The following is a 72,089-nucleotide window of genomic DNA, read 5'->3' as shown; positions in this document are numbered from 1 at the left end:
TAGGTTCACCATTGATTAGGACAGAAAACCAGTAGTTTGACCAAAAGGAGGGCCTTGCCCCTGAATCTTTGATAAATATGAAATAGATGATATACAACCTATAGTTTCGGCCGGGCATCACAAAATCAAGCCTCACCTATCATATAAGCTAAGTTGAAGAAATCAAAATGAGAAAGAACTGAGACTGAAAAACAGGGCGTGCAACCCTCCAAGTAGCCAATCCAGACTCATATTTATTTATTTATTTTGTAAAATGTGGGATATATTCAACGAGGATGTCCTCCATCACTGGCTCCATCCTTTCATCTCCTTCTGGCACCGACATATCCCGCCCCCCTGTCCCAAGGGTTGGGGCCGTGCGCCAAAGCTACCATTGGTGGTGAAATGGATTAAACCAATGAGTGGGTGGGTAAAAGTCAACGTAGACAGGTCTTCTAAGGGAAACCCGGGGAACTCAGGTGCAGAGGAGTTTGCAAAGGTTATTCAGGTAATTTCCTATTCGCCTTCTTGGCAGGTTATGAGGTTGGGTCTAATACGTACGCGAAAATCTGTGCAGTTCTCGATGGGATTTCGTTTTTCCTCTCTAGGGGCTTCTCAAATGTGGTTGTCGAGACTAACTCACAGCTGGTTTTGAAGATGTTGAATGGTCAGGCTATGCCGGGCTGGAAATGGAATTACTGGGTAAAGAGGTTCGATATGCTAAAGTTAAGAGGCCAGATCGTTTTCTCCCACATCGTTAGGGAAGGAAATGCTCCAGCAGATGCCTTGGATCGCTTGGGCAGCTCGACCCAAACTCCCCTGTTTTTTTATCTTTTTTTTTCTGCCCTTCCTCCCCAGGTTAGAGGTCTCTTTTTCCTTGATAAGGTGGGCCTGGGGACGATCAGGGAGTCCTAGTGAGTCAGATCTCGTCTTTCTCGGGGGTATTTTTGGTGTTTTCTTCTTGCATCAGTTAATGACAGGTGTTCCCCAGGTCCTTTTTATCCTAGAGAAGCCCAAATGTAATTAGAGTCTTTTATCAATGAAAATTCAGAGTTAGTTAGTTTTATATATATATATATATATATATATATATATATATATATATATATATATATATATATATATTCAACAAAATAGTTGCCACGAGCAGCTTACAACTCATAATTCAGGGTGGGCCAATATTAAAAAGAAATGGGCCCCCCTATCGTATGACTATACAACAAGAAAACCAAGAAAAACAAAGTCTAGGACATCAGCAGATTTCCTAAGCCCGTTTTGTTGAGAAAGAGGAGGCCCCAGATTGTGGGCAGAAGGGCCTCCCAGGAGCGGAAGTCGCTGTCTTACTAACATTCACTACCTAGCCTCCAAACTCCTCTTTTGCATACTACCACATAACCTCTCTTGGCAACGCCACCCAGTTCCATCTAGAAAGACTTCCTGACTTCAGATGACTTTTCTACCCCCAACCCACCCTCCTCTCTTAGCAACGCCACCCAGTTCCAAACTACATAATGGAGCTTCTTTTTTCCTTCCTGCCAACCCCACAAAAAATCCACAATACTTTTTTTCTAACACATCCAACACATTTTTTGGCACGTCCACTATAGCCAATGAATGGATGGGAATACCACCCGACATGTGATTAATGAGAGTCTCCCTCCCTGCCTACGATAGGCTCCCACTGCTCCACCCATCGGTTATATTTCAAATTTTTGCTATCAAAGGCAAGAAGAAAAGGCTTCTAACCCAACTCTTAAAAATTGGCACCCACAAATACGTGAAGCTCACGCCGCTGCTGATTTTTTTTCAGAAATCTGGTCTGCCAAAAACGCAACTCACATGGAAGGCTCCTCGTTTAGTGCAGAAAGAGTTATCTCTAAAGTCTTTCGCTGGATCAAATGTATTGCCACGTCCCTTCCCCTTCCCAAAACTTCCAATCGCACCGCTACTACTACCCTCAATAGTCTGGGGCTAGATGGGTCTAAAACGCTCACATCGAAGACCCGGATGGTCTATTGGGTTCGCCCCCACTCGGACTGGATTAAAATGAATGTAGATGGAGCTTCTATGGGTAACCCAGGCCCATCCGGGGGTGGCAGAGTCGCTAGGGACAATTCGGGGGTGTTCATTTTCACCTTCTATATTGGCTACGGGATTGGTTTAATCGGCTGGGCTGAAACTAAGGTACATAATTTGGGAGGCCCCATCCCATCGCATGGCTATGGGCCTCAATAAGGTGGAACTCGTTAACGACTCAAAATCAGTGGTGGACGCCCTCGCCAAGGAATCTGCCCCGTCGTGGGCCATGTGGTATTAGTGGGCCAGAATTAAATCCCTCATGGAAAAAATGGAAGTTTCCATCTCCTACTTTCCAAGGGAAGCCAATGTCGTGGCAAATGGGCTTGCTCGAATGGGCAGTAGTGGTCAAATCCATTCTTCTTTCCAGTCCATGACCGAGCTACCTCCTCTCATTAGAGGCCTACTCTTTCTTGACAAAGTAGGATTGGGATACTTGAGAGAATCATAATGCTTATGTATTCCCTTTCTTGGCGGGTGGGCCTGCTTATTCCTTTTTGTTAACAGGCCTATCTTTGAAAATTGTAAATCTTCTATTCTTCCTATATATGAAACAGTTTTCGAATTATCTCTGATATTATTGAAATATCTCCGATATTATCTTTATCTCCAACTCAGCGATAGTGATAACACTGGTAGCGATACTGATAACATTGGTATTATCAAAAATTTCAAGTATTAGCAATGTATCACTAAGTATTGCCAACGTATCAATATTGCTAATGTAATCACCAATATTTTCAACTATGTAAATTCTAGGTGTCGCTTATATTGCCAATGCATCAATATTGCCAATATTTTGACTATGTAAATTCTAAGTAATGCTTGTATCATAAGTGTATCAATGATATTTTAATAATATCTCCAACGTATTGATATCATCAAAATTTTGCTTATTAGAAAAAAATTTATTTCATTTTTTTATGGGCACATGGTTGTATGTCATTGATAATCTTGATAATATCTCGATATTATCGATATCCTAACATACGGGATATCGAGACCACAATCTTTCGTTTCCTTTCCAATTGTTGATGATTTCTTGGTGAAATATCATGTGTTGTTGGTATTTTCCAATATTGATGGATGTTTGGATGGTTAAATAGGCCGGATGGGATGGTTGGACTGATTTCTTGCAACAACGCACGCTTTTAAGGCCCCATTAAATGGAAACTTATTATATATGCATTCTTTTTGCAATTTTTTGTATTTATAAATATGCAAATATGTACATTTTAACATCTCCTGAAGTTTCACTAAAAATTCCACCATTTTTCTAATGTTTCCCCGCATTTCCGGTTATCAGCAATATTATCGACGATATCGATATTGTTTCTATATCCCTAGCCAATGAAACTTGTAGCGATACCGATACTTCGAACACTGATATGAAAACACATTTTGAAAAAAATCCCCAGCTCTTGAGATTCCCAGAAACCTTTCTGCTGACCTTGTTGTTTTTTATGTCTTAAATCTGTTCAAAAACAGGGTCTGTCGATGCCATTGATAGACCATTCAATGCCATCGAGCATTGTTCGATGCCATCAAACAATTGCTCAATCCCATCGAGATTTTCCAGATTTTCTCCAGTTAGTTGCTAGACTTATTGGGTGTTTTTTCGATGCCATCGAACTAAGTTTCAATGCCATCAAAGACCCATCAAAGTGCAATCGAAGGAATCTTGATTTCCATGTTTTTGTCTCTGGACTATTTTGGTGTCTTTTTTATGACATCAAAATGGGTTCGATGCCATCGAAGTCCCATCGAAGGTTCATTGAGCGTATCGCAGAGTTACGTAGAGTTGTGAATCTACGGAAAGTCTTTCCGATTTCGATTGTGATTCTTCCTAAGGCTATATATAAGGCTGTAATCAAGATTGGGGTGTAAATTCCAAAGCTTTCCAATTCATTCTAGGGTTTCAAGGGCATAGCTTGAGATTGATTCGAGGTTGTTCGGATCGGGTATTCTCTAAACTCTTATAATTTCTATTTTTTTTAATATATATATATATATAGGGGGAATTGTCTTTGTTCATTTCAAAAAATCACCACCTATACATTTGTGGCACCCCTTTACATAAAATAGGGGTCCATCCATGAAAAGCACCTATTAATTATAAAAAGATTCCAGTAAGGTGATCACACCATCTTAATTGATCCCAATCCAACCTTATCAAGGAAGACAGAGCCTCTAACCTAACGAGGAAGCTCTGATTGATGGTCGAACCAAGCATTAGATTGAGAAGCACTCCCTAACCGGGCCATAAAATCCGCAGGCGAGTTCCCTTCCCTCAGAACATGCACAAATCTGATTTGACCTCTTCGCTATAGCTGTTGAATCCTATATAACCACATCTTCCATTTCCAACCCGGCTTTGCCACTCCGTTGAGCAAATCAACAACCAGTCTAGAATCTGATTCTAAAATGATTTGGCTATAACCCTTTTGTATTCCGAGCGCAAGGCCGTCATGCACCGCACGCAATTCTGCAACCAAGTTAGAACCGACCTCATAACCTACTGAAAATGCGAAAAGAAAATTGCCCATCTCCCCTCTGCAAATTCCACCCCCTCCTAATCTTCCCAGATTACCTCTAGACGACCCATCTACATTAATTTTAACCCAACCAGGCGATGGCCGCTCCCATCTAATCAGAACTGCTCAACCGCTAGTTCTAATGTCAAAAGGGGAGACAAGACGTACCCTTGAATTATCGGTCCACCCTGATCCAGGCGCACATCCTTCGCTGTTAGAACTGTTGAGAAGAGCGTCCCACCACCTGATTTTGGCAAGAACTCGATCAGATGAAACCAGCACCCCATCAAAAATTGTAGCATTGCGTGCTTTCCAGATCTACCATATTACAATGCACGGAATAAGCATTTAGCTTACCGATTTGTTCCGCTTGGAAGAGACAGCCGCCCACCACTAAAATAACCTTGCTTCAACCATTATTGCTACCATTACACTAATTCCTAACCATCTGCCAACAGTCCGCCAAATTGTCTGAGCTATGCTACTGTTGATGAACAGATGGAGCAGAGTCTCAATGGCATGGGGTTGGGATTTATGGATGGTACAACAAACACATCTGGATGCAATCTGGACACCTCTAGATTGAACCACACTATCAACCGGGACCGCGTTTTGAAGCAACTTCCCGACAAGAAGCGAGATTTTGGGCAAACCCATCTTGACTAGCTCCGACCTGGACTTGGATCCTTGCTCAATGACCACGCTGATTTAACTGAGAATTCCCCTGAAGTCATGAACGGCCAAATTAGGACATGCGTCCTCTGAGATGCAATACCCTGCCTGAAACACATGATCTATAACTCTCTGAGGAAGGAGGAGGAACGCGGGGGGGGGGGGAGGACCACTCGGACCGAGCACCTGACGCACCTGAATTTCCAGCAAGCTGTCTGGCACCTCTGCTTCAGCCAGCTATGCTAGAGGGCCCAGGCCGGTCCAATTCACCTTCCAGAAATTGCAATTACCAACTCCTATATGCCATTGAACTCGAGATTCCACCATAGGAATGAGCTCCCTAATTCTCTTCCACAGGGAAGAAGATAACCACCTTGATCGATTAAAAGCCCATAGAGACAAGTCATGGTGATACTTAGCCGCCATGAAAGATTTCTAAACATTGTCCTCCTACCCAAATTTAATTGATCATGCCATTTTAAATCAAAGAGCTTTCATAATGTCCTCAAGTTTTCTAAAACCAATGCCTCCCTCATCCTTAAGCGTAGCCATCCAATTCTTCCAATGACAATTTTGTTTCCCTTCTGACCAGGCCCAGAAAAAATTCGCCATGTGCCTCTCTATTAATTTCAGCACCTAAGAAGGAATATGGACAGCTACCATAGAGTGAATCGGAATAGCTGATAGGACGTTCTTCACCAGGACCACTCTCCTGGCCTGGGATAAAATACAGGCCTTCCACCCATTAATGCGTCCCACAACTCTATCTACCAACGGCTTAAATGCACTTGCTTTGAGCCTTCCGTCTGCCATTGGAACTCCCAGATAAGTGAAAGAAGATGATGTATTGCGAAAACTAAGGATAGCCTCGATTGTTCGAACTCGCGCACTTGACAACTTTTTTTAACAAAAAATGGAACTTTTCGTCAGATTTATGCTTTGGCCCGAGGACGCTTGGAAGGAGTCGAGGAATTTCTTAATGTCTAGTAGCGTGGATTTGCTCCCATTTGTGAAAATTAACGTATCGTCAGCATATAACAGATGTGAGATCGTTGAGCACCCTCTGCTCAAAGAAAAAGGCTGGATAACCTGACGATTAAATAGGCTTTTGAGACCTCTGCTAAGAACCTCAGCTGAAAGAATGAAGAGGTTTGGAGAAATCGGGTCTCCCTGCCTCAGAACCCTTGAAGATTTAAAAAACCCGCCATCTCTCCATTTATAAGAACAGAGAACCAACTATTCGCCCAACATTTTTCTACCATCTCAATCCAACACCTGTTGAATCCAAACCGATTCAAAACCTGCTTCAGAAAGTCCCAGCTTACCCTGTCATATGCTTTGTCCATGTCTAACTTTAAGATAATGTTTCCCCTGCGAACCGACCTATTTAATTCCCTAAACAATGCTTGAGATAAGGCAATATTTTTCGTTATCGAACGTCCTTGAGCAAAAGCCCCTTGTTCTGGTGATATCAACAAAGGCAGAATCTGACTAAGCCTAGAAGCTACAATCATGGAGAAAATTTTGTACAGAAAGTTACACAAACTGATAGGACGATAATCTAAGAACTGCTTAGGAGAAGTTGATTTCGGGATTAAGAAAATAATAGAAGCCGAGACTGACCTGGGGATATTTCCTCCTTGAAAGAAAAAGGAGATTACCCTATGAATGTCCTGACCCACCACCTCCCAGTAAGATTGAAAAAAATTGGCTGAGAAGCCATTAGGCCCAGCCGCACTATCTTTAGGGATGGAGTGAACTGCGAGTAGACTTCCAATAGTGAAGGGATCTCCAACAACATTTCATTGTGGGCCTGCTCAACCAACTGGGGAATACAAAGTAGTAGGTCCTGATCAATCTAACAAGGATTAATAGAGAAAATCTGCTGGAAATGGGCCTCCGCCGCTGCCTTTAACTCTGCTTGGCCTTTCGCGATTTGTCCAGAACCCGGTTCCACCCGACTTATAATTGCTCTCCTTTGTCTTTCCATAACTGTGGCATGAAAAAACCTCATATTTTTGTCCCCCTCCGTCAGCCAGTCCACCCTTGATTTTTACTTCCAAAAGATTTCTTGCATAATCTCCAAGGATGCTAACCTAGCTGAATTTGAATTGATTTGTTGCTGCAAGATAATTGTTTGATCGTTTGAAGCTGATGAAGCTTGGATTCGGTCTTCCAGCTCGACCACAAGGTTCTCTGCTAGCTTTATCTGTTAAAAAATATTCCTAAACACCTCTTTGTTCCAAATTTTCAGATCACGTTTCACCTGTTTGAGCTTAGAGAGCACATTGTAGACTGGATGAGAAGACTCCACCTTGTTCCATGCTGACCTGATCGCGTTCAGAAAATCAGCATGTTGGGTCCACATTTGTTGAAAACGGAACAGTTTTGGCCCACCAGTCAGCAGCCGACGTAAAGTGAGGAAAAGCGGAGCATGGTCAGAATGAATACGAGGCAAATGGGAAACTTGGAATTGGGGGAATAAAATGGACCAGCTTGCGTTGAAAAGGACCCAGTCTAGCCTTGCCCATACACGAGCATTTCCGGACTGATTATTACTCCAGGTGAACCGATTACCTGAAAAACCCGCGTCTAAAAGACCCGTGGATTTGATAGCATTAGCAAACTCTAAAGAAGAAGCTGAATCTGCAGCCCTTTTACTTCCTATTTCTGAATCGACTACTATGGCATTAAAATCTCCACAAATAGCCCACGGGCCTTGCACCGAGGATGATAGGAGAGCGAGGTTCGACTAGAGAGCTCTCCTTAAAATCTGAGTACACCTAGCATAAACAAAAGTTAAATATAACTAAGAGTCACAATTTTGCATAAAAGCCACTATCGACAGACATTGATCAGATTTGAATACTATTGAGCAAGAAACTAGGGACTTATAAAATAGCCAAATCTTGCCACCCTCATCACATTTAGAGAAAGAAGAGTGAAAACCCAATGCTAGTCTAGTTCGCACTCATTTGTCATCACTAAGCATTGGTTCCAGTAGTGCCACAATCCACGGATCATGTTTTTTAAGAATCCTTTTCGTAGTCTGTAGCAACCTTTTATTGCATATTCCACGCACATTCCATACAATGATCTTATCCATCAGATACACATCCAGTATTTACGGCCCTTCTCTTTAACTTGCAAAGTCTTGATTCCCAATTTTCTTTAGCATAAAGGATTCTGTGACGTCTTATGTTCTTCGGGGGTTTATCCACATCAAACTCCTCCTGTTCGTCCTGTATCCAATGGTCAGCCATTTCCTGATTCCGGATATCCCACTCCAAGACTCCCCCTAGTTCTATCTGTTGTCCCTATTCCTGTTCCTCAAACTGATTGGCCACTGGCCTCCCATAATCACCATCCAGATTTCTGTTAGAGCAACAAATTGATTTGTTAACAGATGAAAAATATGGTGATAGATCAACCTCCATATCAGCTCTATCCTTTACCTTTTTCCTCCTTTAATATGTTATATTTTAGACTGAAATTGTACACCATCTAGGCTCAGATCTGCACTCTACTACTGCTCCAACCTCTCCACTGTTAGCACCACTCCCAGTCACCTTGGTCCTGTTTCTCGCCGAACCATGTCTAAGATCAGGTGGGAGGTTCTCCTTTCCACCAGCAGACCTTCTCTCGAGAATCTGTTCCTAGCATTGTAGGTGATAGCCAACTGCACCAGCTTCAACAGTCGTACCACCATTCACATTCATCACATTCCTGTTTTCGGCAAAACCATGCCTGATTTCTAGTAAGTGGGTCTCCTTTCTACCAGCAGACATCCCCTCGCAAAGTTGCTCCTGGTTTTGAAGTTGATATCCCGTATCCAGTGGAAACCTTCCAGCCTTCCTGACCTGTTGTCCCGATGTGCCTATTGCATGAGGGTTTAACATTTCCAAGTGGCTTACCATAGGATGTCTAATCTGTTGGGGTTGAGAATATGGCTACATTCCACACAACATATCATCTTCACCATGATACACAGATACCTAAAGTTTATTATGCTCTGCTAGATTTGATTTCAAATAGGCTTGAGATCCATCCTGCTAATACTCCTCTAGCCGATTGGAAAGTAGACTTAGACTGTCATCAGGTCTGTCTAGTAGGAGAAGAGGATCAGGCGGGCTGGGCAGTGGCACTTGCTTTGAAAGCGCACTTACGCTTCCACCTAATTCTGGCTGGCATTGGGCCTCTCCACCACCATTAACTACTATATTAACCATATCATCTAATGGTCTTGGATCAATACCGCCTACCATTTCTCCCATAATTTCATTTGCACCCACGCCTAAATTTACATTGACATTATCCCCCAGATTGACATTTAAACAAACATCTAACCGATGTCTTGAAATACCAACCTGAGAGGCATCAACCCCTATTGTAACCTTTTCACAAATGGGTTCTAGGGGCCCCGACTGACCATGAAACCTTCTGATAACCCATGCCTTGGTGCTCTCATTGGTTGCGTGGTTGATGGATGGCATCCGTATTTGAATAATGGTTCCATCTCCACTAAAATGGGATAAGCCTTCCCCAAAAATTTTAACTCCAAAACTTGATTGAAGCTTACACCCGATCGAGGAATCACCTTAATTCGAGCAAATGCCTGGAAATAGCCAAATCTGGAGTTAAGTCTATCTGAATGATCTTACCGAAGAAACTTGCCAGATCCAGGATGACTAACTCAATCCAGGGCTGGGCTGGAATGCCGAATAGTCTAATCCAGATGCAATCACCCCCGATTACCTCTGCTGGAGTCCACCTTTCAACCATCTGTAGCCCCATTTCATTGTGCAAATTAGTATTTCTCCTGAACGCTTCGATCTCCTCATTCGATTTAAACGTTAGCAAGAATTTTTGGGCTGTAATCCTCACTATTTCCACATCTGAGGACTTCAGGCTCAAAGCCTTCAGAGCACCTGACAGTCTATCAACCCGAACGTCCAAATCTATCACAGTCCCCACCAGAGCAAGACTCGGCATCCACATCTTGTTCTCCACTGCTCTAGAATCGGCAATGGTTGTGATTTCGGAGCTCCCTGCCATCAGATTGTACGCTCCCTTCTTTGGCATTCGTACTGCTACCGGAAACGATTGATCTGGATCTCTTCCACCTGGTTTTGGAGTCGAGGTGACAACGACACTGTTGTTCCCTTGCGAGGTTGCCCTTTCGCCCAGTCAATGTGAGCAACCCTCCCATCAATCCTCCATCCATGCTGACATTAAATCGCATTGAAAACATCCTGCTCATAGCAAAATCGAATGAAAGCGAACCCTCGGGAGTGATTTAGATGCCGATTCCATGGAATGAAGACATCCCATAGTTTCCCAAAACGACCAAAGATGCGAAGAAGATCTTCCTCCGTAGTATCAAACGTGAGGTTCGCCACAAAGAGGGAGAAACTGGATGGAGACGATCGAGATTTCCTTGTCGGGCCCCTTTCCCACAGAGTCGCCCGCTCCCGCTCTCCCATGGAGATTTCTCTTGTAATTTTTGCTTTCATAGTGATTATCTATCACTTTGTGCCGTGGTTTTTTCCCACAAGGGTGTTTCCATTTTAAAATCGTTGTGTTCTCTTTGCGCTTGATTGGTGTCATTGAATTACTTCACTTTATTCATCTTTGTGTGCTTTCATGGTTTCCCAACAGACCTGACTCTCCCCACTGCCATTGACAAGGGGGACTAAAAAACTATACTTAAACTTGTTGATTTTCTGCCATGAAACAGCTTGAAATCTGAAAAGGAATTCAACAACAACTTTCCAAGACTGATGGGAGAAACCCCTTTCAACCAATCTCTTAAATAAGCGCATCATATGCAAATAGCATATGAGACACCAAAGGGCACCCTCCGCCGACCTTAAACAATTGGGAGAAACCCCTTTCAACCAATCTCTTAAATCCCCGATGAAAAGCTTTCGCTGCAAAGATGAAGAGACTAGGCAAGATAGGATCTCCTTGCCGTAGACCTCTTGCATATTTGAAATAGCCACACAATTCCCCATTGACAAGCATCGACAACTAGCTATTCACCCAGCATCTTTCAGCAAGCCACACCCAGTCCAGGTTGAAACCAAACTTGAGAAGAACCTCTCTCAAGAAATTTCAATTTACATTATCAAGGCTTTTTCCAAAGTCGTGTTTCAGGTTCACATTGTTCCCATTGAGCTTCCTACCCAAATCTCTTAATAACTACTAGGCAAGTGTGGTGGACTCCGCAATTGATCAGCCTTGAACAAAGGCTGACCGCTCGTCCGATATCAACTTGGGCAGGATTACGCTCAAACGGGTTACAATCACCTTCAAGAACACCTTGTAAATGTAATTACAAAGACTGATCGGGCAGAAGTCAGAAAATTTTGATGGTGATGACACTTTTAGAATGAGACATATGAGAGAAGAGGTGAAAGGTAGCAGTATCTAACCCCCTCGGAAGATGAATGTAACAACAGATAGCAAATCTTGGGCTATAATGTCCCAACAAGCCTTAAAAAATGCCCCTAAGAAGCCATCAGGCCCTGGTGCACCATTGGACAGAAGCTCGTCCACTGCACTCTTGACTTCCTCCATCATCGGGTCGACCAGGAGAGCCACATTATCCTCAATAGAAAACAAGGATGGGATGGGGTCAAGGAAGTCACCCACGGCCTCCAATGCTTCAGCTTCGAACAGGGCCTAAAAGAAATTCATGGCTTCCTGCTTGATGTCAACCGCTTTGGTAAGCTTCACCCCACTATCTGGCACAATCTCCCGAATGGCCACTTTCCTCACCCGTTCATTTGTAATACTGTGGAAATATCTAGTATTTCAGTCCCCCTCTTCAAGCCACCTATTTCGAACCTTCTACTGCAAGAAGACTTCTACCATAAGCTCAAAATGAGATAAAGATTCCTTTGCCACCTACAACGACAGAAGGAGATCTGGGTCGTTTCTAACTCAGGAGGCTTCATCTAATTTGATCACTTCTTCCTTAGCTTGCTTGATTTTTTGGAAGACATTGTCAAAGACTTCCTTATTCCATTTCTTTTGGGCTTTCTTGACATTGGATAGCTTGTTGTGCATTATGAACAAGGGCTGACCCTCCACCTTCGACACCTAGGCCTCTTCCACCACTTTCCTAGAGGACTCATGCAAGAACCACATGCTTTGGAAACGAAACAGCTTACGACCGCTGGGCAGATCCAGCAAAAAAGAAAGGAGCAGCGGAGAGTGATCAGAATTTACCCGTGGAAGATGTGAGACTTGAAAACTAGAAAATTGCTACAACCAGTCTGCTGAGCATAGCAATCTAGAAACAAATGAAGTACACTTACTTCTCGCCTCTTCAAAAAGAGTCCTTACAGATGCCTCAAACAAATGAAGTACACTTACTTCTTGCCTCTTCAAAAAGGGTCCTTACAGATGCCTCAGTGGTAAACTCACAAGAGTTTCAACCCGAGGTCCTGGGTTTGAGTACCCATTGTAGTGTGAGTGCTCGTTAAAAAAAAGTACAGGCACCTCTTCAAAAAGGTGTCATCTAACAAAGGAGGATCAGCACATCACCTCAAACAGAGGCATGGAACTGTCACTGGTTTAAAGTATAAATTGCAGAAAGCATTTTGCTTAATTATTGCTTCTCTCAGCTATAACTTGGTAGTGCCTTTTAAATTTCTCCTTATATATAGTTTTTCACTTCCTTGTAGCAAAACCTGTACCCTTCATCCATGAAAGCAATGCAGCTATAGTGTAGATGCATTTCCTTTTAAAAAAATATGCATTGCCCTTCAAGACACGGCCAGCAAGCATAAGAGTTTCATTGATGAGATCATCTTGTAAAGAACATTGAACAAGAAAACAACACAACACAAAAAGCTGATTGGGGTAGAACCTAATGGAGACACTAAGTGATAAAGAAAGAGAGAATAACTTTCTTGCAAATAACGATAGAAGTCCTAATGCATTGGAATCACCCTAAAAGAGCATATAACATGAATTAATAAGATCCTATTCGATGAATGAATGCACAAAAGATACCAATAAAGCATTCAACAATGATAAGAAACTAATAATTAAACAAATAAGTAAAACACTACTCACATATTCACGAAAATGACCAGGGGAACAAATTCAACAATGAGGGAAGTAGGTTGCAATCCGTCAGAACCTTCCGGGAGGTTTCCTCCCTCCCTCGGCTGATCAAGGGCCATTTTCTTTTGGATAAAGCGGTTTTAGGCGCCATTAGAGAGCTAAAGAGTCACCCAAATGTATAGGATATGATAGGCGGGGCTGTTGTGTAGCTATGGGTCCTGCCCGAATAGCCCAAGCTGTAAAAAGTTTTGTTTTGCCATATCAATGAAGCTCTTAGTTTTTGTTTTTTTTTTTTTTAAAATAATAATAATAATAAAATAAAATAAAATAAAAATTCAGTATGAGGTAGAAGAAATTGTATATGGACGGTGGTAAAGATCTTTGAATAGTTGTGAAAAATATAATACTCCGCAATAAAATAAAATAAAATAAAAATTCAGTATGAGGTAGAAGAAATTGTATATGGACGGTGGTAAAGATCTTTGAATAGTTGTGAAAAATATAATACTCCGCTTCCCAAATAGGGGTGCGGGTTGCATAATGAGTACACTATGTGGGGGCCACGGTGATTTATGTATTTTATCCACTCGGGCCAGGAAACAGTGTGAATTGAACGTCCACCGTTGAAAATTTCATGGGGGCCACAGAAGTTTTGGATCAAGATGACATTTGTGTTTTCCCTTAGTCCATGTCTGTGTGATCTTATGAACAGGTTGGATGATAAATAAACATCACCGTGGGCATTAGGAGGGTTTCAACGGTGGAAATCATTATTCCCAGTATTTCCTGTGGTGTGGTCCACTTGAGCTTTTGATATGCTTCCGTTTTGGGCTCAACCCCTAAAATGAGCTGGAGAAACAGATAGACCGCGTGGATAAACTACATACATTCATGGTGGGCCCAATAGAGTTTACAAATACCCAATCATATTGTAACTCCATTCTTCTTGTTAGTGAAAAAAAAAAAAAAAAAAAAAAAGAAAAAAAAGAAAAAGCAAAGGGACTTTGGGGAAATGGAACTTTCCCTGTGGAAAAGTAGAAACCACAATTTTCACAACCCATCTCCTAAGAGGGTCAGTTCCTCCAAAATCAGGCAAAACCATGTTTTGGGTGCCAAACCGAAACCTAAAAGAATTAAAAAAAAAAATGACTTCTTTAGAATTACGGAAGTTTATTAAATGGTAGAATTTTCATTTGTATCTACCCATTTTGCAGAATGGTCAACTCCTACCGCTCAAACCATGTTCATGGTGTCAAAACAAACCCAAAAGAAAAAAGAAGGGTCCTTGAAACAAGAGATAGTTCTTGTAAGTTTATATATATCCTCCGCATTTCTAGTAGGAATTTACTTCCAAACCATTCAAACCCATCTTCACATTGCCAAAATAGAAACAGAAGGGCAAAGAACAACGGGAGTTTCTTTAAGAAAGGAAAAGATCTCTTTAAGAAAGGAAACGATCTGATCATACTCCTAAACCAATCAAACCAAGTCAAAACAAAACCAAAAAGACGAAGTGAAAGAAAGAGAAAACAAAAACAAAACCAAAAAGAGGGTCCTAAAACAATGCAATTTTCTTCAAGATAGGGTGCTTCTCCTCCTCCAAAGACCACTCAAACTCATGTTCTTGATACCAAAGCAAAAGCCCAAGAGACCAACAAAAACAAAAAAGAAAAAGCGGTGTTAGAGTGCACGAATGCAACTGCAATCACTAAAACTCCATTTTCCAATTTACATGGAAAAATCAAACACCACGTAAAAGAAAAAATAAATAAATAATACCGAAGGCCCGGGAGTCTCCATACAATGAAGTAATACGGTTCTCCGTTAAACCCTCGCAGAGATCAGTATCCTCCACTCGTCCCCATTCCGTTCTCGAACAGACCCACATCAAAACCGACACTTTCCCCTCTCTCTCTCTCTCTGAATCTCTCACTCAAAAAAATAAAATAAATAAAATAAAATAAAATCCCAGTACATTTCTCGAGAAACGGTAACATCATTTGTTAAAGAATCGGCGGGGAAGGATAAGGTTATCAGTGCATGCACGTATATCGTTATTCGTGCTGCATCATTTATCTTTTTGGCTTCTAAATTCAATATTTAAGAAGAGAGGAGAAAATAAATACCGGGAAGCGCAAAATTTTCCAACGAAAACATGCCGATAAGTCAGATTCCGGCGTAGGCAATTGACAAAAAGAGAGTGAGCACGCACCGGCGACAGTATACTCTTAGTCTTATACAGTTTTCGGTGTGTGCTCACCCTCCTGTCAGTGAAGCTTCCTTTCACTCTCGTCAAAGAAAAGAAAAATCATAAATGAAAGTACATACACTCAATTAGCATATATACGAGGAAAACTATATATTTAGAGAGATTAGGTCTAAGTCCAACCGGTTGGACCGCAAAGTAGAGTGCAACCCGCACATAACATCCCACCTATTAAGTACATCTGACATCCAACCCTTCTAATAGGTGGGTCCCACAGTGAGGATTATCTACTGCAAAAAATCATCTGAGTTTACTTTTCAAGTAAGCCACGCCATTTAAAATAATTTCCACCCATTAATAAATAGTAGAAAAGAAGCATGTGCATTTTAAGAGAAGATATTTTTAATTTTTCACATGGGGATCCTCGGGCCAACGTAGGGAATGAATTAGATCTCACACTTAAAAAATTGAAAATTATTGACCGAGTGGACCATAACTTATAATCCAACCGGGCTTAAAAGAGAGAGAGAGAGTCCTCGTTTCCTGCGCACCAATCTGCATACCTTTAACTGTAGGGTCCAAACATCAGCCTGATCATGGATTCAGGTGGGCCATTCAGGTGGTTGCGGCGGAGGTTTAAAGTTCTGGGTTTTTATTACTCCCGGTCCAAAAAGTCTGCCTTGAAACAACGTAATGTGGCTAGGCGTGACCATAGGTCTACCTTGATGTATGTGCTACATATCCACTCTATTCATCCATTTTGCATGTACCTTTTAGAACATTGATCCAAAAATGAATCAGATCTAAATCCTAGGTTAGCCGATGGGTTAGCTAAAGAGGGTAGCTTGTCCCAATCTTCCAAGTCCTTTGGGAGTGTCTCCCTTCTTCCCGGGCTGATTAAGGGCAGCTTCCTTTTAGGCAAAGCAGGCCTTGATTTTATTAGGTTATTTTATTAGGTTAAAAAATCTTTCTTTGTATAGCATATGATAGGTGGGCAGCTGAAGTGTGGCTGCTTGCCTGAAACCCCAGGTTGTTTTGCTTGCTCCATATGTGAATTTGATGGCGCTTGGCTCATCTTTCTCATAGCAAAAAAAAAAAAAAAAAAAAAAAAAAAAAAAAAAAAAAAGAAGAAGAAGAAGAAGAAGAGAAGATCCAAATCCCAGGTGAACCACACCAAAGGAAATGATAGTAGTTGAACGCCCAGGATCAAAATCTTTTTAAAGGCCAGCGAAGTGTTTATTTGCCATCCACCCAAATAGTAGATTTTGCATTAAATTTAAACCTAGGATCTAAAAATCAAGCCCATCCATTGTAAAGGTGGGCATACCAAGAGAGTTTGGAGGCTAAATGTCACGTAACACTATTTCCAATCTTATGGTCCACCTAAATATTGTTGGGCTGATAAGGCACTAACCTAATGGCTGGAGTGGATTTTTAAGATGCATGAAGGTGGGGCCCATGGAGATGGACATCCCCTTCCTGCTTGACTTTTACGAAACCCATGGATAGGATGTTGATTGCGAATGGAGTGAGGTGCTCACCACCCTTTACCATTGCTCATAAAGACTCCACATGGCCCACCTTGATGTTTGTGTTTCATCCATGTCATCCATCCATCTTTCCAACTCATTTTAGGGCATGAGCCGAAAATTGAAGCATATCCAAAGCTCAAATAAACCATATCCAAGGCTTAAGTGAGCCACACTAGAAAAACAATGCTCAGTGGCTCCTCGGCCAAGGGAAGTGTAATTTCTGGAAGCCCAACTGGTCGGGTTTAGGCCCGCTAGAAATCAGAGTTGACAAGTCAATCCCGATTAACCTGCAATCGCTGTAAGTTTGTGATGCTATTGGTCTTAATGGTCCGCTCCCTCCCTTATCAGTTTTTGTACATCTCCATCAACCGATCATTGATTTCCTTTTCCAAGGAGGTTTTTGCTTATCGATAGCAGCAGACTCTTATTTCTGGCCGAAGGAGCCTTTAGGTATCTTCTCTATTAAATTTGCTTGGAATATCTGTCGTGAAAGGAACCAGCGCAGATTATGGGCAAGATGGGAATGGCCTTAGATGATTTTGCCTAAGATCTCCATCTTTATGTGGAAACTTGGGAAGAATGTTGTCCCTGTTGATAGTGCCGTCAAATCTCACGGGATCCCTCTTCCCTCAAGGTGTGTTTGCTGTGATGAAGGCCTCTCCCAGCAACCATCAGAAGAAACTGTTTGCCATATGTTTCTTAACAGTCTGTTAGCATCCAAGGTCTGGGATTACTTCAGGGCTATCCTCGGATTATCCTCCTCGAGAGGGCCTTCTATCCAAGGTAGAATCACTCAGTGGTGGTCCTCGGCCCAACTCTCTTGCAATCAAGTAGGGTTGATTGGCTTGCTGCCCAGTCTAATCTGCTGGGAAATCTGGATGTCTAGAAATAAGGCCAAATTCGATGAAAGCCCCATATCTACCTCAGCTACAATTGCCCGCGTGAAGTGGAGCCTCTCCTGGATAGCCAAAAGTCTATTCTCCCATTCTAGTCTCCCCAACTCCCTTCTTTTGTCTCTCAGTTGAGCTGGGTTTAAAAGCCCCTAATCATCCTAGGGAGAAGTCAACATAGTTAAATGGGCTAGGCCGGATAGAGGCTGCGCCAAATTAAATGTTGATGGATAAGCAAGCCCAAATCCAAGTTTATCTAGAGGTGGTGGAATTTGCAGGGATGATAAGAGAGATCTCCTTTTCGCTTTCTCTTCAGCCTATGGGATGGGGTCCAACTTCAGTGTTGAGCTTAGAGCTATTCACGATGGTCTCTATCACTGTCTCAACAAGGGGTTCTTTAATGCTTTAGTTGAATCTAACTTAAAGCTTATGGTGGACCAGCTTAATGGAGTTTCAGTTCCAGCCTTGAAGTGAAAATATTGGATTTCTAGGATTGAGATAGCAAAATGTCATGACCATTTTAGATTTGTCTACACTCGGAAGGGAATGCCCCTGTTGATTGGATGGCCCGCCAAGGGAGCACTCTCCAATTCACCTCACTAATCTCCCTTCCTTCCTAGCTCCCTGTGCAGATTAAAGGGCTTCTCTTTTTGGACAAAGTTGGGTTGGGGGCGATCAAGCTATCCTCTAACTTTGCTCATAAACTAGCCGGAATTTTCTCCTGCAAAACATTATAAAGAACCTCATCCGTGAGACATAAACGGATGGAGGCTAAAGCATTACTATCAAAAGTCTCCCATTCTTCATCTTTTATAGTCGGTTTCCACTCCTTAAAAGCCTTAACTTCGCCTTGCTTGGTTAATAGACTAATCATCTTAATCTTCTATAACTCAAAATTATTTTGTCTGAGCACTTCTCAATATCAAACTTGGTGTTTCCCATTATTGTTAATCCTGTAGATTCAGATCTATGCCCCAATGATAGCTTTGATACCACTTGTTGAGATTTGGTCTGCGGAATCACACAAATATGAATCTAGGATAGCAATCCAAGAACACTAAGCAATCACAAGAGAACATAAAGATTTAACATGGAAAACCCTTGTGAAAAAAAACCACGGCACAAAGTGACAAATCTTCACTATGAAAGCAAAAATTACAAAGAGAGAAAACTTACCCAATTTGAACAACCTCGAATCTCACCCATGCTACACCCTCTGCAAACCCCAGAACCCTTTTAGAAACCCTTGGAATAACTTTAAAATGCCTTAGAATACTTTAGAAAAGGCCCTAGGAAGTCCTATTTATAGTTTAGGAAACCCCCCTTTCGCACTAACTTGGAATAGTCCGGAAACCGCCTCAAATTTACGCAGTCCGTGTACTGTCTGCATAAACTTCGACGAGTCGAAGCAGATCTTCGACGAGTCGAGGATCACGGAAATTCTAATACGATGTTGCTTTCCTTCGACTAGTCGAAGATTTCTAGATTTAAGACATCTTTTTTAACAACATTGGTATAGTTATGGGCCTGTTTGGCTGTTGTTCCCGTTTCTCCTTTTATTTTTCTTCCTTTTCACTTCTTATGATAGGCTTTCCCCAGTTCTTTTTCTTTGGGGGTAGCCCGAATGTAGATCGGGATGTATATCCATTCATTCAATGAAAATCTTCATTTAAAAAAAAAGATTAAAAAAAGAAAAGAAAAGAAAATAGTGAGCCACACCACATAATAAAACCAAGGATAATGATGTCTACTGATGAACCTTTCTAGAGCCCATAGTAATGTTTATTTGTCATCTAACTTGTTAATAAAGTCACAAAGACCTGGATACCAAAATTTTTATGAGATGTAAAAAGTTTGTTTTTTTTTACTGTGGGTGTTCGATTCCCATTGTTTCCAATGGTGTGGTGCATTTGAGCTTTAGATATACTTGGATTTTATTCTCCTTTCCTAAAATGATAGAACAAAACAAATAGACAAAATAGATAAAACACATGTATCATGGTGGGCCCACAATCTTCACATCATGGTAAAGGCTAGTGAATGCCGGCTACATAATTAGTGAATGAGGACTAGCATATGTTTGTTTTGGACTGACCACGTATGGTGAGGCCCATCCTAATCATAGATAGGTCTTTTTTTTAAAATATTATTTAACCTTAAGCCTAATGTGGGATGTTATATCCAAGAAGTGGATTTTACATACACATCACGAAGTTGCCCACTTGTGCCTACTTGGTGCATAGGAGATCGGTGAGCCCATCGATCTTGAAGATCACTCATCGTGAAAATGGCACTGCAAGGAGGAGCTTATCTCCTACAAGATCTAAACGCTAATGAATGAAAAAAAAATCCTATAAACTACCATTATTTAAAGAAATACATGCCTACTATGTCGGAATCCATGCAAACTATAGACACCTCACCCAAAATGAGACTAATCTTCTCTTCAGACTTTGGTTGAGTTTTGATAAAATCATTCTTAGGAAACTCAAGAACTGTCGAAAATCTAATCGATCAAAAGCATATATAGGACCCTTAGCACATCTTAGGAGCAACCAATGGACCGATCGACAAATCTACAACCCAACAAATCAAATCCTGGATGAGCATTCAAACCATCAGAAAACTTGTTTAACACCTTAAAGTTAACTTTATCTTACCCGTAAATCATCGCAAATCCAAACAAGTTACATATTAAGTCTCCAGCACCTTTCAAAAGCAACCAACAAACCAAATTGAGAAAATAAAACCATAGGCTTGCAGTAACCCGACAATGATGTTGTTATCCTTACTTCCGTTTTCTTCACCCCCACATGTGTCAAGGAACCTATTTTGACGAAACGGTGCCAAGTGGACTGTTGGCCCACAATAAGCCAACGACCACTTGACATGCTTTTTACTAACAAAAATCTATATTCAGATCCCTGCAGATGCGAAGTTTTGGAACAGACACATCATGGGGACCTCTTTCTAAATCTTAACAATGCTGAAAGGATCTATGCTTGGCTGAGTTTGTAGCCCAGGACTCCTTAGATTCCTTCCTGCAGCAATCTTTACAACAGGCCAGGGATAGGATTGCCCATCTAGAACTATGCGAGGAAACCTTTTCGAAGAAAAAAAAATCAAGGGTCCAATGGCTGCAAGAGGGAGACTGCAACACTAAATTCTTCCACGCCACGGATACGGGTAGAGCGAGGAGATCTAGAATCCAGGAAATCAGACTTGATGGGGGACTTGTTCTCACAGACAGTTATGCCATCAAGGAGGTGGCATCACAGTTTTATTAGAACCTCCTTCAGGCTAAACTAGTTAAGCCTATGGGGGACCTTGTTCACTCCATTCACCACTCTGTAACTGCAGAAGATAATCGGGGCCTCTTATTCGCACCGTCTTTGGAAGAAGTGCATGCGGTGGTAGTTAAGGGGCTTCTGCCAGATGGTGCACCTGGCCCAGATGGCTTTAGGTTGCCCACTATTTCTTCAGCGGAGGGGACCTCGTAAGAGCCTTCACAACCACCCTCATATGCCTTATCCCTAAGAAGAGCTCGCCAGTTAGATTATTTGATTTCAGGCCCATCAACTTATGCAATTGTGTATATAAAATTTTCTGGGAGGCCGTATCGAATTTACGCATATATACAGGGAAGGGAATGCTCCTGCCGATGCCTTGGCCCGTTTAGGGAGCAATTCCCAACTCTCGTCCCTTTCTGTTTCACTCTCGAAGCTTCCTCCACATATCTGAGGACTTCTTTTTCTTGATAAATTGGGGCTAAGGGTGATTAAAGAGGTTAAATAGTGGCTGGGTTTTGTTAATTTTTTCTTTGTTGATATGATAGGCTTCCCCGGATCTTTTCTACTGGGGATCCCCGAATTCAGGCCTTTTGTAATCCTTTTACACATCAATGAAGTCAAGTGTTTTTATTTTTATTATTTTTATTTATTTATTTTTTAAGTATATAAAATTTTCTCCAAGATTATTGTTGACCAGTTGGGAAGTATTCTCCCCAAAATTATTTTTGTCAAACAAGGTGCTTTTATGTAGGGTAGATCAATAATGGAGAGTAATGCTCTTACTTAGCAGATTTTCCGTGACATCAATAGAAAAGTTATAGGTGACAACATCTTGTTAAAGCTAGTCATGGAAAAGGCTTATGACAGACTTAGTTGGGATTTCCTGAAAGAGGTTCTCATCACCTTAGGTTTTGACAAAAGTTGGATTGGGCTGGTTGAAAAGTGCTGGTCGAATTCATGGTTCTCGATTCTCATTAAGGGGCACACGGCGGGCTTCTTCAAATAGTCGAGAGGGCTTCGTTAGGGCGACTCTATTTTGCTAGGGCTCTTCATTCTAGCAGTGAATGTCCTCAGTCGGGGCTTCACCCAACTGATGGTGAGAGGCTTCTGTCAGCCTTTTAAGACTTGTAGAAACTGCCCAATGGTTTCTCATCTTCTCTTCGCTAGCAACACGATTCTCTTTGCAAATGGTAGCGGTGACTCCCTTAAGAAGATTGTTAAATTTCTCATGAAATACGAACATGCATCAGGTCAGAAAATTAATGCAGCTAAGAGCTTCTTTATCCTCTCGACAAAGCAGTCTAAAACTCGTGTGAGAGTGATGAAAAATATTTTGGGCTTCAACAAGGCTTTCACGCCATTCACCTATCTTGGGATCCCTACTTTCCAAGGGAAACCGAGGAGGACATACTTTTAGGGCTTAATAGATAAAGTCCGCCAGAGGATAATGGGTTGGAAGTGCAGAATCTTACCTCAGACGGGTAGGCCCACGCTGATCAACCACATCCTCTCTAGCGTGCCTATTCATAATAATCCTTGGTTATGAGGCGATTATTGTATACCACATGGAAAGAGTTACATCTATAGCAGCACAACATATTTCATATGCGGTGTACCGTCAACGACAAGCTCTGTGATGTAATATTCATAGACAACGATAGTAGAGAGAACATCGTCTTGAAGGTGATAGTAGATAAGTTACGGCTACCTACGACAAAGCAACATTCCCCTTACTCGATTGACTGGATAAAAAAAGAGAATGATAACAAGGTAAAAGAACAATTTACTATTTCATTTCAATTAGTATAAATTAAAAGTAAGACATGCCCTTAAACATTCCTCCAAGTTTAAAGTCATTGCTAAATGAACCTTCCCGATGGATTGCCTCCCATGCGAGATATTTAACACCATATCACCCTTGTCCCCGAGCCCAGTTTACCTAATCATCATCACTATCGAATGAGTCAGAAGGAGTATGATGCATGACCCCATGCATCGTACCGGCCCTATTAACTCAAAAAAAAATGAAAAAAAATGGGAGTTGATGCATGTGTGTTGACAGCTGGCCAATTAATTAAATTACCATAAAATACAGATTTTCCATACCAAGATTGGATAATATTTTGGACATTCTTGAGTATGCAAAATTATTTTCTAAATTTGATTTAAGGAGCAACTACCATCAAATTTGAATACGGCCGGGTGATAAGTGAAAACAACTTTTAAGACCAAGGAAGGGTTGTTTGAATGGTTGGTCATGCTCTTTGATCTTTTGAACATGCCAAGTACATTCATGAGGTTGATGAACCAAGTTTTAGATCCATTCATTGGGCATTTCATAGTAGTCTACTTCAATGACATTTTGATATATAGCCAAAATGAAGCAAGCCATATGAAACACCTTAAACGGGTTCTTCAAATGCTCACCGAATATAAGTTGTATCTAAATCTAAAAAAATGTATGTTTTTACCGATAGCCTATTATTTTTGTGTTTTATCATGATATCCACGGGCATCCGGGTGAATGATGAAAATATGAAAGTCATAAGGGAATAGACAGTTTTGACAAACATCTCCAAAGTATAGAGTTTTCACAGATTAACGACATTCAATCATTAATACGTGAAAATTTTAGCACTATTATGTCACCTATTACAGATTTCATGAAAAATTAGACATTTCAGTGGACTGACGAAGCTGACAGGATTTTTACTAAAATCAAGCACAAATTGTCCACAACTTCGTTTCTTGTACTTCCCAGCGTCGACAAATTGTTTGAGGTTGAATGTGATGCTTTATATGTTGGAATTGGGGAAGTGTCATCTCAAGAAGTCAAGTGGATAGTCTTCTACAATAAAAAGCTTAAGGATGCATGCAAAAAGTGGTTGACCTACAAGCTCGAATTATACGCAGTGGTCCAGGCACTGCGACATTGTCGACATTACTTAATTCTAAGGGAGTTCATTCTTTATATAGATAATCAAGCTTTCAAATTCATTAATAGTCAAGCTAATGTGAATCGTGTGCATGCCAAGTAGGTTGCATTTTTGCAAGAATTTACATTCATTTTAAAGCACAAGTCGGGGCATCAAAACAAGGTGGTTGATGCACTTAGCTGTCGTGCTTCAATACTAGTTACAATGAGCAATGAGGTAGTTGGCTTCGATTGTCTCAAGGTGTTGTATGCCGAGGACGAGGACTTTTAAATGGATAGATGAGGTGGTAAGAAGGTCATCCCAGTGACCTACATATACAAGACAATTTTCACTTCAAAGGCAATCGACTGTGCATCCCACAAAGTTCACTAAGTGAGTAGATTATTCAAGAGTTATATGGATGTAACCTTGGTGGACACCTTAAGTGAGACAAGACGCGGGCTCTTATAGAGGAGCGATATTATTGGGCATAATTGGTATGTGACGTGGGTAAATTAGTGTAGCACTGTCATGTTTGTTAGACCTCCAATAGACAGTCTTAGAATTTCAGTCTCTACACCCAATTACCTGTGCCTAACGGCCCTTAGGATGACTTATCTATGTACTTCATGCTTGGTCTCCCATGAATATAGCGTGTCATGGATTCAATGTTCATAATGGTAGATCGTTTCTAAAAAATGGCGCACTTTATCCCATTTAAGAAGACCCTCAATACAACACACATAGTGAACATATTCTTCAGAGAGGTTGTGCAGCTACACGGGGTTCCTAAGACCATTACTGCTAGTTGTGACACGAAGTTTATTAGCCAATTCTGGGGGACTTTTGGAGTAGGTTTGGTACACTATTTCAGTTTAGTAATCCTTACCCACAGATTAATGAGAAGACTGAAGTTATGAATCGTACATTTGAAAACTTCCTTCGATGTATTTCGGGTGACATAGTGAACCACTCGGCAAAGAAGTCCTCATTCCAAATCGTTTATGGTCGGGTGCCTCGCCACACACTTGACTTATTCCCTTTTTGCCCAAGCTCCTGAGCATGAGTATTATAGCAGAACATATGGCAAACTGAATCGTGTGCATTCATGTGGATGTGCAAGCCAATGTTGCATGCTTTGAACGACGAGTACAGGGAGAAAGCCAACAAACATCGATGGCAAAAAGTATTCAAGGTGGGCAATTATGCTATGGTCCATTTATGCAAGGAGAAATATTCAACCAGGATCTACAATACGTTGAATAATAAGAAGATTGGACTGATACTGATCCTTTGAAAGATAATGATAATGCTTACATTGTTGCTCTTCTAGATGACATAGAGATCTCACGTACTTTCAACGTGCTCGTCTAGTTGCGAGCTTTGTGGGTTCCTTCTCGTTGAGGAAGAAAAGTAACCATCGGATTAAAAGAGTTAACCATCCCTATCTCTTTGCCTTTTGATGAATGTTCTGTTATGCCCGTTCCGTTGTCTCTTTAACCCAACAAGTGCACTCTAAACCAAGCTAGGTAGTCTCCTATCATTAGGCTCACCAACCAACCTGGACATTTTTTAATGATGTATATTTCATATGGAGAAAATAAAGAACTACACGTTTGGGGGGGGGGGGAGGAAAGAAAAATAAAAAAACCTATAATTGACCCTAACTAAGCCCAGGCCTGTTCAGTCTAAAACTAATTCCCTTCTAATTAGGAGTGGAAGGGTTGAGGTGACTGTGAATATCCTACCCGTTTGAGTGGAACTGCCCATACGAACCAGGCCTCCGCTACTTTGTCCACCTCTCGGGGAGTGTACTTCATTCAATGCTAATGTCGGCCCTTATCTTTTCGAAAGAATTTTTCCAGTAGTGGGCAATCCACGACGCTCTACCCTCAATGGAAAATAAGGCCACCACTGCCTGGGAGTCTCTCTCTACTTCGACTCTATCATAGCCTTTATCCCAACATAGATAAAGCTCGTTGACCACCGCTTTGGTCTCCACTAAGAAATTGGTACTTTGGCCATAACCTTTGGAAAAAGCGAAGATTAAATCCACTCTGTTCTTTTTGTAAACACCTTTGTTGCCCAATGGGCCTAGGTTGCCCCTAGAAGACCCATCCATGTTGAGTTCGAACCAGCCCTCTTTAGACCTTGTCCACTTGGCGATGGATAGAAGCGCACTTGCTTTTAAGTTGATGGAGAGTCCCAAGTCTTGGGCCACTTCTAGACTATGTTGATCTGAGCTATTGGGTAGGGAAAAACAGGTTGCTACTTGGGTCAGCCAACCTTTGACGTTGTGAACTGCCATGTCGACATTGATATGGGTATTTTCAAATTGGCTTATATTCCGAGCTCTCCAAGTCTTCGAGATGATGAACGCTAGAAGTAGACCTCTGAGGATCCCTGTGTATGAACTATAGTTAGCTTCTTCCCACCACTGGGCCATCTTACCCGCTGCTGATTGGCCTTCTAGGATGGAAATGGAGAGGATGTGAGAGAAAAAATGCCATAGGAAAATGGCACGAGATCTTGTCACAAAAAAGTGGTCTAGGGATTCCTCCTGATGGGGAGAAAACGAAGTGCAACAAACACAACAAGAGGCCCTGATAGTTCCTCTTCTCTTGACATGGATCTCAACCAACACTGCATTATTAAGAAATTTCCACATGAACATAGAAAGTTTGAGAGGTAGCTTAACGTTCGAGGTCCACTTGGCCCACTGACGAGTTGGGGTTGGGTGACGAATCAGTCTCGCTGCTAATTTGAGGGTGAATGTTCCAGTACTATCCCTAATCCAGACGACTTTACCTTCATGTTGGTAGGTGGAAATACCTTCTGAGTGGATGTGGTTGAGAATATGAGTTGAGAGCGAGGGAGGGAAGGGAACATTTGGCCGGATACCTACTGCTCCCATCATGTCCATCACCCTCAAGTTCCTCTGATCTAGAGGAATTCAGTCTCGCTACTGATATGAGGGTGAATGTTCCGGTACTATCCTTAATCCAGACGACTTTATCTTCACCTTGGTAGGTGAAAATACCTTCTAAGTGGATGTGGTTGAGAATATGAGTCGAGAGCGGGGGGAGGGAATAGAACATTTGCTACTCATAATTTTCATGACCATGACATTGATCTGTTTGCTCTTTCATTTTTGATGAATGTCTTTTTGCTTTTTGTTTTTTGTGTTTCGAATCTTCTTTGCATCTCTTGCAGGTTCGAGATAGTTATTGGAAGATGATGCAGAAATATATAGGTTCAGATGTTACATCAATGGTGACGCTTCCAGTTCTTATATTTGAGCCCATGACAATGATTCAGAAAGTGGCAGAGGTCTGTGCTATTTGCACTTTAAACCTGATGCTTGTCGATTTTGTGCAATGCCTTCAGCCTTGCTTGTCACATATTGAGCATTATAAATTGCATTATCCTCACATATGTTGGAGTACTCCCACTTGTTAGACCTGGCTGATGAATGTGAGGATCCCTACATGCGGATGGTCTATGCTAGTAAGTGGTCTTCTCTACTGTGGTGCTTATGAGTTGCGTGCATGTATTATCTGGTTTAATGGAATATTGGCTATTGTCTGCAGCATCATGGGCAATATCTGTGTACTATGCCTATCAACGAACCTGGAAACCCTTCAATCCCATCCTTGGTGAGACTTATGAAATGGTTAATCATGGTGGCATTACATTCCTTGCAGAGCAGGTGAACTGTTCATAAGTTTACTTTGATTTTGATTTGTCATCTTTTGGCTGCTGATATTTCACAAGAACACTGTCAGCTAATTTTTTTAACACATTCATGCATACACCCACCGCCTCTCCCAACGACCCACCCGTTAATTGCTAAACCATGTTAACATTATTTGTTGTGGTTGCTTTTTCATTGTCATTTCCATGGTGTTGTTTTGCGATGCTCAATTCCTTTCTTTTATCATGCTTCCAAATGTCAGGTGAGTCATCATCCTCCAATGAGCGTGGGGCATGCAGAAAATGATCATTTTACCTATGACGTGACATCCAAGTTAAAGACCAAATTTCTGGGAAACTCTGTGGATGTGATTCGGTCCTTCTAAATGCACATTAGTGTGTGGTGGTGGACTTTACCTTAGCAAAGGCACAGGGGTAAGTAAAAGAGAAGAACTTTCTCATCTTTAAAGAAAAAAAGAAAAAGAAAGAGAGGTGTCAGGGCCCACCTGGGCTGATCCACCTATGCTTGATTGATCTGTCAGTAAAGTGTGGACTGCCTCACCTACTAGGGAGGTGTTAGGGCCCACCTGGGCTGATCCATGTCATCACTACACCAAAATTGCTAAATATAATTTTCATGTTTTTCTAATTAGGGATTTTTCTATGTCTGGAAGTATTTCAAATCCTTGAGGGATTTATAACTGTACCTCCGTTGTTAATGGATTTATACACTTCTTCCTGTTCCAAGTGATGATATTTCTGTCTACCGTCTGATGCTTGTTTAGCATCAAGATCTAGTGCTAAAGGAATCTACTATGGCGAATGACAAAGAAGATCAGTGGACCTCTAGGAGGAATCCATACATCTGTGATTAGAGAATTTCTCCATATCCTTGAGCATCCTTATGTATTGTTTAGTGGTGCTCTGTTTTGAGGGGGTTTCTGTTTTGGTTACCCTCTCTTTGCTCTATTTGTGTTGTAGTTTGTCTTTCTACCTTGAGCTTACGTCTTTGTCTATCTACCAAGGTGTCATCTAGCTGATTATTTTACCAGGTGTGAATGTTTTAACGAGTGGGGAATATCATGTTGCAGTGCCTAGAGGGCTTCAAGCATCTATTTGCTTTCCTGCTTAGGTATTGTGATTTTACCAAAAAAAAAAAAAACTGAAATTCAAAATCGGAATCGATTTTGATTTCACTATCTATGCCTTGAAATTCATTTTATTTTTGATTTGAGATTTCAATTGATTCCTCTCTCTCAGTTGGAAGAAGGAGAGCTGCTAGCTTGGTTAGAAATATCAGATTCTTATCTACTTAGGCATCAGTTGATATGAATTGCCTGGCTTTGCTGCCTAAATTCTTTTCCTTAAAATAATCCCTGTGAGTTATGTTGAGTGAGCTTTGCCCTGAATTAGGCAACTTGCATCAATTTCCCTACATATAGGCAAATGGATTAAAAATTGGTTTTGACATACGGTATCACTCACCACCAAAACTCATGACAGTTGATATAGGGCCAATATAGAGTGAGCTCTGTTCAGTCCAAATCAGATAGTTAGGTTTTTTAATAACTGCTTTGAAAGATGTGTTCAGGTTGGATTATATATGCCATTGCAGTTTAGGAAGTTTATTTCAGAGTTTTGGAGTTTCTCGAGATGATTTGAAGCCATATTCAGATTGAGGAGGATTGGAAAAGAAAAATCCAAATAATTTTTAAGTTTTTCATATCATATATCACACTTGATGGTGATTGGTGACCTCCTTCTGCATCTTGCAGCTGTACATGTCAGATCTAACAACACTAATTACTTGGACATGTGAAAGGTGCAATGATATAATCAAGGTATTCAGGCATCACAATCCTTATTGGGCTCCCATTTCATTTTACTTAGGGCTATTGTGAAAATATGGCATTCCTCCTTGATGGCTGGCAAGCTGATAAGTGTTCTTTGATGTTGAACCAAGGGGTTTGAGATAATAGAGTTGATAGTTGATGTGCAATACTGCTTACAGGTGCGCTCTCATTTACAATTGTGTATAAAAGAACATTGTTGAGTCATTGATATATTTTAAAGCTACTAGAAATCTATAGGCCTTCTGTATATAGCCTTGTTAGGAAAATGGTGGATGGTAATAGGTCCTTTCATGTTTGTACATGGAGGATAGTTGCATGTCTTTATCTCCGAATCATTTAAGTCATCAACCATTCTCTTTTTCTCATTCTACCATGAATTGCTGATTGGGTTTGCATGTCTTTATCTCCATAGCTCTCATCCTTGGAGATGGACTCTATAACTTCATCGAAGTACTGTCTTTCACCATCAGAAGCTTCCATGGTAGATTGAAATGGAAGGACCCTCAGAACAGGTAAAAAACCATGACAAGGGTTTGAACTGTTTCACATTTGAAATTATTTATATGCAAGAATAATTGTGAATATTTCAAAGTTTTGGTTGAGTTTGTGACTTGTAACTTTAGTTCTGATTAATAAGATATAAATTGGCTATCACTCTCAGCTATTCAGGCAATTTTGGTTGGGTTTGTGACTTTATTATGGTTGTGGTTAATAAGATATAAATTGGTTATCCCTCTCAGCAGTTCAGGCATTGATAGTTCCCAGTTTTATGACCTTGTATAGTATGGCCATGTAATGATGGACGTTGTTTCTTTATTGCAGGCCCCTGTTTACATGTTACCACATTCACGCACATGTTCGATGATAGCAAAAGGGGTGGGTAGTTCAATTGTAAGAAGAGAATCATTGCATGTGAGTTGTCTGCGTTATAAAACACAACTTTCTTGATCGTAATCTAGTCACCTACCCTATTGAATAATGACAACTGTTCAAGGCCTCCATTAAATATGAACCATTGGTTGTAACTGTCTCATGGCTCATTCCAGGCCCACCAAATCAATGGCTTTGGTGACCAGAAGGTGTGCACTTTAGGTTTTGTTTTTATTTATTTATTCGAGACCATTTTTAATTTATTGTAATAAATATTATATTTTTTTTATGGTGAAGTAATATAAATTTTGTTTAATATTCAGTTTTAATTGTATTGCATCATTTTTCATATTTCAAATGTTTTAAAAAATGCAGGTTTCAAGTGAATTATATAAAAAAATATTACTAGCCTGCCAGGGCCTAGCAAAATGACACAAAGATCTTTAGCGGCGCTTATGTAGATTTTTCGTGAAAAAGTGTTTAAAATGGTGCATTTACCGGCGCTTTTTATACTTTTGTCGGCACTTCTGTCAGAAATACCATTATACAATTGCGGCGCTGAGACAAGCGCCGCTAAGCGCCGATAAAATTATAGTAGCGCCGCTAAATCTTTTACCGACACCCCCAATTATCGGCGCTTGCCTAGCGCCGCGAAAATCTACGCCAGCGCTTTTTGGGGATTTTAGTGGCGCTTTTGAGCGCCGCTAAAAGGCCTTCTTCTTGTAGTGTCAAGTTCCTCTAATCTAGAGGAATATGGTCTATAGCCCATTCACTGAGAGGGCTTATGCTGATCCAGTTGCTAGACCAGAAATTACATCTACCCTCCCCCAGGAGTATGCAGGAGTTGTCTTCTATCAATTGGAATCACTCTCGGATTCTCTTCCATATGGGCGAGTTCGACGCCTGATGGGCTGGGATGAAAGGGGATTGGCTATCGATCATGTACTTGGATCGCATGTATCATGCCCATAGGCTAGCCTTGTAACCGAAACGGATCGTACAGGCCCTCCTAAGCCTCGTAGCTTCCAGGACTTCACTTAGGGGATTGATTCCCGGCCCTCCCTCTGCCTTTGGCGTTGAAGTTTTCCTCCACCTAATTCAATGGAGATTCTTCTTATCTAACGACGAACCCCAAAGGAAGTCCGCAAACCCTTTTTCCAATGAAATAATCGTTTGAATTGGGACTTTTCGTAGCTGCTAGCGTGTGGATCGACACATTGCTGAGGACGGGCTGAATGAGGGTTGTTCTCCCTGCCTGATTTAGGATTTGGGCTTTCCAACCATAAATATGGTTCATGATCTTATCAACCAGAGGCTAGAAGGTGGAGGACTTGGAAGTCCCTTTCGTCAAGGGCACCCCGAGGTAATTAAAGAAGTGGAAGCTCTTGAGATCCCTGATATTCTCTCAATCTTTCTGATTCGACTTTCAGACATCTTAGATGGAATCAATAAGCTGCTTTTGCTATCGTTGAATTTAAGCCGTGAAACTACTAGGAACTTGTTGAGGAAGGAGAGCATATTAGAGAGGGATTTTGTACCACCGTTAGTTAAGATTACAGTGTCCTTTTCAAATAGTATATGGGAGATGGAGATACTTCCCTTCGGAGTTTTAAAAGGTGTGCATAGGTTGTTTCCAACGAGGGTTTGAAGACCTAGTTCTTTTTGTCAAAGCCCGCCCGAATGGCTGTACATTCCTATTTTCATGAATGATATTTGGTGAAAAAAAAAAAAATATGAGGGTTTGAAGACCCCTACTAACGGCCTCCATGACAAGGATGAACAAGGTAGGGGATAGGAACCTGGACTTTGATTCTTATTATTCCTACAGGATGTGAAAACCATAAGGATTGCTTCTAGCCATGAGTTCCTGAAATAAGCACTCTTGGGTGGGGTGGGCCATCATTCTCCAGGTCTCTGAGTGCCCATCATACCGCGTGGTTTGCATATCTTGGAAACCGAAATGAGTTATTCCATGTACCAAATATGACTTTAGGGTAGGAGAAGCTAATTTAGCAAACCAACCTGCCATGCCGGGTTGGCCACACCGAATTTAGGAGATTCAATCAGAACAACGGTAAAAAATCCCTTTTAATTTCGCTTTTACTAATTTTATTAAATTTTAATTTAATCATGATTCTTTATCCTTTGAGCTTTAGAGTTGTGCCCAACATGAAAAAAGGCTTTAAAAAAAAAAGGAGAATAAAGTCGTTAGGCCAAATTGAACCCTTACTATTTTTGGCCGAAAAGCATGAAATTTAGTAGAAATCATGATGGTCAATAAATAGTAAGTTTATTATTTATAGTGAGACACGTTTTTAGGGGGTTTGAGTTGAGCTTAATTCTAAAACTCCTTCCTAAGTTTGAGATTACTATTTAAAGGGTTGTAATTTTGTTTTATAACCGATCAATCTATTTTTGAATTTATTAGAATTTATTTTCTATTTTCTATTTCTCCTTGTGGATCTGAGGGATATTGTGCCAGGTGTCCGGATAATCTTCGTGGTTGAAGAGTAATTATCCCCTTGAGGAAGACTGATCGATCTCATTACGTCCATCCCTGCTTCACTTGACCATTTTCATTTTAAGTTTACCAAAAGCACGATCAAGATGAGATGGCTGTCATCATTCTCCATCAGGCCATCCTGATTGAAAACATAGCCAACGACCACGATCACGCCACATGCAGTTCACTGTTGATGCAGAGCACCTTTCTCACACCCCATTTTGTCTCTTACACTGTAAAACCTTTAATGACAGGAAAACCACCAGGCGCTTCCAATCACATCTACACAGGAGCTTTGAAACCACCAGACGGTGCGGTCCTTACCGTGGGTCGCACCTTGATGTACACCATCCATCCATTTCGACATATCATTTTAGGGTATGAGCCCAAAAATAAAGCAGATCCAAATGTCAGGTGTACCTTACCATAGGAAACAGTGGTGATTTACCATTAAAATCTTCTTGTGGGCCATAGGTTTTGTATAAAACTAATATATGGTTTTTCCCTTCATCCAGGTTTGTGTGACCTTGTCAATAGGTTTGATGGCAAATAAAAATTACAGAAACATTATGGTCGGTGCAAGGAAGTTTTTAAGGGTGGAACCCAGTATATTTTTAACGGTGGAGCGTTCAATCACTGTTTCCTATAGTATGGTCCGCCAAAGATTTGGATCTACTTCATTTTTTGGCTCATGCCGTAAAATTATCTAAAAAAAATGCATGGATGGCGTGGATGTATTATACATACATCGAGGGGCCCAGGGTAAGGGCCGCACCGTCTTTGGTGATGGCAGGGTCGCACCTAATCTGTTCTGTTTCTTGAGCCACTGCCAACGGACACCCGACAAAGCAATATCCTTCATAGCTTCTAGACATAAGCTTGACAAAAAGGGTTGGAAGACTAAGTACTGCATAAACAGAAGTGCATGGTGGCGCGTGCGCACACAGTCACAAAAAGCATAATGATGGTAGTTAAAAGGTGAGAAACATTAATGATTTTAATAAGGATTGTGCAACCGTGCCGTTGTGCCTGAACTTACTCTAAATAAGATTGACTTCTGATTAATGGACATTTGTCAACTCTTTCCTTACCATCCAAAAGGCTTTACATCGCTGAGAAAAACAAATTCAGGTATCCCCTAACAAAAACTAGGGGGAACCTACTGTAAGGAAAACGGCAAAACAAAAACCGGGGAGAAGGGGACTAACAAACCTTATCCCCTTACTATCTCCAAACCCACTTTGTCAAGGAAGAGGAGACCCCTGACTATACCTGTTAGGGCCTGTTTGGATTGTGGGAAAACTAGAGGGGGTTTTCCATTCTTTGGACCTTCAGCATTGTTTGGATTGAAAAGAAAATAGTGAGATTGGAAGTAGCAACCATTAGCCTTTCCATATTCAAATCTTCATGCACAAGATAAAAGGTGACCATTGTGAGAGAAGTATGTGATTTCCACATACTATCCAAACATGATTGGAAAATGAAATCCATGGGAATCCATGTTTCAATGATGTTTATCTAATCTACAGGAATCCATCATTGATAAAAGAATTGCATTTTTCTTTTATCATCTTTTCACACAATCCAAACAGGCCCTTTGGATTATTTTTTTTCCTCCACAAACAGACCCTTAGGATTTGACTCTAAATATTTGGTCGCGATTTATCTGCAGTGAGTCCTGCAATTGGTCATTTGGATTTCAGCTTTGAGCCACATATATGGTAGATGCATCACCCTTGCATCATAGTTGTAGTGCAGCACCCTATCATGCATAAAAAATTAGAGGTTAGACACTGACTTTGCAGAAGGCCACCATAAGAACCATGTTGTAGAAAATCCGAACTTGGATGTACATTTCGGGAAAAAGCCACAAAATAGGGAGAGATACAAATGTTGGCCACGTAATGGAATGGCTCATAACAAACAATTCTGCAGCAGAAAACTCAAAACTTGTTATGAAAAATAGCAACAAAAACCAATAGGGAAACCATGACATACCCAAATAGCCCAAAAGAAGTACAACCACTTCAATTTAAAGGAGATGTATAATTGTATCTGCTGTAGTGATAGCGAATAACAAGGCAAAATTTGTAGCATCAACATGAAAGTGCACCCAAAGTCATTGATGTCTTTATCCATTGTCAATCAAAGGTTCGATTTGTATGGGGGAACAAACATCGTTATAGAGCAATGTGGTTCTGCTGAAGGAGAACAAGATATTGAAACCAAAGCCTGTGTTTCTACCAGATAGACTAAAACCAATTTCCACCCAAGAGGTTAGGCAAGCTGGAAGAAGGATAATAGAAGTCCCAACTAGTTGCTGTGTGGCTAGAGCACTTTTAAGAAACAGATAAAGAGTACATTGAGACATTTAAGAATGTGAGAAACCTTTGCAGGTTTTCAAGCTAACAAACACCATCTAAAATTAAAATGGGGAGTGCAGTAATAGCGTTCGAGGAAAGATTGCACTGGGGGCAATAGGATGTTATGAGAGGGCATGATCTCAGAAGAGATGGTACAGTGAAAAGCCGTACTAATGGCAAAGTAGTCAGAAGGGAGAAGGTGGGGAAAGGTCTAGCACAAGAGAATGGTAGTATAAGCCAGAAACATTGGAAAAGAATTTTGATTTATCAGGAAACCAACAAGAGGGAAATACAGACATGGGAAGAATGTGTTGAAGATGTTATGTAGCTGTTTGAAGGAAGTTCTATGAGAAATTCTCCATAGCAAGCAGGAAATAGTTTTTATTTTTTTAATAATTTTTTTCGGGAAGGAAATATTATATTCAATGGGGAAGCACAGGGGCTTCACAACAGGTACATTTTCGGGCAGGGCCCCTCGACAAGCAGGAAATAGTTTGGATAGGCCTGATCACTTGGGAGAAGGAAAGGAAGGTGACTTTCAACAAGGAAGCAGTAAGGGAGTAGGTCAGGCAGTGGGTAATAGTTTGGAATGCTACTAGTCCAAGCATGCTCTATTTTATGAAGAGGTTAGTACGAAGAAAATTGAGGCATGGGAAGTGTGTAGCACAGATGTAAGGAATTTGCATGTGGAGAAATCAGGAGAAAGCCAGATAAAAGTAAGGACGAGGAAGCTGATAAAGAGAAGAGGATGCAAAAGTTGAACGTTGGGGATCAAACAGTATTTATAAACGCACAAAGGGTGTTTTTTATTTTTTTTCAGAAACTGGTGATCTTATATATTAAATTGACTATACATCACCCTGGACACTTTCGGGCCACCTCCCGGAAAAAAGGACCAGGAAGAAGCCTATCGTAAAAAGAAATCTACATAGACAAAAGACGGACAAGACAACCGACCAGACGTCAACGTGGGCATTGGCTGATGGTACCCAGGCCGACTCTATCTAGCACGATCTGACCACGGAACCTTTAATAGGGTTGCAGGCAGAGGAGAAACCTTAAATAGGAAGTGCAAATAGTGTAGCAAGAAGCAGTGGTAGAGGAAGCAGTAGTTGAATGTGGCACCACAGTGACATCAGTGAAGGACCCAATACTATGGGTGGATCTACCAGACAATTATGATCCAGATATTGGTGGTTCCTTCCAGTAAGTAATGAGAGGATGTGTATCCGATGATTAGTGCATTGGAAAAAGATAATTAGGCAGCATCACATATGTCTGGCTATTACCTCGGAACAAATGTTGATGGGATCCAAGTTTGGGAAACTTGTGAGGAAAATTGGTTTTGAAAGGGTGGTGAATGAGAGTGAGGTGAATGGATAATATATGGGAACAGAAAGGAGGGAATTGTGGGAAGAGATGTATCAGTTGAGTGGGATGCTCCTTGTGTGTGGATAATATGTGGAGACTTTAATGTGATAGCTGACTCTAGGCAGAAAAAAGGAGGTCAAGACTTACAAGTGGGGCCGGGTTAGTCAATGCTGGATTTAATGGAAGCAAATTCACAGGGGTGATAATAGGCAAGGAAGGAGTAGAGTCCGGGCATGCCTTCATGGGGTTTTAACCAATATGGAAACCATGCGAGCATTTCCTTCCTTCCAGGTCACTCTCCTAATTACCTGCATATTCTTAGACCACTCCCTCTTCTATTGTCCATTTTGGAAGATTGGGATAAATCCCCAAATCCTTCAAATTTCAAAGGATGTGGGAGATGCATGGGGGACTCTTAGAAGCTGTAAGAAATGGGTGGGATAAAGAGGTGGCAGCTTGTCCTTTGATCAAGGTCTTCGTAACAATGAAAAATACTAAACATGTGCTTTCAAAGTGGAAAAACAAGATATTTGGGAATGTGTTCCGGATGGTCCAGGAAGAAAAAAGATACAGTCATAAAAGCCTATCATGAGTTAATAGAATCCAAATCAAGGGAGAGTGAGGCACACCTGCAAGAAGCAAAGAAAGATGTAGCAATGGTGCAATTACGAAAAAAAAAAAAGTATTTTGGAAACAAAAATCAAGGAACAAATGGCTAGCGGAAGGGGATAGAAATATTGTAATTTTTCTCATGATTCAGTAGTGGATAAAGACGTTATTCTTCTATCTCGAAATTGGTAACAAAATGTGTTGTGATTGTTATTCAAGAGGAGATTGAAGCATAGAGAGTTAGATAATATGGTGGCTTGTTTTCATTAAAAGGAAGGGGTATACTGGAGGGTTTTCTGGATTGTATACCTTGCTTGGTATCGGTTCAAGACTATGAAGGCCTAATTAGAGAACCATTGTAGGAGGAAATTAAAGAAGCAACATTTATCATTCCAAGTAATAGTGTTCATGGGCGGGATGGGTTTTTGAGTATTTTTTTCACTACTTGCTAGAGATAGTGTGGGAGAACATAATGGCAGCAGCTGCATATTTTTTTAGATGTAGGGGGGTGCCTAGAGCATATGACAGCCCTCTCATTTGCTTGGAGCAGAAAAACAACTCATGGAAAAGCTGAAAGAGTTTAGGCCAATTAGTCTTTGCATTTGTATATATATATATATATATATATATATATAAATTTGGCTAAAATAGTCTCAGGAAGACTCAATAATCTCATATTCAACACTGTTTCTAATTAATATAGGGACTTTTTTCAGGCAGATATTTCAGAAAATATAGCATTTGACAATGAAATGGTAAACAAGATCAACAAAATGGTGAGGGGAGGGAATGTAATATTGAAGCTTAATATGGAGAAGGCATATAATCGCATGGAGTGGTCATTCATTTTAGAAGTCTTAAAAAAGTTTGGCTTTGAAGAGGGGTTAAAATGGATGAGCAATGATAGAAGAACTATTGGTTTTCTATTGTGGTGAATGGAGGAATATCACGATACTTGAAATCCTCAACAAGCCTTAGATATATGAACCCCATATCCATGAGCATTTTCATTTTGGCAGCAGAGGAAGGCATCAAATCCAATGTTGTCAAATCGCATATGCAATCATGTGTGATCGCATTGCCTATGCGCATATGCGATCACACAATCGCATATGTGGCCGCATATATATATATATATATATATTGAAGAAGGCGCAAAGCCAAGGGATTTCATTAATTGACAAAATATACAGTATTTCGGGTGGGCCCAACAAAAAGGGTGGCGACCTCACCTATCATGTGACACAAACTAGATAAGAGGATTAAAATAACCCTCAAAAGAGAAAAAAGAAATCTACAAAAAGCTGAGGGGACCGAACGGATATCAGGCCCCAATTACTAACATCTTAGAGCACCAATCCCTGTGTTATCTAAAAGAAGAGTTCCTCTGACCAACTTTGGCATCTGGGAGCGACGTGTGTAGATCATATCCGGACAACCCTCACTAGTCATTCTTGCTAGCGCATCTGCAACTAAGTTCCCCTCTCTAAACATGTGGTTGATCACCAGGTTAAGGCTCCGAATTTTATCCTTAATGATTCTAAAGGTGTACCATAATTTCCAGAGGTTGGGTGGGGCGGAGTCACCCAGAGCATCCGCAATGACTTTAGAGTCAGTTTTAACTATGATGTTTACAAGGCCTAAGTTGGAGCAAATATTAAGACCATCCAGCATGGCCCAAGCTTCTGCGAAGGTGTTTGAAGAATTTCCATAATGTCTGTGAAATGCAAAGACTAGCCAGCCTAAATGATCTCGGCACACTCCTCCACCGCTGCTCTCACCTGGGTTTCCTCTCAAGGATCCATCAGTGTTCAGTTTCAGCCAGTTATTGGGTGGCTTTGTCCATCGCACTATCAACGGCTTGGAAGTAGGGATATTGGTAGCGGGTTCGAGCCTTAACGACTAAACGATGATGTCCTCTGTCATGGATTTTTTGTCCGGAGCTTGAATAAGATTGCCGATCTCCCATAGCCATTGGCGGACATTGAAAATGATGCTTCCTATAGACATTTTATGGTCCTCATAACACACTGCATTGCGGCTTATCCACAACTCCCAAATGACAAAACAGGGGAGAAAGCCAATTGGCAGTTTAATTTCAGATCTTTCACTGGCTGTAGCAGACCATCGCTAGATCCACTGAAGAATAGGGGAGTTGTGGATAATCAGAATGTCAAAAAGATTGCTGAAGTGAGCCCAGACCTGAGTGGCTGATCCGCTGGTGCTCAATAAATGATCCAGAGATTTGATAGCAACCTGAGCTTGCTGGATTTGATAGCTACGGTGCTGACCTTTGTTTGGCTGGGACGATGAAGATTTCACTCGAAGTTGAAACAGATTAGGGGCCGAAAGAACTATCCCCCGTGGGTTGGAGGACAGCGAGCTGACCGCCTGAATGACGTTCCAGCACTCACACTGAGAGGCTAGAGGGATGCTGCATTTCTGAAGAGTTGCGTCAATAGGGACTGCAGCATGGGTTGTTCTCCAGCAGAAAATCGCGATCTTTGTGGGAAGATATTTGTTCCATAGCCACTTGGTCCAAGGAGGCTTCAATCAGTGTTGTCTGATGTTGTTCCAAGTGGATTTTAGAGAGAAAGATCCCTTCGGAGTTAGGTTCCGATGAGCTGATCTTCCCTGTTAGATAGTCCAATGTTTGTGAAAGAGATAGTCTGCATAGTTGCTGGAGTGATGATGTTCTAAATGTCTTCTGATTTTCATCTTCCTGATAAAGGGTTGAAGTCGTAAACCTTGGCCTCCCGCAGCTGGTGAGGAATCTGTCTCACCAAAGCTCCCGTCAAAATTTCCACCACCCGATCAATTGTGATACCAGAAATTGACATTGCCCTCCCCAATAAGCCATTTAGAATGTTTTAAGGCAAATGGCGGAGCTTTGAGTAGCTCTCTCCAAATTGGGGAGGAAATCGAACCAATCTTCCCTTGGTTTAAGATCAGCTTCCTGAAGTATTTGGCCGATATGAAATGGGCCCACAGAGATGTTCCTTTCAGCGTGTTCCTCCCCATCTTAATTTTGAAAGCTAACATGACTTCTTTGATGCTTCTGATACCTAAACCTCCTTTGTGAAGTGGAGCACAGATTTTAGCCCAACTAACCCAGTGTTTCCTATTTCCTTCATCTGAGGTGCCCTAGAAAAAGTTGGCAAAAGCTTTTTCCAGCACCTTGCACACCAGCTTGGGAATGTTGATTGCAGATAAGAGGTGGATGGGAATGCTTGATAGAACGTGCTTAATGAGAACTTGTTTCGCAGCTGGGCCGAGCAGTTTTGCTTTTCATCCTTCTATCTTATTTGATATCTTGCTAATTGTCGGCTGCAAAAGCGGACTACTGATTCTACCTTTAGTGAGGGGGACTCCCAGATACAACATGGGAAAAAATGCTTGGCGATAACCTATGAGGCTGCTTAGCTTCTGGGCCTTACTTCTGGACATTTTTTTTGGCAGGATGAATGAGGTTTTGCCCGCATTGACCCTCTAACCTGAAGCATTTTAGTACTCACGAATTAATTTGAGGAGAGTGCAAACATTGGAAAGCTTGCCATTTAGAAAAAGAATCGCATCATCAACAAAAAATAGATGGGAGATTGAAAGGTAGTGTTGAGGGAGCTTGTAGGCTTAGCATTTTCCAGAAGAGAATAGATGGGAGACGACCCTGCTGAAAACGTCAGTTGCTAGGATGAAAATGGATGGGGAGAGCGGGTCACCCTGCCATAGCCCTCTCCTAGCTTGAAAGAAACCAAACTTCTGCCATTTATAAGAATAGAGAACCAAACATCTCTCCAGCAGCTTTGAATCTGAGCTACCCATTGGGGATTGAACCCGAATTTCTTCAAAACTTGGGTGATGACTCGAGGTTAGCCTTTTTCATGACGAGAAGAAGGCTCCTCTAAAGCCATCCGAATTTCCCAAGCTTTAGAGGAGCCTTCTTCTAAAGGAAGTGGGCCGGATGGCTTTAGAGGAGCCTTCTTCTCGTCATGATGACCCGAATTTCTTCAAAACTTGTTTCGTAAGCCTTTTTCATGTCAAGTTTTATAATCATATTTTCTTTTTCAAAAAGGAAGTATCATATAATGAGGAGAAAATTACATGGCATGTATTTCGGGAAGACTCGAGGTTAGCAAAAAGATAAAGCCTCGATCCACCTATCATGAAAGAAAGAGAAAAGAAAACCAAACTATACAAGGGCCATCAGTCTAATAGCACCCAAACCGGCCTTGTCAAGGACAACTAGGCCACGAATCTCACAAGGAAGCTCCTGGGGGAGAAGAAAACCTTGTTAATTTGGGTGGTACTGCCTAACCAGACAAGCGCATTTGCTGGCAAGTTTCCCTATCGAACTGTGTGAGAGAATCGGAAAGAACCCTTCACATTGAGGGAGAAAATGTGAGCCACCCAATGATGCCACTTCTACCCTGGCCTAGAGATTTTGTTGAGCAAATCCATCACCAGCTTTGAGTCTGACTCGACCACCACGTTCCACAGCCTGAGGTTGACGCAAATAGAAAGACCCTTAAAGACCGTCATAAGTTCCGCCTTGTTATTTAAACCTACCCCGAAGCCACGATGGAAGGCAAAAAGCACGTCACCGTTATCTTTCCTACAAATACCACCGCCTCCCGAAGGGCCCGGATTATGCAGGGCGGAGCCATCTACATTCAACTTGACCTAGCCCCGATCCGGCCTATTCCAAACCACGACAACAGCTTTCTTGGTCACTTGCTGAGCCATAGGAATATGGAGATTCCTGAGTTGAAGTTGGTCCAACCAGGAAGGACGACTGAGAATCTGGTGAGAGTCCCCACTGAAAGTCCTACCCAGCCACCAATTAGTATGAGAGATCACCGTCCTAATACTCATCTTCGTAGTATCAAATCTGAAGGAATTTCGAGCCTTCCAAATTTCCCAAAGTAGGAAAATGGGAGTGAGGGCTCTAATCTGATGCAGATGGTCGCCAATTGGAGACGCCCCCCACCATTAATTTAGCCTTTCCAGTGGAGAGACGTGCTGGACGAGGGAAATCCCAAATATGCCGCTAAAATGCCCCCAAATCACCGACGCCAGATGACTCAAAATGAAAAGATGTTGTACAGATTCCTGATGACCAGCAGATGGACAGCAGACACATAGAGAGGCCAACGATATGCCTTTAGCTTGAAGACGTTTGTCCACAGGGATCGCCCCTCCCGCAAGTCTCCAAACAAAAATCGTCAGCTTGGGAGGGACAAGAGGGTGCCAAATCCATCTCATCCAAGAACATCTGTCCCCCGGTTGCCTGAGATTGAGCCATGTAGATTTCACAGAGAACGAACCTGAAGGAGTAAAAGGCCAAGTAAAGGAGTCGTCTGAGTTCGTTGTGTATAGGCCACTCTGGAAAATGAAACTGATAGATTCCGGAGAGAGATATTCGGGAACAGAGGAGGGAGGGAATGGCCCAAGGTTACTGAGAAACTCTTTGACCTTCATGCTGTGGAGGGCGGGAGGTATTGGCTGGATCACGACGTCCTGTAGGGACCCAAACTGGTACGGTCAACACTCCGGACATTGCAATCACCTCTCCCAATTAGGTATCTAACCTTGGCTTTCATGAAAGGGAGCAATTTAAGGATGCTATTCCAGATAAGGGAGACAGCGGGTCTATTATGACTGGAAGGATTGGAACTAGTCTCAAGCTCGGAAGAAATGTCATATTTGGCTCCCATGTACGTGGCCCACACGCTCTTACCACTGCCATGGGTGATCGCCCAGGCCATCTTCAAACACAGCGCCTTCATCATGTCGCGCAAACTTCTGATACCCAAACCACCTTTGGAAAATGGGGCTGCAATCTTCTTCCACTTGATCCAGTGCATCTTTTTCTTTTCGTCTATCCATCCCCAGAAGAAATTGGTGAAGCATTTCTCCATATCAGAGAGGCATCTGACTGGAATTGGAGAGGCAGCCATGGCGTGGACAGGAATGCTGCCAAGAACATGCCTAATGAGCGTCGCTCGACCTGCTTGAGACAAGATCCGGGCTTTTCAACCATCCACCTTGGTCAAGATCCTGTCCAGCAACGGCTTAAAGGCATACCTAGGGAGTTTACCTTTAGCAATCGGGACACCCAGGTAAGATGCAATAGAGGACACCCAGGTAAGCTTTCTAATCATATTTCCACCATAAACTTTCTTGTCAATCTCATGAGCCATCTCCCTTGCAATGGATTTGTTCTCCATAATCGATTTATCCTTAACAAAGGCTCCTTGCTCCTCAGAAATTAGCTATGGAAGAATGCCAGACAACTTAGACGCCAAAATCTTGGAAAATACCTTCATTATGCAATTGCATAGGCTAATAGGTCTATAGTCTGTGATGTACTCCAGATTTCTTTTTTTGGGAATGAGGCAGATTTGGGTACATTAGAAAGCTCTGGGAATCGGGCCTCCAAGAAGGAAATCTTTAGCTGCCTCAAAAAGATTAGTGCCAATAACATCCCAACATGACGAGAAGAAGGCTCCTCTAAAGCCATCCGGCCCAGGTGCGCTGTCCAAAGGAATGGAGGTGGCCGCTCCCTTGACTTCCTCCAAACTGAGAGGTGTCATGAGGCCTATGTTCATCTATTCTATCACCAATTTCGGGATACAGTTGAGGATCTCGCTGTTGGAGTTGATGCCTTCTGCTGTATACAGATGTTGGAAGTATCAGATCGCATCGTCTCCAATATCTTTAGCCTTCTCAAGAAGCTCCCTAGAGGGCCTCTTCAGACTTTTAATAGACATATTTCTGTGCCTGTCAAGGACAGATTTGTGGAAAAATTGAGTGTTTCTGTCTCCTTTAGACAGCTGGGCTATACGAGATTTCTATTTCCAGAAGATCTCCTCTTAGAGGTAGGCGCGCTTCAAATTTTCCTGCATGTGTTGTAGCATAATGGAATCTGCCTCCGTTACCTCTGCCTCAGCCCATTACACGTTCTTGAAAACATCACTCCTTGTTCCATCTCTTTAGCTTATTCTTCAAAATTTTCAACTTGATGTAGAACTTGTACATGGGAGTTACTATGATTTCGGTTTGCCAACTGCTCTCTACTAAGTTCCTGAAGTTTTCATGGACCGTCCACATTCGTTGGAAGTGAAAGGGACGTGGAAAGTCAACAGCCTCTTCATGGAAAGAGAGCAAGAGAGGAGAATGGTTAGAAAAGGATCGCTGTAAATGATGAACTTAGAAGTTAGGGAGAGTCGCCAACCAATCTGCATTTACGAGCATACGGTCCAACCTAGCCCATCTTCGGCTCCTACTGGCTCTATTGTTACACCAAGTAAATGGAGGACCATGGTACCCAGCATCGAGCAGCCCTGTGTCATTGATAGCATCCTGGAAGTCTGTCATTGCTCCTGTCATCTGAGGAGTGCCACCAATACGATCATTTGGGCTAATTGTGGTGTTGAAGTCACCGCTAATTAGCCAAGGGCCCGTAGTCATTTTAAAGATTGCTCTTAGCTCATCCCAAAGATGTTTTCTGTGATCCCTACTACAACTAGCATAGACAGTTGTAATGGTGATGGGGAGGGGAAAAATCGGCGAATTGATTGTAATAGTGATACTTTGATTGTTGGCCCTGATTATCTGCATTTGGACATTATCCTTACCCAAAATCCAAATCCTGCTGCCCCCAGTCTCATCAGCGATGTGGTTGGAGAAGTCCAACCTTGAAGCCACCCTAGTGCGACGGGAGTCTCTAATCATTGGCTCCTGGAACAAAAGAATTACAATATTGTGTTTCTTGGTTAGCCTTTTCAGAAAATGGGTAGTTTGAGCATTACCCACCCCCCGCACATTCCAGGAAAGGATGTTACTCATCAGTAACCCATCCCCTGTTCTCAGCCCGTCCTTGTTTGCTTTTCAGTCTCTAACTTTTCCTGTTAATGATACTAAGCTTGGACAGATTTCTCCTTTTCCTTTTTTTCGTTCCCCTTGTCTGTAGTCTCCTGATCTGATTCAATGCTTGAATTGGAGGAAGGAGCATCATCAGTACCTGTTTTGCCCTGGATGTCCACCCATAGAGTCAATTTCGTGTTTGATTTTACGCTGGTATGGATCCCTGACACATTAAGAATCTGACCTTGACTCTCATCTACAACATTGTTAACTAGTTCATTCAGTCCCCCTTCTTTTTTATCTGGGAATGCAGCTTGGGCTAGCAGGTCATTAGTTTGGATTGTAGTTGTTGGTGAATTGTGGTGTACTACGTCACAGCCTGCTGAATATGTGAGGGGTAGGGGAGGGGCGATCGGCCTCCCTGGGCTGTCTTTAAAGAGGTCTTTCACGCCAAAGAGCTAGTTATCCCAGGCTTCCATAACATCCTTATTGGGTTGAATCCATGGGTAGAAAGGTGGCTATGGATTGGCTGGGAAGCTCTGCAAATACTGTCAGACATGTTACTAACTGAGGAGATTGGGTTACTTCCAAGTAGGGGTTTGAAATCCTGATAAGTAGCTAATTGAGTAGAGACTGTTGGCTGGTGGGCATTGCTGCTGCTTGACTGATTTTTGCTTCTGAAATCTTCCAAAAGAGGAGGCAAATCAAGGGTCTGATGATTGAGGGTTGAGGAGGATGGTTGACTTAGCAAGCCCGTAGGCATGTGGCTGGTCAGCATACCGTCTGCTGCATGGACTGCCATTGTGGCATTCTGTCGAGCAAATGGAGCTGTCTCAAGAAGGCCGTTTAGGTGATCTCGAGTGGAAGCAGAGCAAGGGATGGGCAGAGCAAATTGTTCTGGGAACATGATGGTCGATGAGGTTAACGTGTCTGCTGTGGGCTGGTGAGCCTGTGAGGCTGAGATACAAATAGGGTGTGGTTGTATCTGTTGGTCAATACCCCCCCTGTTATCATTAGGACCTTGATTCTCTCTTTCAGTTTGATTTTCTTGCTGCTGGTTGGGGAAAGACTTGACAACCCATTGTTTTGTGGTCTCCTTGGCAACAGAGATGGGTTCAGCATTATTGTAATTATCTGCTACTAAGTTGTTGCACATTTCAACTACGACTGAGATCTGATAAGGTTTACCCTCTACCAATAGTTTTATCTTCATGAATGGAGGAGCATCTGGGTGGGCGATAACCCTGGCCCTGGCGTACCAGCGGTTAGGGCCTTCTAGCGAACATCTCTCCAGCTTTAAAATCGATCCCGTCTTTTCAGCAATTTGGCCTATGGTGTGTTCACTCCAGGCATGGATTGGAATACCTTCGATTCAGATCGAAGATCCCCTTCCCGGCACCATCATCATTGGACCCCAATTCCTTATGTTTTTCAGTGAAATTTTGTTATGGAGGAAATAGGGAAAAATTCAAAAAAATGTAAAAAAAAATAATAATAAACTAAGAAAAACTTTTCTAAGTTAATATATAATAATTTTACATATTTAAAATACATTTGAGATATTTAAAATCAATTAAACAATGAAATAAACATCAAGTCATTGACATTTAACAATATAGTTAACAAGAAGTAACAACAAAATCAACAAGCTATTTATTTATTATTGTAGAAAATCAACAAGCTATCTTCCTTGAAACTTGAAAGTGCTTGAATCTGGGAATGTAGGAGAGAGAGAGAGAGAGAGAGAGAGAGAGAGAGAGAGAGAGATTAAGATCACTTGGTAGTAGGAAATACAAGAGAGAGAGAGAGGGAGAGAGAGAGAGAGAGAGAGAGAGAGAGAGAGAGAGAGAGAGAGAGAGACCACTTATAATTAAGAAATGTAAGAGGAAAAGAGAGTAAGAGAGTTTGGAGTGAGAATATTGCAAATGGAGGAGATTTGGAAGCCTTTTTATAGAAAAATGTTATTTTTTTTACAAAAATGAAAATAAAAATAAAAATTCAATGTGCCACGACCAATATGCGATCACATATGCTGTATGCGATTGCATACATTGCATATTTTCGCATATACCACATATGCGATTGCATATGTGCCATGATTGCATGTGCGATTGGCATATGGATATGCGCATATGCGGTCGCACATGACAACACTGATCAAATCGCTCGGGTTCTAACTTATTGTTTATTGGCAGTACAATGCTTTTTTTTGTTAATGCCAGCAAGGCATCAAACAAGGCAATGAAGAAATTACTAAACAAATATGAACTAGCTTCGGGCCAATGAGTAAGTGCACCAAAAGGTTGCTTTGTTGCTTCCTTCAAAACATCTAGAGTCCGTATCTAGAGGATTGCTCTTGCTCAAAAGATAGGGTCTACTTAAGTTTGCTGCCTACATTTTTCATAGGATTCCCCATTGGCTAGGGATTAGGTAGGGAGTGGGGACAATTCTTTATCAGCCCATTATCTAGCGGATGGCAAACAAAGTTGTTGGTTAAAAACCAAAGTCCCTCACCCAAAGCCAGAAAGCTTACTTCAATTAAACATGTTTTAGCAAGTTTTTGTTAGATTATTTTTAAATACAATGGAAATTAAAATTTTGAAAATGATTAGATTCATGTAATTAATTCTGTCGACCCCTGTTTGATAACCCAAAATTTCTATTAATAGAAAAACATAAGATCAACAATTAGAATTTACCCAATTAAAAAACCCGTATGATGTCATTAATCTTATTGCTGCCAATCTCCCAAACCAAGAATTCTCTCCCCAGTCTATCCCAATTGAGGGAGAAATGAGAGCTATTACGTTAGCTGTTGGGTAGGGCTAAGGGTGATGCGCACCATCCACTCAAGTAGACCCCACATGCGTCACGTGTATGATGAACAAGGCAAAACGTTAAAGTCTCTTTGTCCATCTAGGACCCTTGTCATAAAGATCTATGGCTGATATCATTGATATCACATCCACATTACTAGTGGACATGGTTCACATCAATTTTCTCAGGCACGATTCCAATAGTTTCCCCATTCTTACTCTAGCTAGTAGCTATGGATATCCCAGTCCATGTTATCAAGCATGTTAGAATGTTGTTTGTGGACTTTCTATTAGGACAATGTGAATGGTGACTATTGACATATTCAAGTAGGTAGGGCAGGATGAAAGCATGATATGCTGACAACACCATTCAAATAGTATTAGAACACAGGTCACAAGCATTGAGTGTACAAGTATACATTCCTTTACAGAGCACAGAATACACCAGTGCTGAGTAGTGTGTCGATTCACTCTTTAGCAGTTGCTGATGTTCCAGCTGAAATCCTATCAAAGTTAGAGAGTGCATTTGCAAATTTCCTTTGGGGATGGGCAGAGGGAAAAAAGTAGTTTCATTGGGTAAACTGGAATCAAATCGAGTTCCCGAAGTCCGAAGGCGAGCTAGGCGTTAAAAAGCTTAAAGAAGTAATAGTGAGCTTTAGGATGAAGTTAGCATGGTCGGCCCATTTCTCTTAGGAAAACAACATGGGGGTAGCATTCATGAAGGGAAAATACAAAAAGATTTTGCATGGAACGTGGCTGCTATTTCGCAATTGATTAGGATTTCTTTTTGGAAAACAACTTGTCATTTGTTCCCCATGTTGCATCATCACACACGTTGGCTTATTGGGAGGGGTGAGTGCAATGTATGGTCAGAGGATTAGACAGGATTCGGCCCTTTAAGGGAGTGGTGTGACAGACAGCTCCCAGAAGAATGTCTTGATTTGCAGGTTTGAGTGGTCCTTGGTCTAGAAGGTTTCATCTCCAACTGCCCTGCCTTAGCTTCTCTCCCATCAAAGGTGTTGTATCACAACCATCAAGGGGATATGTGTACCTCGTCTCAGGTAGATCAATGCATCTAGACTTGAGAGTCGTCAGGAGCCTTCAACATCAAATATGCCTTGTAGCTTATTAGATCTGGGGTTGGTCACGATGGGCTTGGCATGCTAAACTTTTGCCCAAAATCTCGCTTCTAGTCTAGAAAGTCTTACAAAAGGCGGTCCCGGTCAATTACACAGTGCAATCTCATGGTGTTCAACTTGCATCCAGATGCGTTTGTTACTCACTTCAAGACGTCCAAGCCCCCCATCGATACACACAGGAATCAGCTCTCCATATGTTTGTTTCTAGTAATTTAGCGCAGCGTGTGTGGACCACTATCGGTAGATGTTTTCAGATTACTGTCATGGCTGCTACTTCGATTGAGGCTCGGTTAAATCAGTGGTGGACGGTGGTCTTGTTGAAGCCATCAAAAATGGTAGGACACATGCTTGCCCCTTGCATTATAATTTGGGAGATTTGGAAAGCTCGAAATGCAGCAATTTTTGATACGGTGGCGGTGTCCTCCGTAACTGTTATTGCTAAAATTAGGAGGTGGATTGCTCATGTCAATGGCTCAACTGAGGACATTGGTAACGCTGATCTGGGTAGGCAATCTTGGCCGCAAGTACCTGTTTTTAATTTCGTTAATGATAGTAGTGGTCGAGCCTTAGTGGTTAAGTGGGATAGGCCTCCGCCAGGTTCGTTTAAAGTAAATGTTGATGGTTTAGCTAGAGGAAATCCGGACAGATCAGGTGGGGGTGGAATTTGTCGAGGTGCAAAGGGTCACTTTATTTTCACGTTTTCTGTTGGTTATGGATTAGGGACTAACACTGCTACTGAGTTACGTGCGGTTCACGATGGTTTATCGCGTGGTCTCCAAAGGGGCATGTCTCAAATCATCATTGAATCGGACTCAAGGCAAGTGATAGATATGCTCAATGGAGTGACTAAGCCTAGATGGAAATGGAAAGCATGGATTTTCAGGATAAACTAGCTGAAGATGAGGGGTCGAATTAAGTTTGTGCATATTTTGAGGGAAGGGAACTCTCCGGCAGACTTCATGGCTAGGCAAGGAAGCAGCTCCCAGTCCTATTCTTGGTTCGACAACCTATCTGAGCTTCCACACCAAGTCAGAGTTTCTATCTCTCTTGATAAGGTTGGTCTAGGCTCGATTAAGATGTGGTGATGTTTTTGGTCTCCTTGTGCAGTTTTTACTTCTTTTATGATAGGCCCCCTATTTTATGCAAAGGGGTGCCCGAATGTATAGGTGCTGATTCTTAATGATATGAAAACAGATTCACCTAAAAAAAATTGGGTGTTTGTTTTTTTTTTTTTTTTAAAGATCTGGGGTGGAGCGCAAGAGCTGGGCCAACTAGGTATGACATGCCAAGTTACAACCCAAAATATCAGTTTTCGCCTGGAGAGTATTGCAGGGCATAATTCTAGTGGACAAAATAGTCTAAGACAAGGGAATTCAGTTGGCATCCATGTGTTCTTGTTGTTCCTCTCAACGCGGTGCTGCATCAGAATCCTTGAATCATCTATTCGCTGAAGGTGACCTAGCAACCAAGGTATGGTTCCATTTCAACTGCATTTTAGGTGTTTCTTTCTTGGTGAGCCAATCAACTATGGTTCGAGTGATGCAATGGTGGAGTGCGGTCGAGCTAGGGATTATTTACAGTCCCTGCATGGCCTCACTCCCAACGTTATCCTTTGGGAAATTTGGATGAGTAGAAACTATCACCAATATGAAGACGTCCCTGTTTTGGGGGGGGGGGGGGGGGGGTAAAAATATTGACCGGATTCAATGGTGGCTTTGCACCATCAGCTCGACTCTCCCTCTGCTCAAAGATAGCCTCCTCTCAAGGGAGGAGGACTTCTTGGGGTTAGCTTCCCATGCTAATAGCCATAGGATACTCGCTCTCCTGAAATGGAAAATGCCTAACCAAGGCTGGGTCAAGATAAATGTTGACGGTTCGTCTTGAGGGAATCCAGGGCCCGCAGGTGGAGGGGGTGTTTGTAGAGACAACAATAGTGTTTTTATTTTTGCATTTTGTAATGCCTCTAACAACCACCAGCTGATCTGGTAGCTATACCCCATCAAAACCTATTGCCTCTTAGCAACTCACCAATAAGCCCAACCTTCCCACCTCCCCAAGACCCTCCAGGAAGGCCCTATTGAAAGGCCGTAGTCCGCTGCATATTGGGGATTTTTTCAAGGAGGAAGTGGACGATTCCCAGGTAGCCACCTAGAACTCCTATGAAAATCCATCAGAGACTAGAAGACAGTCAAGGGAAGGTGGGCAGATAGCAGTTTGAAGTCCCCTAGGATGCAGCTCCTCTCCCCCCAAAAACACCAGTCTCCCCACTACCCATCCCAACTCAAAACCCATCTCAGATTAGAAGAGGAGCCCACTCCTTCCATTTTGAGTGGGGCTTATCTCTCCCCTAATCAAGACACCCCTGCATACGTTCTCTCAACCTATGTGCCTGTTTAGTTACAAGAAAAAGCCATCTCGCCTAAGGAACTTCCATCTTCAGGTGCAGTAGAACCGACTCGGAATCAGTCCCTGCTCAGAAATCTTCAGATAGTGAAGCACAGAGGGTCTTAGAAAAGGGTGAACAATGCCAACTGGTATGGGAGATTAAGGAGGCTGAAGCGTCGCGGAGAGCGAGTAGGCCAATCCTCCCATGGATAGCATCCTCATCTAGAATGCACGCGGAGTGGGAAATGCTCCCACTATCTGCACTCTCAAGAGCATTGTGAGGCAATATCACTTAGTAATCATTGCCATCCTTGAACCCATGTTGCGAGATGATAAGCGTATCCGTATCGATCTTAAAGTGGGATTTCACACCTCCTGCTCGAACGTGGATCTGGGAAGCAAGATATGGGCTTTCTTGGCCCCTCTCCTTTCTATTAAAGTTCTCCTATCCTCCGACCAGATGTTATCCCTGGTAGCGGGGCTTCAGGGCAATACAGATAAGGTAGTGCTTACATTCGTCTATGCAAAATGCTCTAGGAATCACAAAAGGAGCTTTTGGGTAGATCTTGTTATTCAAGGAGCGGGAACTACCTCCCTGTGGGTAGTCAGTGGTGATTTTCATGTTATCTTATCCCCATCAGAGAGGCTTGGGGCTGCCTCATTCGATGTTCAAAGCTCGTTGGAGTTTGCAGAAGGGCTGAATAATGCGAGGGTGCAGGACACTCAATTTACGGGAAATCATTTTACCTGGTGCAACAGCCAAAGAGACCAATCTCGGGTTTTGGAGAGACCGGACAGAACCTGCTATAACAATAGGTGGTTCCAGACCTTCCTGGCCTTCCAAGTGAATCACCTTCCAAGAAGAAACTCCGATCATGCTCCTTTGCTCCTGGTTTTTCCCCCACCTCACCAAGTTGCTCCAAAACCATTTAGGTTCCAGAGAATGTGACTATGAACGAGTCCTTCAAGGAAGTAGTCAGCAACTCTTGGACCTCCAACCTTGCTGGAAACCTGATCCAATTGCTGCTTAGTAAGTTAAAAATTGTTAAATACGCTCTGAAAACCTGGAACAGGGAGGTCTTTGGGAACCTTTTCCTAAACCTCAAAAAAGCTGAAGAAGACTTGGGCGTCGCTGAATGTAGAGATCAAGGAGCTGTAGATCCTTGCCTTACTCAAGCATTACATTCAGCCAAGGACAAGGTGACATAGCTCGAGCTCTGTGAAGAGATTTTCTAGAAGTAAAAATCAAGAACCCACTAGCTTAAGGAGGGGGACCGTAACACAAATTTCTTCCACGCCACAGCCACAGCTAGGAGATCAGCAATCAGAGAAATCAAACATGAAGGGGGTGTGTCCCTGACAGATTGTGGTGAGATAAAAAAATGCAGCAATCGAGTTCTTTCAAAACCTCTTACAGGAAGCTCCAGTAGACCAGGCTAGGGATCTCTTTAGCTCAATCCCCCAGGCAGTTACCATGGAAGATAACAAATTCCTGGTGATGCACCCCTCGCTGGACGAGGTTCATGAAGCAATCAAAGCCCTCCCACCAGATGGGCCGTCGAGTCCAGATGACGTCTCGGGTGCATTCTTCCAAGAGTGCTTGGAAATTATGGGCTAGAACATCTTAGGGGTAGCAAAATTCTTTTTTAATGGTGGAAGTCTCCCAAGGAGTCTCACCAGGACTCTCTTATGCCTTATTCCCAAGATAAGCTCACCCAAAACCTTTTCTGATTGTAGACCAATTAGTATATGCAATTGCCTGTATAAAATACTACGAGATTGGGAAGGATTCTTCCAAGCATTATCTCTCCCGAACAAGGTGCATTTGTGCAGGACAGGTCCATTGTGGAGAGCTGCGCGCTTTCCCAAGAGATCTTTTGTGACATCGATAGAAAAAATGAGAGGAGGAAACTTACTGCTGAAGCTAGATATGGAGAAAGCATATGACAGGCTCAATTGGGATTTCCTGAAGAATGTTCTCTCCACATTCGGTTTTGACTCGAATTGGATTGCCCTAGTGGAGAGGTGTTGGTCTAATTCTTAGTTCTTGATCCTAATCAATGGTGAGTCTGCAGGTTTCTTCAAGTCTTCTGGGGGCCTCTGCCAAGGAGATCCCAACTTCTCGGGCTCTTTATCTTGGCAGCTGAAGTGCTCAATAGGGGCTTCACCCATCTCATGGCGAGTGGCTTTTGTCAGCCCTTTAAAACTCACAGGAATTGCCCGCTCGTCTCCCACCTCCTCTTTGCAAATGATACGATCCTATTTGCAAACGGCATCAGAGGATCCCTAAGGAAAATCTCCAAATTCCTTAAGGACTATGAGATGGCTTCGGGTCAGAAAATAAACAAAGAGAAGAGCTTTTTCATCCCCCCTTCGAAGCAGTCTAAGTCCCATAGTAGAACAGCCGCTAATATCCTTAGTTTTTGAAAAGCAACGGTGTCATTCACATACCTTGGTATTCCTATTTACCAAGGTCGGCCTAAAAGAGTGTATTTCTAGAATTTGATCAATAACATTCAAAACAGGATCACCAGTTGGAAGAGCAGGATTCTCTCCCATGCGGGCAGATTGATGTTGATCAACCACGTCCTATCGAGCGTTCCCATTCACACTCTGGCAGCGGTGCACATCCCAGCAAATGTTCTTTCAGATTTGGAGAGATCCTTTTTTGATTTCTCTTGGGGGTGGGAAGGTGAAAAAAGAAGATGTCATTGGACTACTTGGAAGAAAATGTCTCTCCCTAAATCAAAAGGTGGGTTGGGGATAAGAAACCTTAAGTCAGTTATGCAGGTTTTCACGATAAGGCTAGCATGGTCGATTAGATTCAGTGGAACAGTCAGTGTATGGTGCAACTTCATGAAGGCCAAGTATCCTATGGATGCCCACTAGATAGAAGGATTTAGCAGTGCTTCTTTCGCTTCTCCTTTCTGGAAACAAATCTGCTCAATTATTCTAGTTATGGCAGAGAACACCAGCTGGTTGCTAGGTAAATACAACATCAGCTTCTGAGACAGGAATTGGTTGGGCCCGGGCCCTCTGCAAAGCTAGCGGTTAGGCACTCTACACACAAATATGCAAGCTCCTAAGGTCCATGACATGATCAGTCTGATGGGATGGAAATCTCCTACGGAAGCTAGAAATCTAGTGCCGTAATAGGTGCTAGACATCTCTGATGAAGGAATCTGCACCTCTTCAGGTGAGGACGGGTAGATATGGCAGGGTTCCCATAGTGGTGATATGTCGATGGGGTTGGCTTGGCAATCCATCAAACCAACGAGGGAAGAAAAACCATGGTTAAAATGGGTCTAGCATACTAATCTCCCGCTGAAGGTAGCGCTGCTATCAGGGAAGATTTTCCACAAAGCTATCCCTGTGGATGGTTGCCTCTAGCAAAAAGGAATCCAATTAGCTTCCAGATGCACCTGCTACTCCCCTCCTCTCATCTCGAACGTGGAGACCATTGACCACATCTTCTCCCTCGGTGGTATAACCAATCAGGTCGGGAATTTCTTCAGCTCTGCTCTTAACATACGCAGTGCCCCTCCCTCCTTAGCCATAAACAGAGCTTCTCAATGGTGGGCATCCTCGTCTGCTTCCTATTCTATCTCTCTGCTTAAAGCTCTCATCCCCCCTTTCATTTTCTAGGAGCTGTGGATGGCGGGGAACAATGTCAAGTTCGAGAATGCCAGCTCGCATGCGTCAGGGATCATTTCCAAAGTCAGAAACTGGATCCACTTGCTACACCCCTACCTGCCACGGCTCAAATCGATAAACCTGCCCATTCTCCTTATGCTTAACCTTCTTGGAATAGAAGCTCCCCCTCCTAAGCTGCTTAAGGCTTCGGCTGTGAAATTGGCCAGACCTCATATGGGTTGGATCAAGGTGAATGTTGATGGCTCGTCTAGAGGAAACTCGAGCCAATCAGGGGGAGGTGGCATGGGTAGATCATGTAATGGGGATTTCCACTTCGCCTTCGCCTTCGAGTATAGATTTGGTTCAAACACGAGGGCAGAAATGAGGGCAATTCTGGATGTTCTAATCCAAGCAACCCATTTCGGTTTTCTAAGAGTGGATATCGTTAGCGACTCAAGCTCGGTTATTGCAGCCCTGTCCAAAAAAACTGCAGGTCCCTGGGCCTTGTGGTATTGGAGAAAGAGAATTGAATACTTCAGTAGGACGATGGAAATCAGATTCAGCCATACCCCAAGGGAAGAAAATGCTGTGGCGGATGGCCTACCTTGCCCAGGCAGCCTGAATCACAACTAAATCTGTTTTTACTCGCATCTTGCTCTCCCTTCGCTCTCCAGGGGCCAGCTATTCCTTGAAAGAGTGGGCTTAGGCTACCTCTAAGAAGACTAACACCTCCTTTCCTTTGTTTTGTTTTTTTGTGTTTTCGTTTATGATAGGGGTGAAATTGCTATAATAACCGCCTTAGTTGAAGTAGGAATATGCCGACATGTCCTAGAAGGGGTTGAATAGGACTTTTATAAAATTTTACAACAATTTAAAATCATATCACTCTAATCCTAATAGCAAGCAAACATTAGGATTACTCAAGAGTAACTCTACTGGCTTCCAAGCTCGGTAGAGGATCCAATCACAAACTATTTGAGAGATGAACAATATGCAAATTAGTTTATGATAGATATGACTGTGTGTGTGTGAAGTGTGATCTCAAATAGTCAAATATGAAACTATTTAAGGAAATCACATAAGCAAATGTAAGACAATAGCAATCACAAACATAGTCATTTTTATAGTGGTTTGACTACTTGTCTACTCCACTCTTGGCAACCGCACTCAACCCTTGAGTGTACCAGATTTTACTAAGGAGGTTTCACACGGTTCACCTCAAACCCAAAGTTTTAAATCAGGTTCACCTTTAACCAGTATAACCTACACCTAGGCTGACAGTTTATGCTCCCATGAGCAAGGGTCAATACATAGCACCCGATTTTAGGCACACTAGCTAAGGATCCACACAAGGAACCTCTCTCTTTTATGCTCTCACGAGCAAGGGTTAACACAAAGCACCCACTTTTAGGCACACTGGCCAAGGATCTCCTACTAGGCCCTAATTGTTTATGCTCTCCACAGAGTAAGGGTCAACACAACGCACCCACCACGTATACTCCCGCCGAAGGCCTCCTAGAGGACTTGCAAGGGGTGAGAAACACCTTAGACCCAATCATACAAAGGAACGATCATGAGGGTCCTCTGGACTCTAGTAACTTACAGATAAGCAGATGAGTCCCTTTCAGCACATTGTCGAAGATTTTCCTCTTTTGTTAATGAATAATCTTCTGTTTCCTTGAACCGCAACTCAGAAGATGTACCGATGCACGACTACGGTCGTGCTACGGACTAAAACCATAGCCATAGGTCTATGACTATGGCTTTTATCCGTAGCCTTTGCCCAGTTTTCTGGTAGTGATCCCAGCTCAATGATTTGTCATTAAGATGGTAGCTGGAGGATCCTTGAATGCGGAAGTTCATTCCCCAATCCACTCTATTGAATGTCAATGATGAGGGTGGATTGGAGGATGAACTTCCATGAGAGAAAGGGCTTAGGGGATATGATCTAAGGTTAGATACTCAAAAGCACTCTCTTCTTTCTCTACCAGCAGCTAAGGCTAAGCTCTCTATAAATAGGTAAAATGTTCCAACAAATATAAAGCGGTCACATTTATGACAGAGTTCGATATCATTGAGCAGGGTCAATATCATCAAGCGTATACTCTTGATTGCATCGACTGACCGCTCAATGACACAAACTCAAATGTAGAGCTGGGAAAAACAGACCCGATCTAGTGGATCCAATCCGATCAGACCCGATCGGACTTGATCAGAACCGAACCGATGATCTGGATCAGTGCGGATCGGGTAGCCCCATCTAGATCTGAAACTTTTCGGGTCGAGTTCAAATTGGCCCTGATCTGACCCGACCCGACCCAAAAACCGATCCATTCATATTAATTTTGGGTTCAACCACTAAAATGATCTGCAAAAACGAATGGACGGCATGGATAAATCACATGCATTCAAGGTGGGCCCCAATAGAGTTTACTGTGTACATTACCAAAAGGATTTGCTAGTGTACTACACACAGCAGCTATGTGCTAGCTTACGCGCTAGCATAGGTGCGTGTCGTGCCAAGATGATGCTCCTCGAGTTGCGAGTTGTACGAACGGTTCAAAGGAGATCAAAGTTATATGGCCCCATAGTGATTTATTTATTATATCTACACTGTTCATACATATTTACAGATCAATTTACAGCATTATCCAAAAAAATGGATCATATCCAAAGATCACCTGGACCACATAACAAATAGCAACTGAGAATGATTTTCACCTCTAAACAATTTGTAGGGCCCACCATAACGTTTATTTTCCATCCAATCTGTTCATAAGGTCATAAAGACCTCAATTAAGATGAAAAACAAATTTGAAATCATCCACAACTTCCGTCAGACCATGACCCCAAAAAGGGTTTCAATGATAGACGTTCATTCTTCACTGCTTTTTTCAGTGTGGCCCAGTTAATAGTTAGATCTATCTTATTTTTCATCTCAAGCCTTAAAACATGCTCGCCAAATGGATGGACGGTTTTGATACAACACATGCACCATGATATAACACATTCACCGTGGTCAGACTCACCTTAAAACATGCTTGCCAATTGGATGGACTTGACATTGACGCGGTTCACAGCTGTAAGTTTAAAGTCTCGACCCTCGAGCTCTGAGTTATACGAACGGCTCAAATGAGTTCAAGATGGGCCCCACAATGATGTATTTATTATATCCATACCATTTATCTATTTTTCATGATCATTTTAAAGCATTTGGTAAAAAAATGAATCATATCTAAAGCTCAAATAGACCACACCGAAAATAGCAACGAGGATAATGATTTTCATCGTTAAAAAATATGATTAGGATCGACTCGAATCGGTGGTTTGGGTTAGACCAACCGTGCATCGGATCGGTTCGACTCCGACAGCCTGAACTCGGTGCCAGATCGGATCGAGTTTGGATCCGGCCACGTAGATTTCGGACCGAATCGGGTTGGACCGAATCCGGTCCGACTCGGTCCGATACCAAGCTCTACTTAAATATTATACGCTTTTGAAATATTTTACCAGCTGGTCGAGGGAATCGAAACACGCATTGATATCCTCGGATTTTAAACTTCGATTTCATCGATACAAGGATCGACTCCTCGACACTTGAAAATGAGAGAGACTTGCCTTAGAAATATTTCAGGTCGAGGACATAATCGAGGTACACTCGATATCATCGGCATTTGAATGTCGATGATATCAGTAGTCGGGTCGATGCATCGATAAATCCAAAGGATTTTCCAGTTAAGCTTGCTGGATAATTTATGTCCATTCTCGATGCCATTGACTCTGCCTCGATATCATCGATATTTGAATATCAATTTTATCGAGTGACCCTTGATCAAGATAAAAACCACCTGAAAATATTGCTGGTAAATTGTGTCCAAGATCGATAGCATTGAAGGCCTTCCGATATCATCGAAAGTTGAATTCCGAGGATATCGAGGGATACTTTGATATATCGAAGGTGTTAATGATTTTCCATAGAAAAATAGGGACACAAAATCTCTATTGTTGATTTTATCGAGTCATCTTCGATGGGCTCAAGATTCAAGAATCAATGATATCGATACTGCTATCAATACATTGATAATTCCGTCCAGAAGTATATGCGGTCATTGGATAACATATGTCCTCATTCAATAATATCGAGTGAGTTCCGAGGACATCGACAACATTTCTCGATTATATCGATCATACTATCGATAAATCGACAAAGGTAGAAAACTTACAGATTTTTCTGAATTTTGAAACAAGTTTTCTAACTCAAAAACCCTATGATATTCTAATCGGTTTTAAGGGTTTTAATTACTTGGTGTTTTGGGACATGGGATGTGAGGCTTAGATTTACCTATGGCGAGTTCGTGCCCACATCCAGTTGAGGCAGACGGTTGATTGATCTTCCTATGGAGCTTCTCTGTCTAGCCGACTCAACACTTACGCTAATTGACAAACCAGGGCACTTTTAAGGGGGGCCGCCTTTTATTGTTGCAAGTCCTGCCTGAAATGGTGCTACTATACAACTTTGTGCTACTCCTTTGATGAATGAAATGCTATATATATGTTGGTGAAAGTGTGAGCCATGTTTGAAGGCCTCTCCCTTTGTGTTGAACACGGTTTTTCCAACGTAGAGGTTGAGAGTAACTCTTAAGGTCTGTTAGACATATTAAAGTTGAATATGCCCCAGAATTGGTGCCTTTGGTATTGATTAGCTCGTTTAGACTCTCTTAGGAGGGATATCCACTTGAGATTCATTTATGATCCTTGAGAGGTCAATACTACAGCGGACAAGCTAGCTAGGTTGGGGAGTGCTTCCCAGCTAGGGAGGACATTTCAAGAGGTGGACGACCTTCCCCGTTCCATCCGAAGCTCCTTATTCATGGACCATTTTGGTTTAGGATAGATAAGAGCTAGTATAACCCCTTAATAGGGTGTTTTTTCATATTATAGGTGGCCCTTGGGATTTTTGTGTAGTGGGTTACCCGTATGCTTAGCTTAATGCATATGTTGGCTATGGCTTCTTTTTATTAATATATTTCCTTCTTCTTAAAAAAATAGTCTAGCATTGCATCTTGATTTTTTTTTTTTAAAAAATGGTTAGCATGCTATGTTAAAGCATAAGTTCAAAAATCATTCAATGTGAACACTGAAAAATACCGTAAAAAATTGTCCATAAAATAAAAATACTAAAAAATTGGAGACATGTATGTGAAGGTATAATTTGGTTTTTCTTGAGAAGTTCGGGACAAAAAATTCAGACCAAACCACCAGGTATCTAGCCCACGTTCTGATATATCCACTTATTAGTTGAGCCACAAGTAGTTTTAAATATGTACAATTTTGTAGTGATTCCAATCCATTCATTTCCTATAAACATGTCTGCTATGTCATGGCATAATCTAATGAGGCTACCAACTAATTAGCCTCAATCTTTGACATGGGTGTCATATTTACCTCTTAGTACCAAATCACACTCGGGGGGGTGGGGGGGAGGATACCCTTTGATGAATGATTATTGACTGATGACATTTCTATTGGCGAGGTTTTCTAGAAATTGGGTAGAAGGAGAGGATGGAAGAATCGGTGATTATCAATGTTGTCGAAACGCATGTGCAATTGCATGTGCCTATGCACATATGCGATCACACAATCACTTATGCGACTGCATTCTTTTCAAAAAAAATTAAAAAATAATAGTAATATGAATCTTTTTTTAAAATATAAGAAATTTAGGGTAAATTTCCCAAGTTAATTAAATAATGAATTAAACATCAAGTGCTTGAATCTTGATCTTCTAACTTCCAAGAGAGGGAATGTAAGAGAGAGAGAGAGAGAGAGAGAGAGAGAGAGAGAGAGAGAGACTACTTGGAAGTAGGAAATGTAAGAGAGAGAGATTAAGTCCACTTGGAGTTCATAAATGTAAGAGAAGGAGAGAGAAAGAGAGTTTTGGAGCAAGAATACTGCAAATGGGGGAGGTTTAGAAGCCTTTTTATAGACAAAAAATTAATTTTTTACAAAAAAAAATTTATGTGCCAACTGTTGTCCTATATGCGATCGCATACATCACATATGCTATCGCATATTTTCACATATGCCACATGTCCGATCGCATATGCAATTTGCATATGGTTATGTGTAAAGCTAGGCATCGAGTTGAGTCAATCGAGTTGGGGATGACCCGACTCAACTCGGTTTTGTAATAGACCTGACCCGAACTCAACACAACTTGGTACCGAGTCCAGCATGCCTGACTTGATCTGAGACCAGATTTGGCTTGAACTAATCCATACTGAGTCTGACCCGATTACATGTTCCGAGTTGGGTCAAGTCAGCACCGAGTGGGGTTAGGTGCAACCGGTATCTATGGCCTAAAATCACAACTCAAAACCCAGGTGCACTTGTTGGAATTGCAACCTCTTCATCAGCTACACAACATCTCAGATTTGAAACGTCAAATTGGGGTTTTTTTATATGTATGAGTTGGGTTTCAGATCGAGTTAAGTCAGTATCGAGTAGGATTTCGGGTCAAGTCGAGTTACAGGGTGACTCAAACTTGACTTAATTTGAGTTCGGATTGGATGAAATCTACTCGGTTCGAATGGACTCACCCACTCTGTTTGGGTTGAGCTGGGTCTGAATGAGTCGAGTCTGCTGAGTCGAGTTGTCCCATGCCTAGCTCTAGTTATGCACATATGTGAGTCACATATGTGCATATGCGGTCACACATGACAACAATGGTGATTATAATGGGAAGGACAGTCAACACTTTGGGCTTGAGGTTGGTATCAACTAGATTTTGAACTATTGAAGCTGGCCTATCCAAAATTTTGATTTCAGTAAAGAGTTTAATATGAAATTTAAACTTAACAAAAAATGTAGCTTTGGATGATGATTTTAAATGTTTAACAAGAAATTTGAAATGCCATTATAAACTATATAAAAAAAAGTTGCATCAGTAATATACCTTACACACAAATAAGTATAAAATGCATATTATACATGTTTTATTTGTGAGGCATGTTTCAACCAGAAACAAATCATTTGATTTTGGGGATTATTTAATAATAACAAAGAAAGAATGAGAGAACAATGATCACAAAGTAGTTAATTCATTCTGAATTCATTTACATCCTCGTATTTCCCTTGATTCTAAAAATAGAGTACAGTGAATCGACACAATTGAGGAGAGAAGAAGCAGTTCAATGGCAATTTCAGTAGTATTTTGGTGTTTTAGATGTTTATCACAAAGATAGATGGGTTGTACAAATTTGAGGTCCTTGGTTTGGTTGCGCGATACGCATTAATCGTCCTTCTACTCATCCTTCCACTTTTTTTCTATTTCTCTTTCTTATTCTGAATTCTTCTCTCCTTACGGGTGCACAACTGAGGAAAGGGTGGAGACTTCTCAAACTCGGGTTGTGCGGGTCTTCCATCATGCTCCACTTTTCTCTTGCTTTGGGAGCTCCTTGAGCCTCTCACACTTTTATCCTCACCAAATGAAGATGGGAGAGGGGTATTTCCGCACAACAAAGAGTGCACAACTAAGGGGCACACAACCTTCTCCATACAAAGTGGCGCACAACCTTCTCTATATAAAGTGGCGCACAACCCTCCTTCAGACAAAGTGGCGCACAACCTTCTTCATATAAAGTGGCGCACAACCTTCCTTTAGACAAAGTGGCGCACAACCTGCTCCATATAAAGTGGCGTACAACCTTCCTTCAGAAATAGTGGCGCACAACCTTCCTTCAGACAAAGTGGCGCACAACCTTCTCCATACAAAGTGGCGCACAACCTTCCTTCAGACAAAGTGGTGCACAACCTTCTCCATATAAAGTGGTGTGCAACCTTCTCCATACAAAGTGGCTCACAACAAAATTGAAGTGCTCTGGACGCACAACAACCTCCCTAACTTTCGTCCTCCCTAGATGATGATAAGAGAGAGGTATTTATAGACCTCTCATAGGTGTGGAGGCTATCTGCGCACAACAACTTCATGAGGAGGGGCGCACAATAGAAATGGAGACTGGCACACTCATCTAAAGGTGCACAATAGGAGGGTTTCAGCAGGAGGGCTTCTTCGGTGCTATGAGTGTATAACTGGGACAGAGTTTAAGACGCACCACTGGGATTCATGCAAGAAGATCTCACCTCTGGGCGCTCATCCAAAGGTGCACAACTAGAAGCTCTCAACTCGTGCAATAACAGGAGCAATCTGGGGAATTGGCCTGTGTAATGGAATTTTCCTACTAATGCAAATGGACACACAATGAGACTTCCAGAGAAAGAAAGATAGAGTATTTTTGTGCCTCAACAAGGCATAAAAGTTATGTGAAGTAAATTGAATTCTTGAATCATACACCAAAAGAAACATTTTCTCAAAAAGAAAACGTGGATATGTATCTAATATGTGTATTACATGCATGTTTGCTTACAACAATTACACTTGGGTGGACATTGCATAGATAAGGTCACTGCTCAAAGAAGTACCAACTAGAATCCAGTGTGTATGTGTCATGATAGACACTCTAGAAAAGTCCACATAGCATGTTGAAATCAAATAATAACATGAGAATTTAGTGCTTTGGTTAGAGCTTACAAAAGAAGCATTAGAATGCTTCAGGGCACTATGGCATTACTAGGTGACACACCCACTAAACAACATCATGTTTTAAAATGCACAAGCCTCAGCATAATGGTTATAGTGATGGTGGCATAATAGTTGGGGTTAGGCCCAAAGAATGGAATTAGGGTTGTTAACAGGCCCGGCCTAGGGTAGATCATGGCCCGGATTTTGAACTGCTTCGGGTTGGGCCGTCGGGCCAACCCTACTCAAAATTCTAATTTTTCAAGGCCAAGCCTGGCCCATTGACACCTCTAAATGGAATTGGAACACCATTGAGTTCAAAGTATTTTAGAACGCATGGGTGTTCTCTTTAATAGTTAGGTCCATCCAATGGTACAATAATACCACACATGGGAATTAACATTACAGAGATGGATCTAACAGAAGTTTCAACAGGCGGCATTCTCCTTAGAGATTTTAATTGAAAAACATCTATGCGTCCAAAGGTGCATTGCTTGCAACTACATAGGGTTAAGTGCCTTTTCAAATCCTCCAGAGGGTTGCGTCAGGGCGACCCTCTCTCTCCTAGCTTAATCATCCTAGGGGCCGAGGCTTTCTCCCGCAGTTACAGGATCATGTTGGAGAGAGGGTGGTGCAAGCCGTTCCAATTATGAAGAGGATGTCCGTTGGCCTCCCACCTCCTCTTCTCTGACGACACCCTCCTTTTCCTAAATGGTAGTAAATCCTCCTTACTTGCATGCGGTTAAGTCCTTCTTAGATCTTTTCGAACGGGATTCAGGCCAAAAGATCAACCTCAGCAAAAGTTGTTGCATCTGTTCCAACAAGCTTTTAGAGGGTCGTGTTAGATCCATCGAACTCCATCTGGGCATTAGTAGATCGGGGGCAGGCGTGAAGTACCTTGGGGTCCCTCTAATTAGAGGTAGACCTAAGGTGGTTGATTTCCAATTCTTAATTGCAAAAGTTAAATCCAGGATCAATGGGTGGAAAGTAAGACATTTATCTCAGGCTGGCCGAGCTACGCTAATCAAACACATCTTGAGTAGTATCCCTCTCCATGTTATGGCAGCTTCAGTAGTCCCGGCCCAGATCCTCTCCAAGTTGGAGACGCTCTTCGCCAGATTCTTTTGGGGCTGTTAGGAGGTTAAACACAAGCTACATTGGATCTCATGGAAGAGGATTTCTAGGCCCGTCTTAGAGGGTGGCCTGGGAATTAGGAGACTCAAGGAGGTTTTGAAAGCCTCCAGGCTTAAATTGGCTTAGGACATGAAGGTTGGGGATCCTATTGGGCCTTGGGTTCTACTGATTAGACCTAAATATCAGTTGGACCTGTCCGGCGAGTGTACTCCCCCTCCCCCCTCTTTCTCCTCTCCTTTATGGGCCAAAATTAGAGTGCTCATCCCCCTCATAAATAACAATGCTCGCTGGCATATCGGTAAGGGTACGAGATGTGTATGGCGAAACAATTGGTCGGGTCTTGGGCCTCTCATTCGGAAAATGACTAGACCGGTTCCTCCCGAACTGCTAAATCTGAAAATTCATGATTTCTTAGGCCTGAATGGATAACTTCCCCCATCGGCGGTCTTCTCCTATCTGGCGCAGGAAGATGTAGATGCCATCTTCCAAGGTGGGTTCACCACTTCGGAGGACGATGACCATTGCTTCTGGCCTCTCGACCCATCAGGTAACTTATCCATCAAATCAGCTTGGGATCTATGCAGACAAAGATCCTCTGATGGGACCTGGCTTGGCCCTTTCAATCACAAAAAATGGCCCCCCAAGATCGCACTGTTTCTCTAGAAATTACTCCTAAGTGCTGTCCTGGTCGACGTTCGCATCCAGGATAAAGGAGTTCCTTTCGTTTCTAGGTGTAATTACTGTGAAGAATCGCCCCACTCAGAATCGATTGATTACCTTTTTCTGTACATTAATTTGGCAAAGGCAGTTTGGACCCACTTTGGTGCCGTTTTTGGGATTGATGTACTCCCAAATCAATTAGCTCTTATCCGACTAAACCAATGGTGATCTGCGATTCCAACTGTGAATGCTTCTCCCTCCTCTTTGCGCTTCATGACAGCTTGCATCTTGTGGGAGATTTGGTTAGCTAGAAATAGAGCTAAGTTCGACCAGAGGGTTGTTCTTGCAACGACATGTATTTTCAAGGTGAAGGGTTGGCTCCATTGGATGTACAATGGATCGGTTAGGCCTGGTGAAAGGAGGTCCTCGACCTTACCCAGGGAACGTGGTGGTGGTGACCCTACTTCTGTCTCGGTCGAGCTAGTCAGATGGAGCACGACTCCCGCAACCTAGGTAAAGCTAAATGTTGACGGGTCCTCTAGAGGTAACCCAGGACTCTCGGGGGGTGGGGGTATCGTCCGGAATAATAAAGGAGCTTTCGTTCTTGCTTTCGGGTCGCCCTATGGTGTTGGGACCAACAATTCAGCAGAACTGAGAGCAGTGCATGACGGTTTGCTGATGTCTTTGAACAGGGGTTTTCCAATATTCAGGTTGAATCTGACTCCACTATTATAGTCGACATGCTTTCCGAAAAAGCTACAATTGCCTGGCAGTTCATTCATTGGGTGAGTAGGACCAGAGCTCTCATGCAGCGTGGTAATGTCCAACTCGCCTATATTTGTCGTGAGACCAATGGCCCAGCAAACGACCTGGCCCGAATGGCTAGTGAGAGCCATACGCCCTTCTTCTTCCTCCGTCTTTGCGATCTTCCTCGTTAGCTTCGGGGCTGCATTGTCCTTAACAAAGCAGGCTTTAGGTATGTCCGAGTGGCCCACAAGGCCTCCCAGCCTAGGCCTCCTTAGATGTTTATTGTGCCTGCTCCTTTGATTGTTCTATTGTATAGCATATGATAGGCGGGCCGCTCCTTTTTGTATTGTCGCCCAACCCGAAATAGTTCAGGTAGCATTTCTTTGGGTTATATATGGATGGCGTCGGTCCATAGGTTTGGGTCGTTCTTTTTCAAAACAAAAAAAAAAAGAAGTGCCAAGTTACAATGAGATTGAGGAGTTCAATAGCCTTTTTTTTTCAAAAAAGGATCTTCATATCATGAGAAAAGATGCACAAAATCTGGACATTCGGGTTTCCCACGGAGTGAAAAAAGGCACCCAGGGACACCTATCATAAATCTTATACAAAATCATATTTCCCTGATCATACCCAGCCCTACCTTATCTAATAGAATCATTCCCTGAATATGAGGAAGGTCAACGGTCTCCCTGTACAGATTATTCCCTTGGATAGAGTTTCCTTCTCGGAACAGACCATCTGTTGGACCGTTCACCTCCCGAATAATGTGAACAAACCAGATGTTACTTGATTTCATAAGGCTAGTTACACGAGCCATCCAGTAGGCCCATCTCCACGAAGGCTTAGACCTGCCCATGAGGGAGTCGATCACTAGCTTATAGTCTGATTCGACCTTCACCAAGCACAACCCATAGCTGAAAGAGAGGAGCATTCCATCTAACACTGCACGAACCTCTGCCATGTTATTAGAACCCAACCCATAACCATTAGAAAAAGTAAAGATGAAGTTACCAAGAGGACCTCTACAAAGACCTCCGCCGTTGGACAAACCTGGGTTTCTTCTGGCCGACCCATCAACATTCAACTTCACCTAGCCTTCTCTTGGTTTAAGCCACTTCACAACCTAAAATCCTCTAGATGAGGTGGGAGGGGAAACTATCCCCAAACCCCTTAACGATAGCCAATCACTCCACGTGGTAGGGGAAGAGTAAGATTCCCCTTTGCATATCCCACATGATGAAGCATGGGGTGATTCCTCTCAGCCTAGCAGTGTACGAATTTATGGGTCTAACCAACCACTAATGCCGCAAAAATTAAGGAATAGAGTTTGACGGGACAAAAACTGAGTCGAAGAGCATACTGAAGTGATCCCAAACCACCATTGCCATCTGCCCGTTAATGAATAGGTGTTCCAAGGATTCTGCTGCAAGTCTGTGGGAGACTCTGTGCGAGTAGCAAACACAACTCGAAGCGAGTGAGATCCCCTTAGACTGGATTCTTTCCTCCACTGGGATAGCCCCTAGCATCAGTCTCTAGATAAATGCTGAGATTTTAGGGGGCATTTTGGAATGCCACACTCACTTAGACCATAACCTACGAGGGCTATTCACTGTATAGAAATCCCATGTAGCTTTCGCCGATAGAGAGCTAGAAGGGACAAGCGGCCAAAAATAGGATTCCTCACATTCTGACGTGCATAAACCTCCTTTGAATATATGGAGAAGCACCTCTTGCAGGAGGAACTCTGGAATTACCGAAGGAGGGAGCAGGCCCTGTTGCCATAGAAAGTCCCTGACTTTAAAAGACCTCAAACTATCCGGAATAGGCTTCATGGTGAGCCATTCTAGCGGCCCCAAACCTATCCAAATTTCTGTCCACAGGTTGAGATTCCCTGATCCAATCAGCTACTGAGCATTGGCCTTAATAAGAGGAAGCAAGGCCTAGATGCTCTTTCAGAGAAAGGAAGCAGAGTACGTAGATTTTGCTGGGTGGGAGGCCCTATACTTGGCCCTCATGAAAGAAGCCCAAAGGCTATTGTTATTGCAAAATCCAACAGACTAGCCCATTTTCATATGAAGAGCTTTCATAACATCTTTGAGCCTTTTAATTCCCAGACCTCCTTCCATTTTGGGAGCGGCAACTGATTGCCATTTTACCCAGTGAAGTTTCGATTTACCATTGGCCCAGCCAGAGTTCAATAGCTTGATAAAGAATGTAGATCAAGTAATAGCTTGATACAGAATGTAGATCATTACTTGGTGATGATCGAAAGGTAAGGGTTTGAAACATGCTTAGCAGACTATGAAGATGAGGCAAGTAGTGCACTTTGTTAAACTATTAATAGAATCCTAGAAGGCCATTTTGTCCAAAAGGAAGTTGGGATAATGTTCATTATTGAAACCATGGTGAGCTAAAGTGAGAAATGATACAATATTCATCAAGGGATTTATCACCTCCTGCATGTGAGGAAGAGTATTGGTTGTGGTTTAGAATCGAAGGGACCTTCACCTTGGCATGGACACATTACTCTTGGTTTGCTATGGAAGAGGTCCCTTTTTCTCAATGAGAGAGGAAAGACTTACCTTGGCAGGGACACATTACTCTTGGTTTACCTTTACATTGACAACATCACACACTTTGAATATCACAAGGAAAGACTCATCTTCTATATAGAAGAGGAAATGACTTGGATTTGCATAGCGGGTATGTTGTGGAAAGGGGGAGCAAGAGATCACGATCTCCTTCCTCTATGATAAACCTCGAATCCGCGAGGAAGCCTTAAATCCATAAGGTAAAAAAACCTCTAAAAGATAAAATGTTATTAAGATTAATGAATGTCGTCTCTTTATAATGCAATTGACATGGATCATACAACCTTAAAGTCATGATTTTCTCTAAAGAGTTAACTTTCCTAAAACTTTCCATCGACACCAATATAACCTTATTTTGGAAACCCATCCATGGACCAATTGTCTTTGGCATTGGTCATGACAAAGAGCTCACCGAAAACTTTCCATCGACACCAATATGCATAATTCCAATAAACAGTTGTCAAGTTATGGTCGTCAGAAGCTATAACTCATGTTATGCTAATGTTTTTGCTCTGCCAAAAGCCATACAGCTTATTCTCTTGATCTTGGTGCTCCATATGATTGCCCTTGTCTTGTCTTACATTAGCCACTCCACTTGAAAAATATCCATACTTGATGTCAGAATGATAGTAGCACTTTGTAATGATTTGGCTTTTTTAGCATGTCTTGTTTGACTTTGGTGCACTTCTAGAGGAATCAATTCATATGTGTCTCCATCAAGCAAGCTGACTATGGATTCCTCAAGAGGCACTCTTTAATCTGCATAGGTTCATTCTTCTCATTCATCATGTTGATAATCTCTTTTTTCTTCGATATCTGCTTTCCCAAAAAGCATCTAGGTCTGTAAGCACCCCCAAATGATTGTGGCCAGTGTATTGTCATGGTTACTTCACCATAAACATTTTTTTCCCAACAGTTACTTCACCATAAACTGATTGACCGCAGGTCCATTCAATAGTTGTGGGTCGTTCGTTGCATTGGTCTACTAAGCATTCCATGGCCTCAGTTAACCAGGCAATCACCAATTGCATCTTCCTCTGAAAGACCTCGAACTTCGATATCTACTTTTCCAAAAGGCATCTAGGTCCCTAAGCTCCTCCAAATGATTGTGGCCAATATACTGGCATGGTTACTTCACCATAAACTGATTGACTGTAAGTCCATTCAATAGTTGTGGGTCGTTCATCATGTTGGCTTAGTAAGCATTCCATGGCCTCAGTTAACCAAGCAATCACTAATTACATCTTCCTTTAAAAGACCTCAAACATCTCCAAAATCAATATTCGATTCCTCGAAGCACCATCCATATGATTATTGTCACTGACCTACTATTGGAAACCATTGATCCAAGGAAAGACTGCACTTAGATACCACCTTGTGTAACATGTGTCTAGTGGAAAGGGTAAGGAAGAGATCGCCAACTTCTTCCTATATGACAAACCCCAACATAATAATCTTACTCAAAATAGTAAGTAATTTCTAAATTGAGTTAAAACTCTTTTAGATGACTCAAACAATATATAAAAATATAATTGGACTTCTTCAAACCGTAAAATACTCTAGAAGAATACTTTAAACATAATAAAACCCGTAACTTATTAAAAGTAGTAAATATTAAATTTAACCTCAAAATTAACTCCCAAAACAACCTTATTTTAGAAAACCATTCAGGGGCTAAAAGGAAATTGACCATGATGCAGAGCTCACTGATAACTTACCAATGACATATAAAATATGCAATTCTGATAAATAGTTGCAAAGTTATGGCCCTCAAAAGCTATAATGCGTATTTTGTCATTTTTCCCCATCTTAAGCCATATGGAAAATTTCCCATGATGTTAGCCCCCCATAGGATGGCTCTTAACATGTTCTACATCATGGATCCATTGGAATCCCCTTAACTCCAATTAAGGATAGATGTAGAAGAGTACTTTTGCTGAAGTAGAAGGCGAAAAAGGGAGAGGGTGCACATGTTGAAAAGAATGTGTTGGAGCTTAGGAAAAATGATATCTTGTCATGGAAAAAACAATGCCTATCAAAGAGAGAGTTCTTTAAACACACAATTTGCTCCCATGTGCATTTAAAAGGCTCTTTCAAGAGCTTGACGTCACGACATGGAGTCTCTTGCAAGGACTTAGCCATTTAGGCTCATTTTGTACATAAGAGGCTAATATGTAGTATGTAGAGTGATATAAAGTAATCTAGAGTGAGTTTACAGTGGTTAAATTTTGTAGGGATCTTTGGAAGGTTTTGAAGTTTAATAAGTTTTGGTATCTAGTATTTTATTGAAGAATCTAGAACAATTTTAAAGGATTCCTTATCATTGGATGAATGTCACTTGGCAAAATCCCTACCCTGAAATGTAAAGGGAAAAATCTTCTTGGGCCTATACATAAGGGAATCATTTAGGGCTCCACTGCTCTAAGTTGTAATATTCTTTACTTTGTGCAATACATAAGGGAAAGATAATTTTATTGAATAATGGGGCTATATAAGGGGATCTTACATTCGAGCAAACCCAAGACACAAAGGACCCTTAGGCTCGCTTATCTTATAATGCATAAATGATGTAGAGTGGGTCGCGAACAGTTTCATGGCCAAGATGGATCAGAAAAGGCCCGGTTAACGACAGAAGTAATCCAGACTGTCGGACCTTAGATCGGGCATATCCCACAATTCGAAATGAGTTATCGGGTGTAAAATATATGATTTTGGGGTAGAACGAGCTACTTTAGCCAACCAACCCTGCTACGTCGGGTTTCGCAAGTCGGATTTTTGAAATACCCCCGGATCGATAATCGTTTCCCTATTTTAATTCTGTTTTTACTATAAATAGTAAGTTTTAGTTTCATTATAACTCTTCATCCATCGGGCTCTAGGAGTTGCGCCCAACATGAAAAGAGCTTAGAATAATTAGGAGAACGATTTGGTGAAGCCAAATAGGACACTTATTATTTTTGGTCGAAAACATTGCATGCCAGTAGACATCTGTTGAGGGTCAAATATTGCATATTGGACCCCATTTATTACTTGGTTTTATGAATATGATAATGCTTAATGTTCTATTTTAATCATGTTTGTGTTGCAAGGTGAATTTAAGAGTTTGGA

The 72,089-nt window shown here is 41.9% G+C and overlaps 2 protein-coding genes and 1 long non-coding RNA gene across 3 annotated transcripts; 2 read left to right on the top strand and 1 right to left on the bottom strand.

Moving 5' to 3' along the window:
* Positions 1-27,605: 27,605 nt before the first annotated feature.
* Positions 27,606-28,260, top strand: LOC131256151 (oxysterol-binding protein-related protein 3C-like). The gene is made up of 3 exons (XM_058257199.1): positions 27,606-27,677; positions 27,761-27,879; positions 28,127-28,260. Exons 1-3 carry the CDS (start codon positions 27,659-27,661, stop codon positions 28,247-28,249), a joined length of 261 nt encoding a protein of 86 aa, XP_058113182.1. The 5' UTR covers positions 27,606-27,658; the 3' UTR covers positions 28,250-28,260.
* A 615-nt stretch (positions 28,261-28,875) lies between these two features.
* On the top strand, positions 28,876-30,608 carry LOC131256150 (uncharacterized). The gene is made up of 3 exons (XR_009176602.1): positions 28,876-28,915; positions 30,129-30,228; positions 30,539-30,608. It is a non-coding gene; the product is annotated as an uncharacterized LOC131256150 (long non-coding RNA).
* A 14,033-nt stretch (positions 30,609-44,641) lies between these two features.
* On the bottom strand, positions 44,642-45,280 carry LOC131254886 (uncharacterized). The gene has a single exon (XM_058255587.1). The coding sequence runs from the start codon at positions 45,278-45,280 to the stop codon at positions 44,642-44,644; it is 639 nt and encodes a 212-aa protein (XP_058111570.1).
* Positions 45,281-72,089: the final 26,809 nt, after the last annotated feature.

This window comes from Magnolia sinica, chromosome 9 (genome assembly GCF_029962835.1).
Source record: "Magnolia sinica isolate HGM2019 chromosome 9, MsV1, whole genome shotgun sequence".
Lineage (NCBI taxonomy): Eukaryota > Viridiplantae > Streptophyta > Magnoliopsida > Magnoliales > Magnoliaceae > Magnolia > Magnolia sinica.
The sequence above is the reverse complement of the archived record's forward strand: the minus strand, read 5'-3'. Positions and strand labels throughout refer to the sequence as shown.

Bases quoted from the DNA above. Each gene is read 5' to 3' on its own strand.
- LOC131254886 (XM_058255587.1), bottom strand. From the start codon at position 45,280: ATGAGTAACATCCTTTCCTGGAATGTGCGGGGGGTGGGTAATGCTCAA.
- LOC131256151 (XM_058257199.1), top strand. The intron at 27,880-28,126 runs GTGAACTGTTCA...TCCAAATGTCAG, and splicing joins TTACATTCCTTGCAGAGCAG to GTGAGTCATCATCCTCCAAT.